The sequence below is a fragment of the Apostichopus japonicus genome, chromosome 17, assembly GCF_037975245.1.
Source record: "Apostichopus japonicus isolate 1M-3 chromosome 17, ASM3797524v1, whole genome shotgun sequence".
Taxonomy (NCBI): domain Eukaryota; kingdom Metazoa; phylum Echinodermata; class Holothuroidea; order Aspidochirotida; family Stichopodidae; genus Apostichopus; species Apostichopus japonicus.
Window position 1 is genome coordinate 25,208,052 of NC_092577.1, and position 72,089 is coordinate 25,280,140.

Genomic DNA, 72,089 nt, shown 5'->3' on the forward strand with positions numbered 1-72,089 from the left:
GTCATTTGCAATGCTCATGGTGTGAGTGGCCCATATTTTTGCAGCCACATAAAGGAGGATATACTCTCCTTGAGAAAAGATAAGAGAACCATCTAGGCAGCTGACCCCTGTCCATGAGCAGCCTACTGTATGTGTGTGGTATAATAAGCGTTTATTCTAATTTTCAGTGAATGTAACACATGTAGAAGTCCAGTGTTCACTGGTCCCCCTACCACCATTGAAGTTGCTGACTGGACCAACACAGACAAGAACACCATCAATGCAACCAGGGCCATCTCACAGTGGCGATCATGGTCCGTCTGCTGCCGTGGCATCCTCATCGGGATACACCGAAAAACCGCCAGGTAGTCTGAACTACACTCCATCAGTTCATCTGATGAATCTGAACATGACAAAGGTGACGCTTCAAGGTAATTTTCAAGATTGGTGCTATCACTTTCTGGAAAGAGGATTGTAAGTGTGCCTCATGAATATTCAGTATGTGAGGTCATGCCCTCTGTTTGGATATTCCTGCATGTGCAATTGAGAGTTCCAGGGACCTCACTTGCATTCCAGAGCTGAGTAGAGTCAGTTGTGACCAGATAGCTTATACCTTATACCTGTACATACACCTACTGTAATACTATACCTGTAACTTGTGCCAGGGTGTGGCAGCCTGTGCAATATATCCATACTGTGTGACTTTGTCACTGATTTGCGTTTGAATAAGAGTAGAGGATACCAAAGAGGTACGTTTTAATTATTGCGGTTTATAGAGAATTTATATATATTTTGTAGAATCTGTTTGAGTTGCGTCTTTGAGGTTTGCGTTGTATTTTCTCGTATTTATGTGTTACTTGTATGTTTGTGACGATTGCGATTTACTGATTACTTTGTGATATATTTGTACGTTTATAGACAATTTATATATATATTTTTTGTAGTTTTCACGGATTAAAATAGACGAGTGCGTAATCCAGTAGAAGCCTCAGTGTCCTCCTTACTCTATACATCTACCTCTACACCACCACGGCTACAAGGATCATTATTCATTTTGACACCAACACTGTGGGGCAGTCTGGAATGTGTGGTGAGGCCATCAGTCTTTACTTCATTTAGCATATACATGCTGTATCTGGTAGAGTTGTCACAGCGGTATGTGAACACAAACAAGTAGTTGGAGTTTTCACCATTTGTATTCAGTAGCAGATATAATATACTCTGTTATCTGCTACTGAATACAAATGGTGAAAGTTGCATCCTATACACTCTTTTACCATGGATTACAAGGGGATGGGACAGGATGTTACTCTGTCCACATGTTTACTTTACTACATAAACAGTGGTTAAGCTACTGAGAAAATGACCACACATCCTGCTGAAGATTACATAATCCATAATAATTAGGTGCACAAACAGGTGTAGGATTTTTGTTGTAATCAGTAAAGATATATTGGAATTGTTCAGGCACAAGTTGTCAGGTAAAACCTGACCCATGTATCCACACCAATCGAGGTGTATCAGCTGTCGCCTTAGTTGGGCATCCAAAGACTTGACTGACAACTGTGCATTGTGCCATGACTATTGACCGAAATGGAGTGATTGGAATGCCTCTATCTAAATGGTATGTTTTATGAAGTATTATTATATTATTCTTCATATCTTTACTATTCTACAGATTACGTATGGGAAATTTTTGACTGCTTGCACAACTTCTGCAGAAGTGGAACTCTGGGAGAGGAGTGTCCTGTTCCTGTCAGAAAAGAGCAACCACCACTTGCAAGCTCCTATCTTCATCCAAACAAAGAGGATGCCATAAAACAAAAGCTTTGCTGAAGTGGTTGATGGCCTCCCAATGTCTAATTTTGTTTCATTGTAGTGGGGAGCAATCGACTCTGTGTATTGTCTGTTCAAATGATGTTTTCGCACAGCTGCAGAGCAGTGTTAATTAAAAGGTCGCTACCAGCCTTTAGGGAAGTTGCTAAAGTCTTACGTTAAAGTTTTACTTACATCTGCTTTCCATTGTAAGTAACACAATGATAACATTATATTTAAACAAAAGTTCCAATGACAAGTATTCCTCTCTAGAGAGCTTAGACTTCATAAATATCAATTTCATGCGGACTTAATATTTGGTGTTTGAAACATGTTGCAAATTTTTGCTTAAGAGCCAATTTCCAATGACTTCATAACGGCCTCAATTATTGGGGCATACTAACATGTCAAAATAGAAAGAAAAAAAAGGCCGATGTTGCCTCGTTTCCAACTCTTTTTCCCACTTCTGAATCCATTCCCTAGATTGATAAAATCTGGTTATGAAATTAGCTTAAGACGAAAAGCTGGTGTGAGGTGCCACCTTCTCCCTCCCCCAACTTGTAACAGACTGCTGAAGAAGGTAATACTTTCGAGTTTCAGATTTCTACATACCCAATGCACTGCGCAGAACACTGCGCAGAAGTCAAGTCTACGTGTCGCTTGACCTCTAACCAGTTCACAACCCGTCCCAAAATATCAACCGTGTCACACTTTCACACTGGGAGTTATTGCATTATATGTCTGAAAATTAATTTTCTTTGCCCATTTTCCCAACAAAATATTTTATTTTTTTAACATTAATTGACCTTTGGTGACCTTGGATCACATGACCATTAAGTTTCAAAATGTTCCCCTAACCAGTTCACAAGTTGTCCCAAAATATCAACCGTCTCACACTTTGGCACTGGAAGTTATTGCATTAAATGTCTGAAGATTAACTTTGACCTTGTATAACTTAACACACAAAGGTCACCTTGGGTCAACTTATTGACATTTTTCATCAGTGAGACGTAAATATAGCATCAAACTATAAAAATTAAAACAATTTTTTCTTTGCCCATTTTCTCCCCCGAAAATACTACTTTTTTAACATTGACCTTTGGTGACCTCGGATTACACATGACCGTTAAGTTTGAAAATAGTCTCCTTTTACCATTTGCAACTTGTCCAAAAATATCAACTGTGTCACAAACTGGCACTGGGGGTTATTGCATTAAATGTCTGAAAACTAACTTTGGCCTGGTATAACTTTGCACACGAAGGTCACACGGGTGTCAACCCATTGACATTTTTGATCGGAAGGTACCTTTCATATCCAAATCTAGCATCAAAACCATACATTTTCTTTTTTGTTCGTTTCCTCCCTAAATAAGCACATTTTTTTTGAATGTGATCTTTGACCTTGCTTTCAGATGTAGTTTTATCTCCTGATTACAAAAAAACAAAACGTAAAGTCTGTATACAGCCATCCTAACTCCGACCGAAAAACTTTGACCCCATATAACTTCGCACAAAAAGGTCACACGGGGTCAACCTGATGACATTTATGATCAGAAGGTACCTTTCACATCTGAAAATAACATCAAAACTGAAAAAATCCCCAAAACACGAAAAGGTCACCAGAGGTCAAATGGAGGGTGAAGGGTCACCCAGATGCGGGTCGACAATTGGATTACATTGAGGCAACTCCCAACCCTAACGGACATTACGTTCGCAAGTTATTGCAAAAATACTAGTTTTTATCATTAATTAACCTTTGGTGACCTCGGATCACATGACCGTGAAGAAGACATCACAACCGAGGACCTGAAATTTTTTTCTTCAAGTCCTCGGTCAGATAGCAAAACAAACGCACACATACATACATACATACATACATACACACATACATACATACATACACACACACGCCAACCTGACTGCATAGGTGTTTTTATTTGTAACGTCAGTCACACGGTTTTCGGCATCGATTAAAAGGCCATGCAAATCAACTGATAATCTCTAGTTGACATTCCACCCCTTATGCCAACATGTCTCAAGACTGACGTGACATGGTTACATGCTCAGTTTTATAGTTATGCCAAGATGTATTCTGGAAAACTGGCAAAAGCGTAACGTGAGTCGCGGTTGAATTGCCCTTCTATTCTTTATTGTATGTCCCGTCAGGGGGGTGACGTTTCAATTCTTGGTTAGTGCTAACATAGACATGTGTCCCGTCAGGCGGGTGAAGTTTTTATTCGTGGTTAGTGTAATTCAATTTCATTTTGTTTTTATTTCCAGTATAAATCATTACAAATTTAATTTATAAATAGGAAAATAAATAAAATTAGGATTAAGATATAAAATAGCAGATATAAAATAGCAAATACTAGACATAACACTGAAAAATCATTGCTGCATGAACATGGACGCCCTGTCATCAAAAGAATTCCTATAAAGTTATGTTTTTAACAAACACACATCAAAGGATGACTTGATATTAACGACCATTCTTTCTTATGCATACTTTGAGAAGAAATTTTCAATAAAGAAGTGGTTTTTTCGGTTCTTTTCATGTAACGTCAGTCACACGGTTTTCGGCATCGATTAAAATGCCATGCAATCAAATGGTAATATCTTGTTGACATTCCATCCCTTATGCCAACATGTCTCAACACTAACAACGTGACATGATTACATGCTCAGTTTTATAGTGATGCAATGATGTATTCCGGAAAACTGGCAAAAGCGTAAACATGAGTCGCGGTGGAATTGCCCTTCTATTCTTTATTGGGGATTGTATGTCCCGTCAGGCGGGTGACGTTTCAATGTGTTAGTGTTAACATAGACATGTGTCCCGTCAGGCGGGTGAAGTCTCAATTCGCGGTTATTGTAATTCAATTCTTTATTTCCAGTAGAAATCATTACAAATTTATAAATAGGAAAAGAAATAAAATTAAGATTAACATAACAAAATAGTAAATACTAGACACAACACTGAAAAATCACAACAAGGGTTCTAGAGCACCATGCTGTATGAACATGGACGCCCTATTATGAAAAGAATTCCTATAAAGTTGAATCCTGAATCTGGGAGTTATTGCAGCATTCCTCAAGTTGTACTTTGTCTTATTGCACAGAGAGTTTATTGCACAATGGGGTGGGTGTCCTTTATTTCTATGAATGTCATTTCTATGAAAGTGATACCAGACCGGGATAGCATATATGCTATTTGGCAAGATAGAGCTGAAACACCCTTTCCCGAATATGGACAGGAAAGTGAGGAGCAATATACATGAGTGTGGCGACAATATGATACACCCTTGGGGGTGACAGTCCTCCATCTCCCTCTGGACATGTCTGAACAGATTGTTGTGCGGACACTGGGGCGTTTTGGGAAAGTAACCGGCTACGAGGAGCCGGAATTCCTTGAATGTAAGGGTGTCAAGACCGGGACCAGACGATATCCCTCAAGTCCGATATCCCCTCTACCTTGTGGGCTAATGGGCACAGGGCCCACATTGCATACCCGGGCCAGCCTCGCACTTGTTGGAGGTGTTGGCTGGAAGGGCATGAGGCCAGGTTGTGCCCGAATAAGTGGTGTAACCGCTGTTTACAGGTTGGGCATACCCTGGTCGAGTGTAACGGGGATATCGTATGTAACTCGTGTGGGAAAACGGGCCATCTCGCTCGTTTATGCCCAGACCGCTCATACGCCGCGAGAGTGGCTACGGGCGTGGTTGGAACGGTCCCAGTCCCGGCCTTACACATCGTAACACCTGATGCTCCTCTCATCGCCCCAGTGTCCGACACTAGCGTCCCGGTGGAGGCTTCTTTGCCCCTTTCGTGTCCCACCTCGTCCTTCATCGAACTTGCCGAGACCGCCAGCCTGCCCACTGAGGCAGAGCAGGACAAAACGGCAGAGATGGTACTAGCGGAGTGGCATGCGGAGCAGGATGCCGGTAGCTACGCCCGCTATCGGTGATATTAGTCGGGCCCCGAGTCAACCGGCCCAAGAGACTTTAAGTGGCCCAGATTCCGACTCGCCAATGGAGGACTGCACTACAGCCTTAAAAGTTGTGGCTAAGGAGTCCTCAGATTTGTTTCACGAGACGAAACAGGCCACTGCCCGCCCTGCCCGCAGTCGCTTCCGCTATACCGGACACGGTGGTCGCTTGTGGACCTCCTGTTCCTGACAGGGGGGTCCACTCGACCATAGTTGACGAGGAGATAAGAACTCTGCTCGCTCGGAGGAAAAGGGGGAACACCGCAAAGGGCCTCAAAAGACCCGTATTATGAAAACCTCGCAATATTATGACACCAGACACCTTATCCCTCGTCACCCTTAATGTGAATGGGATGAGGGGTACCCCCAAAAGGCGGCGGATTTTACAGTTCTGCAAGTTGCTCCAAGTGGATGTCGTCTTTTTGCAGGAGACCCACATATCTTGTGATAGTGATGTTCATCTTTGGTCCTTGGAGTGGGGAGGAGGTCTTTACGCCTCCTTTGGATCAGGGGCATCTTGCGGGACTAATTTTGGTGTCCCCAAAACTTTGTCATTGTGTGAGAAAAGCGGAGAAAGACCATGATGTGGTGTGCATACACTTAAGGCTCACGCGGGGTGAGTTGGTGGTGTGTAATGTGTATGCCCCCAACCGGCCAGCATGTAGGAAAGATTTTTTCACGGTCTTGCCATCCTTTGTACCGGGTAGGGCAAATTGTATCCTTGGGGGGGGGGGGCTTCAACTGCGTCCCTTACTCTGCTTTAGATAGACGTTCGAGGAAAGAGTCCCCCACTTGTACCACCGGCATGATTGAGCTAGGCTTGTTTGTCAAGCACCGAGATCTTGTGGATGTTTGGAGGTCCCAAAATCCCCAGGTGGTTGCTTGTACGTTGCAGAAACCAGATGGATCAGTTTCATCCAGAGACAGGTTTTACGCCCCGCGCAAGTTTCCTCGATCTCGGTGCTCGGTTATTTTAGACCATGGGATGATGTGGATTATCTTCTTGTTTTGTGAATATTTCAGGGCAGGACGACAACAATACATTAAAATATATTGTTTTAAAAATGTTACAAGAAACTGAATGTTGTTTTGATTAAAATCTGCTCAAACGGTTTAAATATGATAAAATGTATGATTATTAGCAACATTCTATTGTCCAATCACATGCCATGTAAGAATACGACAATCCAATCACAGCGAAGCTCTCATGTAGTAACATTTTATTTACAACCTAGCATATAGCATAGCACAGTAGGTCTATATGTGTTAGTCACCATGGCAGCTACGCCACACGCGGAGAACGAATTGTCTCCTAAATTTTGCTGTATGCACGTCGTAACTAATACTAAACAGAGTTTGACACCTTTCAAAATTAAGAGCTGGTCGAAATTCATAGAATGCCAAAGTCGGTGGCAAAACTTAGACTGTTTCGTGGGTGAAATTGCCAGGCGAACTACACAACAGTTTGGCCTGAGCCTAACACAAACGGAGCCTAATGTTATACCCGGGTCTGGTTATCACCGTGAGTGTTACCAGAAATTTTGTAACGTACGAAGGTTACAGACAGCAGAAAGCAAGAGAAGAAAATTGCAGACAGATGAAGGTATGTAGGCCCATGTATAAAATTAGGGATTTTGTACGATCACTATGCTAGCCTGGAGCATAGGGTCGACCTATGCTATGGTACTCAAAACTTGAAGCTAGGCCTAACTAGTCTGCAGTGGTTAAGTGAGAGTAACTCCATGTTGACTGCATATTTTCAGTGGAGGACTGAGTCACAGCTAGTGAAGCAGTGCCCTTTTATCTTGCTGGGAAACAATGGGGGTGGGTAATACTCAGCCGATCATTGGTCATGAATGGAAAAAAGCTGAATTTTTCATTGTATTTTTAGTGGAGGACAGAGTGACAGCACTTGATGTTTTGTGATGTCTGACTAAATTAATAATAAAGTTTTTCAAATCGAATGCAGGGCTGCGTTTTCCACGGTTGAGATCATATGGTTTTAGGATACCGTAACATTTATATAGTTTCTCACCCAGGGGGAAAAATGATCAAAACTAGCCCACACGTAGCAAATTACTTCAAACTGCTGACTTCAATACATCACAAAGATCTTAAAACCAAGGAGCTACCATGAGTGGGGGTGGGGAGGGGGCTTGCATCACAGCCCCAACCTTTTGCCTTGTTGAACATTTGTTTGATTTCACAGTTTCTGAAAGTGGTTGTTGGCCCATTTGGGTACATATGGTCCATAGTGGGATAGTTTACTCTTAGGTTTTAATCATCATGTAGCTTAGGCTGGTAGTTAATCCTCGGCTAAAGATACTCAGATGCTAGGAAAGTTAAACATAGGCCAAGAGGTAAAGTCCTGTCAACACAATCATTTATTAAGTCCCATAGTGTCTTAAGAGGAGTGGAAGTTGGGAGAGTTTGTTGTTCCAGTCATTTCTGGTTGGAAGTGGTGAGCTATATGGTATCTGGTTCTAATAGACACCTTACTTAATTTTTCACACAGATGCTGATATTGAGTCTGATTGCGGTAATGAAGGGGACTCCTCAGTACTTTTACAGGCATCAAGCAGTGGTTCAAAGGTCTTGCGGTCCAGTTTCAAAACTCCACAGCATGATAAACAACGAAAAGATGTGCTCTCGAATGTGTGTCTGATTTGTCAGAAAGATGCATATCTCAAGACTATAACTGGAGCTAGAAGTAAAGTAAAGTTAACGACCTGTGAAAGGAAAGAGGCACACATTTTGCTGGAAGCTGCACGACTCCATGGTGATCACAGGATCCTACTGCAGATCGAACACAAAGATTTAGTTGCAATCGGAGTCCGTTACCATAACAAATGTTATCGTAACTTTACACGTGGTGTCATTGAAATGAAGTCAACAGCTGAGAAGGAAAGCAAATTTGAACCATCATTCAAAGTTTTTGCAGAGTCAATTGTAACAGCCCGCCTTATTAAAGGCCAGGAAATCCTCCGTCTCAAGACTCTTAATGTGTTGTTTCGTCAAATAGTCAAGAACACACAGGCTCTTGATGCTTCACATTTCACAACACAACGACTGAAGGTTCAGTTGAGGACACGGTTTCATAATCTGGTGTTTGTGAAACCATCGAAAAGGTTTGAAAGTGAAATTGTCTATGCCAAAGATATTAATGTAGATAACATTGTTGAGAGAGTAGCAGAACAATTCCAAACTCCCATTTCAGAATGCAGCACTACTACTTCTGATGAGTCGGATGCACGTACCATAGATGCCACAGCAGATGACTACACTAGACTGAGAACATTGTATCATGCATCACAGGTATAGTGATCGTCTTCTGTATTCCCTCTATCAATTTTATTCTGTCTTTCCATTTGTCTGCAAAATCTTCTTCAAATTGATGCTACTGTATAAATAAGGGCATTTATGAATTATGAAAAATCTATGATTACTGTATGATGGACTATCAGGGGTGTACCATCATTGATCTTTTCACTATCATGTAAACCCAAGAATTTTGAACTATTAACAAATTTGGCATTTCAAGTTTCTCAATTGGGATTCGTTCAAATTGCAGTCATTGGTTTCACAAATGAGCACGTAAACGTGAGGAGAAAATAAAGTGCAATTTCAATAGTATGATTGTGGAGTAGGATGATCACTTAAAAAAGTATCCTCGATAATTATCTACCCTGCTCTTCTCGACAATATGAACTGTAAAATAATACACACCATCCCAATTATCTGATACTGATTATAGTCAATGTCGTTGAAGCCCATGATCTCCCTATGTTTTACCACCGAACTGTTCAAATCTGACTACTTTCTAAACATTTGATCCTAAAACCACCCCCATCTCCTACGCATTTGATTAGAGCATAACATCATTATAAGTGTTTGCATCGGGTACCCTGGTACCGGACCATCACGTCACTGCCCCGATCCTTTTTTGTTACTGTAAATTTTGAAATTTTTCACATCCGGGTGGTGCCGGGCACTGTATCGGGGTGTGCTGGGCCATACTGGGCATGGAAGAAAAAACTAATCATTATATAACAGACATATCTGGCATTACTATTTACTTATTATATTTGTATTACTTTATATTTCATAGATCATTAAAAGTATACTACAAAATACAACTAGTGCTCCTCGATGGCCTCCAACTGCAGATGACCTGACCATAGATGCAGCAAGAAACATAGTGCCAGTACCACTTTTCAATTTCTTGACTTGGTGTGTAGGCTTTTCCGATGAAGCAGAGTTGACTGACCAGGTTTGCATTTCTGAAGATAATAACCAGCGTATACTTTCCCTTGCACAGGATTTATTGTATACAAGTAAGAAAGGGTGCATTCTTCTGCCAAAGCATTCATCATTAGCTATGACTATTCGTCATATGACAGGTTCAGCTCGACTAATTGGAATGCTTAACAGATTCGGTCACTGTGTTAGCCATTCAATGGTGCTGGAACATGACACAGCTCTAGCTGAAAGCCAACTGAAGAGGGGAGACGATGCTTTGCCTGATGGTGTACAAGACTGTTTCACTACCTTAGTGTGGGATAATAACGACTTTGGTGAGGAAACCATATCCGGTAAAGGAACTACTCACAATACTAACGGTATCCTAATACAGAGAAACCAACCCATGATTCAGGAACATGAGGCTCCAGATAGTATTCCCAAATCAAGGAGAAGGTCTATTAATCCACCAGATTCAGATATTACTCCTTACTTTGGTGCAACGAAGAAAGGTCCCACCCCTGGAGGCATTGACGTTGACATCAAGGATGAGACCTATCATCCAGCCCAAGATGAAGCATACAACCTGGATGTTACATTTAACCTATCACGGTTACCACATCACAATGGATCACTACTACCTAGCTGGACAGGTTACAACACACTACTACGATCTAACAATGTTCCTGTTAAGTCTAACATATTCTACCTACCTGTGATAGATGCAAGTCCTACAGAAAACAGTACTATCTACACCATTCTGTTGAAGAGTGTAAGAATCGCAGATATACTACAACAGGAATCACTTGTTGTTGTAGTGGATCAGGCTGTATACTGCAAACTACAACAGATCAGATGGCAGAATCCACATTTCATGAAACGAATTGTAGTTCGACTGGGAGAGTTCCATACTTGCATGGCATTTCTTTGCTGTATAGGGAAACGATTTTCTGATGCTGGTCTTCGTGACATCCTTATCGAAGCGGAAGTAGTGGCTCAGGGGTCGATGAATGGTGTACTCTCTGGACATCATTATAATAGAAGTCTCAGAGCTCATAAAATTGTCAGTGAAGCATTGGAGCACATGAGGTGGAATGCATTCTTGAACACACTAAATGATGACGAGCAGGCAAGTGCAACAGATGTGTTACTTCAACTGCAGGTGTCTTTTCCTGGTTCTGGTCATGCAGAGTTCCGGCAAAATAATGCCTATAAAGCTTTATTGGAGAAGTATGCCTTATTCATAGAATGTCAGTCCACTAAGCCAACGTTTAACTTCTGGTCTTCATACATAGACATGGTGCAATTGCTTCTTAGATTCATCCGTGGTACAAGGGAAGGAAATTGGTCTCTTCATCTGTCAACTGTTCGTTCTATGCTTCCATGGTTCTTTGCATATGATCATATCAACTATTCCCGTTACTTACCTATATATTGGCTGGAGATGCAACAACTCTCTTCAACTCATCCTGGAGTCTATGATGCTTTCATGGCCGGTGAATTTGTAGTGCAGCGGCAAGAGTATCACGGTTTTGCAGGAATCGCTGCAGACCAGACGATAGAGCAGACAGTCAACAGGGAGTCGAAGATGAAAGGAGGCGTAGTCGGCCATACTACTAGTCAATCCTATTTCCACAGATGGGTTCTTTCTCAGCATTTGAGAGCGGCAATTCAGGTCCAGTGTGAGTCCATGGTAGGGAAAGGTAATCAAAACAGAAATGCAAAAGAGTTAGATGCTACACGAATTGTCAGGGACAATGAATGTGTCCAGGCAGTGTGTGACACTTTGCACTGTATGCTTAATCCATTTGAAGAATCAGGACAACAACTGCTACATATTACTTCCGGTGCTGTCGCACCCACAACTGTTGAGGAGCATTTATTAGGGGCAAGGTTAATCGGTGAAAAATCAGCATCAAATTTTTTCAAGGAGAGACTGCAAGAACTTCCACAAACCTTTGAAACGGTATAAACTTCAGTCTTTCTCCAGCATGGCCAAGACTACCAAGACAAAAATCAAGGGAGGGAAGGAAGTAGTTTTGAAGCAAGACAGAAATTTGTTTGCAAGATTGCTTATCATCTCACGACATAGAGAATTTAACTTACAAGATATTCTCAAGCACAGCATCAATTCAGTCCCACTTCCACTCGCCAATGACAAGGGGGGTATCAACAAAACCAACAAGGCCAGCCTGATGAAATATATTGAATCAATTACTGAACCTCCCCCCGTTGTAACACAAATTCCACGACAGAGCATTTGGGTATTGGATGCTATGGCTCTCATTCAGGAGACAAATGTGAAAATGTTGTCTGGTATGACATTTGGAGAATTTGCTAAATATTTATTCAAGAAGGTGGTTACCATGGCTACAAGTGTGTTCTCAACAGCTGTTCATGTTGTCACTGACCGATACCCCGCCATAAGTATCAAGAATGCAGAAAGAGGTCGACGTTCAACTGGTGGTGTCGAACAGGTGAAGATATTTGGACCAAGACAAACAATTCCAAGCCAGTGGAAGAAATATTTAGCAAGTGGCGACAACAAGGAGGCCTTAGTTGAATTCATATACCAAATGTGGACAACATATGATGCCGAATTGTTTGGAGAGGTGACAGTGTTCTTTGCGCATGGTGACTTGTGTCATTCCTTTCAAAACAAATCAGGAGAGCTCCAGGTACAGGCTGTACACCAGCTTAACTGCAGCCATGAAGAAGCCGACACGCGACTTCTACTGCATTGTATGTATATAGCCGAGCACCCACCAACATCAACAGGAACCACCAATATAATCATCCGGAGCCCAGATACAGATGTCTTTGTGATAGCGACTGGTGTCTGCAGTGAGATGGATGCTAACATCATGTTTCATACTGGAAGAGGAGAAAAGATGCGCACAATAGACATTAAAGCTGTAGCAAGCAACCTAGGTTCTCAAATGACTGGGGCTTTAATTGGACTTCATTGCTTCACTGGGTGTGACTCGGTTAGTGCTTTTTTTGGGAAAGGCAAGTCGAAAGCTTTAAAACTAGTTATGGCAGACACATCATACCAAGCTGGTTTCCAGAAATTGGGCCAAAGCTTCTGTGTCACAACTGAATTATGTCACCAATTGGAGGAATTTACATGTAAGCTGTATGGTCAAGAGTGTGAAGAGGTCAATCTGGCAAGATATAACATGTTTCGGATGGACTGTAAGTTTGAAACATCTATGCCCCCAAACAAAGACTCACTACATCAACACATTCTCAGAGCCAATTATCAATCAGCCATTCATCGACGTGCATTGCAACAAGTCCCTGATGTTCCAAGTCCTGTTAACCATGGTTGGAAACTAGAAAATGGCGAGCTGGCGATTCACTGGGGAGACCTATAACCTGCACCAGATGATCTGTTGGCTGCTACACAGTGTAGCTGCAAAAAAAGCAAATGCACGACAAGGCAGTGTGATTGTGTTAAAAGTTCTATTTCGTGCACAGACTTGTGCAAATGCTATAACTGCAACAACAAGGCGGATACTGATGAGGAGTTTGCTGATGATGTAAGCCCACAGGTGGAAGATTCAGATACAGAATAGATAAAGGTTGATGGGTGACAAATAGCAGGAACTTTTTGGAGTTAATTTGCACGATGTGTATGTAAGCAAATGATTTTTAATCAAACCAATATAGGCTATACAAATTCATTTTTTATGTGGGGTGCCCCTTTAATTATTTAAGAAGCTAATTAACCTTCCATCGAGCAAGTTCAGAGAAAAACAACTTCTTCCAAAATCAGCACCTTCAAAAAAAATCAGTTGCCAAATTTTAGCTCCTGTCTACAAATTTAATTTTTCATGTGGGGTTCCTCTTTAATTTATTGGGGAGCTAATTAACCTTTGATTGAGCAAGTTTGGAGGTGAGTAACACTCTTTTTCAAAATCTGCCCCTTAAAAAGTACTTACCTGACAATGTTCAGCTCCTGCCTATAAATTCAATTTTTAATAGGGAGTACTCCTTTAATTAACCAATTAGAGAGCTCATTAACTTTGATTGTGCAAGTTCAGAGAAAAAAAAATCACTTATTCAAAATGAGCCACTTCAAAAGTACTCTATTGCCCAATTTCAGCTCCTGCCTATAAATTCAACTATTCATGTGGGGTTCTCCTTTAAATAATCAATTAACTTGTGATTGAGCAAGTTTAGAGAAAAACAACACATTTTTTCGAATTCAGCACCTTCGAAAGTACTTGCTTGCCAAAATTCAGCTCCTGCGCAAAAAATATTCACAGAATTCAAAATCTAAGCATAATTTTGCCTATCATCCCATGGTCTATTTCATGTCCTTTATCTGATCATGACGCACTTGTTTTGCGCTTGCAGCTGCCGGAGTCCTTTCATGTGGAGAAGGGACTTTGGCGGCTGAACACGGAAATTGTTAAAGAGCAAAATTTCAAGGAGCAATTTGTCGAGACCACACAACCCTCACACCTCCCAACTAACTCACTCCAAATTTCATCCGGGGAACGCCGTCCCGATAGTCTACGAAAGGCAGTGTCGGGAAGCCGTGCATGGTCGGCCTCCATGCGCAACCTAATGTCACTTTGCACGAGGGGGACAACATCCTCTGCCCTCCAGACGTCCCCATCGAAAACTAGGCGGCATGTGCTGATGACAAGCGGCAAACAACAACAGCAGATCTCTAACCCAGGTTGGGCACACAGGGGGCAACAAACCATACAAAACTAAATCACTACTAATGGCCCACTGTGTGCAACCAACAACACCAATAACGAAGGCGTCAAACCATTCCCACACCAAAGGGACACTCCAGCAAAAGGTGTTGCATAGTCTCGATGGCTTTACAGATGGCTTGACAAATCCCATCACCTAATCGCTTGTTTCTTCTGTTGGCCTTTGGGTCCGTGTCCTTTTCGCGTCACGTCTAACGCTGCGTTAGTGAGAGATTGATGGGATTCACTTGTTGTTTTACAGACTGGGATTGGTTTTGTTTCTGTTGACCTTTGGTCCGTGTCCGTTTTCTTAGCACGTAAAAAGCACAAACCCATCACCTATGTGATGAGGACCCCATGTGCAATCCTCAACGCCAAGTCCCGGAGACGGCTATCTAGTGACTTACAACACACAGACCGCCACACATCTGGAGAGATGGCGGTTTGGCAAGCCGACGGGCACACAGGCGCGAGCATTGAACGAAACAATGGTGGGTAATAACACAGAGGGGGCCACGTTTAGCAGCCCTTTGGTCTTGGACTTGTTAAGTCTGGCACCAGTAGCCTCTTGGAAGGTGGCCAAAACGTTCGATATAGGCTTGAAGGAGGCGAGGTCCGACACAATACAAGTGACGTCATCGGCATACAACGAATACACACTGAGTTCACTGAGTTTTTGTTCTGCTAGCAGTTCTGCAGTCAGTCACTAAGATAGGAACTCCTCGTCCACGCTTTCCCCTCACCAATAGCATTGTGAGTTTCAGGTTTATCTTCCCAGACATCACGGCCGAGAATGTTAAGAATTGTTGAATTTCATCATGAATGCGCATGGTGCTGGAGATTTGATTGGTGTAGTCCTTAACAGTGAGCTGTTCCACTCCTCGGGACGTAAGCGCTTATAGAAGATGACCAACACCAAAGTAACAGAGGCAAACTGTTTTTATGCTTCTGGAGATGTAAAACATTCATAAGAAGCCTTCAGCTTTGCTTCCTCACGCTGTAAGGAATGTGTTGAAAGCCATACAGTATTCTGTCAACGGCAGCAATTTGGGGCGTTCCGTTTGTGTTCTTGACTTTGTCTGTGTGCTGAAGCGGTTACTCGCCCTTTTCACTCCGTTGCTCTTAAGTGGATAAAGTCGTCAACTGCTGTTTTACTTTTACTCATCTGCAGCTTCATATGGTCATTCTTTACTACCGAAGCCAAGTCTGTTCGTCGTATCCGGACACCTTTTTGGTGCACTTGACGACCACATCAAACTTCAATGGATGGACAAGGTAAGGTCTCTTGCTGTTTGATTTTTTTCTGTCCAGATCACGGGCATGTTGAAAAACTTTGGCAATACTCCGCATTTTTTCTGTTGCCTTTCTTGTGGATTTACTGACATGAAGAATATTCTGCCCGACTTGCGATATATAATTGTCATTCCTGACGATCAGTGAGAGGTGGTCCATTGCCATGCTATGGAAGCACTCAGACAGATCTCCAGAAATGTCCTTAAAAGCAATCATCTTCTGCCTTTTCTAACATGTTTGCTATTAGCAGAACTACAACTGAGATCCCGTACTTAGCAAGTTTTGCTATGTATCCACGGGGAATCTGCGTGGGGCTTATCATGATTATCTGTGGGTCTCTTTTGGACAACTTGGTAATTGGTAACCAAGTGTGTTATGTTTATGGTTCCCCCAATACTACGAATTTTCCGACATTCCTATCTAATGTCCTGCACATGATCTTTGGAAATACTGCTGAACGGACAGTAGCAGAATTTACCACCAGTGACACTAGTATCTATAAAAGGTACTGACACAGCCCCCTCTCTGTCAGGATTTGTCCCTCCCTGCAGCCTGAGCAGTAAAATGTTCTTGTTTTTCTGAAATATAACAAATATTACAATGCACTCCATGTTGTTGACTTAAGGCTAAAAATATGAAGTTTCCCCCCCCCCCAAAAAAAAATCTCTGCTGGTATGATTTTTGTATGGATAAATTTTACGCATTAACAGTCACCAATGTAATTGAGATTTGAAACATTAATTCCAAGCGAGCCAAACAAAGTACATACGCCCACCGACCTGCAGAGACGGCCAATCACCCACTGAAAATAACTACAAAAGGACGACCAGCACGCAGAGAAACAAAACACCCTTCCCCAGCACACCACCGTCCAAAAAAGGCAGCCCCAGATAAACGGGGAAAATCGCCTTCAACATGAAGGCGAATGTCAGACTTCACCGCCTCCACGACTGCCTGCCAACTGGCAACCTTCCCCCTAAAAACCACATCACATCTATTCCGCCAAACATGTTTTTTTTTTCACAATAAAGCAAACAAAAATATTGCGATGCATACAGCAACCGAACAAACTGGAGGGTCTACCCCATATAATATAAAGCCCTGTCCTACCGACCATGAACGGTCTCCCGTTACACGGTCGGTCCAGGTCTGGAACCACTCCCCATAAGTTTAAAACAAAGCAACAATGCCAAAAAACATGAGCGGTACTCTCTAAGCTGTCACAGCCGGTCCTTGGGCACAGTCCATCACCCAATCGCCAATGATACCTTTTAAGGTTGGTCACGAAGGCACCGTGTGCAATTCTCCATGCAAGATCACGGAGCCTGCAACCATTCAGCCTTGAATGCACCGATCGCAATACTTCGGCAGAATGACGTCCCTGGACAAAAATTGCATTCAAGGCCCTATCCCGCAAGGAACTGTCAACGAGGGCCGGCTGTGACAGGTCAACAGGGGGCAACTCAATCAGAGCGGAGCAAATGACACGCACCACCCTGTTTGGAGTACTACTATGCGGTTCTCTGTTGCTAAACAGCGCCGGGACGCGTAATTTTTTTTCCCAGGACGAACGTGGGTTTCAGGTTTTTCTGGAATTTACAAATTCGTTTGAAATCAGGGGTAGGGTTTAGAAAGTGGGTTAGGGATCCAGTTTCTATGAAAATGAAGGATTGTCGTTCATAATCTGGGGTCAAAACTAGGAAAAAAGATTCACAACATGTTTTTTGAAAAAGCGTCACATGTTTGGAATCCAGGGATTTGATTGGCCGATGCCCACTTTCGTCCTGGAAAAAAAAAATACGCCGCCGGGACCCATCGACGCAGGTGCAAACCGCCCCAAAAACGTACACAATGTGAAAAAGGCAACTTTGGGTCAGTTACCGCTACAAACAACTGCTTAAATAGCAAAAGGTGAAATTCCCAGATGAAGCACCCCCAGTCCCCCCTTCTCCAGTTTTTGGTACAATACTGCCCACTTGACCACCTCTGTACCACCAGACCATATGAATGAAAAAATCGCCCTCTCCAACCGCACCAGGACGCGACGCGACGCGCCCGGGTACCACAAGATGGGCGAAACGAAACGATTAATATCGGTGACTTTCCCCAAGATCGAAAGCCAGCCAAAGGTTTCGAGTCTGCTCTCAAATACCTCAGCCCTCTCGTTCCAGGTGACAACACAAGGTGCATCGTAGCCGAACCATATACCATTAATTTGGATATTCTGATCCGACCACGACGCACCGAATGGTAAGTCTCTGTATCTCCAGCTACCAAGACGAAGGCCCTTTGTCTTTTCAGGATTCAACTTCGCCCCGGTAGCTCTCTCAAAGATAGATAAATCCTGCGAGAGGGCACGAAAGGAGCCCAAACTCGCAACAACACATGTGACGTCATCTGCATATTAAACGCATTTCACTTTGGCACCCCCCTGGCACAACGAATGGAACAAGTCTACAGTCCCTTTCCAAAGACGAGAGAGGGACTCGCTAAAGACAAAGCAATGGGGACAGAGGGCACCCCTCCCTCTCTACGTTAAAATCCTCCGAAGAAAACCCATTTACGATAACAGAAGCGAAACTTTCCTGATACAACACAAATCCATTTACGAAAATTTGGGTGCAACTGAAACGTCTCCAATACATTAAAAAACCGCGATCCACCATGTCAAAGGCATTCTGCTGATCAAGAGAGACCAATGCACATGGCAGATCACGCTCAATAACAAAGTCGCTGAAGTCGCGCATCAACCACAAGTTCTGCTGGATGCAATGACCCTTCACTGCAGAAGTCTGGAGATCACCCACAAGATGCGGCATAGCAAGTGCAAGGCGGTTGCACAAAGCCTTAGCCAGCAACTTGTAGTACAAATTTAACAAGGTGATCGGACGCTTGTTATGAGGATCCAAGGGGTCCCCAGACTTGGGCAGCAAAGTAATCAACCCGGGGACTTGCCATTCTTCATCTTCGAAAGCGCTTTCCAAAGCTCAACGGTGGTTATTCCGCGCCCCCCCCCCAAAAAAAATATCATTGACATCGTGGGGAACAGTTTTTGAGATTCCCCTCAATAAATCGGCCTGTGCCGACAAGTCGACATTGCCACGCGTAAACAAACTCGAATAATATTCTTTATATACGCGGACAATGCCGTGAGGCTCGCTAACCACGGTCCCATCAATAGCGCGCACAGATGGGACGCGTCTGTCACCCGCCGATGAGTTAACGAACTGGTAAAACTTCAGTGAAGGGCGCTCCTCAGCTTCCACCGCTTCGACACGGGCCCTGACGCGGGCACCGTGGTACTTTTCATCGAAATAAGTCTGCAAAGCAATGACAGCCGAAGGGTCGCCAATCTTCACCTCCGCGCACAGCTTCGAGAATTTGTCTCTTCGACGCCGTGCGCAATACTGAATTGCGTAGCGTTTGATGCGCAACTTTGCATCATCCCACCATTGGGGAATGTAGAGGCAAAGGCCGGTTTCAAAGGTTTGCCATCATTTGTACCTGGTTTCGAAACCTTGGCGGAACTCATCCTCGCCAAGTATCTGACAGTTAGCTTCCATAGGCCCCGCCCGATCGGGAAAATGGAAGGCAAAACAAACCGTGCTACAACGGTGTCATGGTCAGAGAGCGGACAGTTCAGTGTCACGCAACCCGAAAATTTCAAACTAGCGGGCGCATACACTCGATCAATCCTGGAGGCATCTTCCCTGCTAGGCCTCACCCACGTGTACCCCGTACTACACGGGTGCATATGCCGCCAGACATCGGCTTAAGTAAACCTGTCCAGTTCTGTAATCCCAGCGTCAGGACTAGCAGACACGGAAGCCCCGAGTCTGGGACACAGTTAAAGTTTCCGACCATGACACAATGGTGCACTACCAGGAACAAAGGAAGGCTGATGCGTCCTGGATTCCTGCGCATAAAGCTTACACACTCATCATCATATGCACTCTTGATCGGCACAAACAGCACGGTCCAAGGGTTGCAACCAGTTGGTGGGGTTGGCAGACACAGCAAGTAAATTCGCTCTGCTTTGGCCACAACGCCGAGGGTGATGTGGGAGTCATGGCCATCCAGCAGCAACAGCAATGGTCTGGCTGGTGGGACCTGCTTCACGAAGAACCGGAACCACTGTTCAAATAGTTCACTGTTCATTTAACGATGTCTTGAAGCAGGCAAAGGCTGTACCAGGGGAAGCATTCCCCATCTGGGACAAATTCTTCCACTTGAATACAACAAAGGGCGGAATGAAATGTCCCGATGCACTGGCTGCCGCACAAACAGTGGTGTGTACCCCTCTCGTAACTCGTTTTTGCATGCAGCTGTCGTTTTTTCCCTTGAGGCCCACAATCTTAATGGGCTTATGCACCAACGAAAATCCAGTCTCGTCTACATTGTATATCTGTGACGGTTTGGCATGAATAGCCATCTTGGTGATGGTTTCATCCATCAAGTTGAAGAAACCATCACAGAGCTCTGTTCATGTGGGTTGACCTTGCATTGCAGCTGATAAGGCCTCTGGTTTACGAACTGAAAGTTGAGGATGGCGCATGAGGAATTGCCCAAACCAGCCAAATCCTGCATTTTCCTTTTCAGTATTGAAGGTATGCTTCCTCCCACTGATATCGACGATATGATAGGCCAGCCGGCAAATACTAGCTATGGTGAGGCTAAATCCTCTCGATTACATGTTCAGAATATGACCAACCAATAGATTCTCTTCAGTGGTTGTAAGCACTAACTTCCGATTGACTGGATTATTGTGCTTTTTACGTGCAAAGAAACGGACACGGACCAAAGGTCAACGAAACCAACTGGATTACTTATACTTCTCCTTTTCAAGTGTCTTACTAGACTGAGTCGTTCGTGGCACACTAAACTGGGCAGCTGCTTTTCTATGAGTTACCTTCCCGAACGAATAGCCTGTAATGACTCCTCTAGAGATACCCGTGACCGTTTCATCTGCGGACCCCGTTTTGTGGCATTAAAGTGGCGGACCATCCTGAAAGACGAACAACACGTGCAGTTAGATACTGTTTATTGCCTCAATTTTTCACCTATTAGCTTTCTTTAGCAGCACCCACGACTCTTTTTCCAGTTGTCGGGCACTGGATTGTTTCCCTACTCCGATGCTTAAGCGGAACCTAACGTAGATCAAGTACCAGGTGGCATTGGCAGTCCGAGCGGGGAATGGTCAAAATTGGCAGATCCATTACACATCATGTTGAAAAATCGAACACAGCACTCTAAATGTTACAGAAGAAGCAACACACACCCATCTGCTTTTTACGTCACCCGCCGTGCGGGATACAAAACGTCACGGCCAAACGGCACTAACGAACCATCCCATTCTGACAAACGAAACTCAGGTCAAGCGAGCCCACACCATGTGCATCAAGAAATATTCTATACTAAATGTTCATTACAACGGATTTGTTAAAAAAATACACTGCGAATGACTGGTCCACTTGCCCCAAGCTGTTGGTGCAACTGGATCACCTAATTTGCATATATGTTAATTAGTCCCTATTTCAGTGGTACGTTCAACTGGTTTATTTCCAGTTTCTAGAAGGCCTCCCCCTATTGCAGTGTGCACGCATTGTAAACAGTACCCCCAATATACACCGAAGGGCAGGCGTACACATGCGTTGAAAAACACCCACATTCTGAAGTTTAGAGAGACCCCTACCTAAAACAATTGTGTTCATGAATTCCTAAATGTATTATTCAAGGCATAGATTCATGAAAAATGTGATTATTCTGAGCACCGTGCATATAAAGGATGATATCACGAACCCCCATGGTGCAGGTCGACCAGTTTTACATGCCCCTCAACAACAATGACAGACTACAGCACACACATTCCATTGCCGACACAGTGTACACACCTGTTACACATACGCCGCAACGCTAACCAGTACTGTCATTTGGTTAATCCTAATCATACTACTAGTACCAAATGTGCGAAAACGACGACAGAAAATTAAAAACAACTTCTTCTACCTTCCAGAGTGCACAAACGTTTGTTTGTCCTGAACACTTCCTGGTATCAAACAACTTCTAAAATAGTGAGAATGTAGAATATTTGGCATACTTTAAGCTGACACGAAACGAATTACCATACTATAATATGATGTGCTGCATGCCGAAAACTACGGTAGCCTGCAGTGACCACCTGATATTTGATGACTGGTCCAATTGCCCCAGTGGTCCAGTTGCCCCAATCTCCCCTATATTTTCCACAATCATTTCATTTCAACATCTTTCTGCACATGATATCACGTGAAAGTTTATTTGTGCTTTCCTTTCTTTTGAACGTCTCAAAATAAGGTTGAAATCTCTTGAAGCATGCATAGAAAGTAGGTGCAAAACTAATATTATTACCATAAATAAGGTATAAAGTTAAACGCAGGATGAAAGTTCCACTTTCTTTTTATATACAGTACATATATATGAATATATATTTGTATATGAATATAAATTTGTAAAGTTCCGGTCCGGGCCAGAATCAAGCACAGTTCCAGCTGTAACGCCAACATTGTAAAGTGAAGGGTTCCGATCTGAACCGAGTTCCAGTGCACCCCTAAAAAAGGGGATGTAAGGGCCTCTGTTTGAATATCTCAAGACATATGATTGCTTGCAAACTTAACTTCAGCAATGTTAACTTCAGCAATGTTCATCTAAACGGCAGCATACGCTAAAGCAACCAACTCTTCTTTCCGGCCACCCATCTTAGACTATCGTTTCATTGAAAATTCCTTCAGTCTGTGAACTTTCCAAAGTTTAAACTCTTTCAAACTTGTAGGAATATCCATCCCGAAGCGAAAAAACACAGTAAGTTTAGTACTGTAAGTACTCATTAAGTTAGCGTGGGTACGCGAACAGACAACTCTCTTCTCAACGCGAGTATTCTTATTTCACCTCTTCACCTCCATTGCGCAATGCGAATAAACTATTCCCTCAACTCGCTTATTGACCAAGAAGCACAACAAGCAACTGAAAGTGCTAATTCGGTGGCGAGGAACTAACGTGCTACGAAGTCAGAAGTTCCCTAACCTCTAACCCTAATCCCTAACCTTGTTTTTAAGTAAACCCAACGGGCTACGAAGTCACAAGTGGTGGAATGGAGGTTGAATTATTTATTGGCGACGAACCAACGGGCTACGAATTCAGAAGTTCCCCAACCCCCTAACCCTATTTAGGACCAATGCCCACTTGGGACGTGATGGTCTCTAACCCAATTTTTTGTCGTCATTCTCAAAAATTGTTGGGGGGTGCCAATTTTTTTTTTTACAATTTAGAACATGCGTCTGCACGAGTAGAGTGACCCAAAGTGACAATTTTTTTTAAAAAGTTGACCGGAAGTGACCAAAAAATTATACTATGTAATAGGTGCCTACGTCCCAGGTTAAGGCACTTTCACGTCCCTGGTGTCCATTTTTTGGGTTCGATCTCGGAAAGTTGGGGATCGGGATGTCCAATATTTGGTCAAAGGGTGGAACTTGTCACTGTACACCCACCCACACTTCCGGTCAGTTTGGGTGACATGACTGTTTATTACAGCCAAAAAATGCAAGTGATTTGCTATATTACCTTACTGTTTCATTTTTTAAAATTACTACCCCTAGGGTTAAGGTCGAAAATCGTAAACTTTGTCCTCCAAATTTCTTGTGGATATTAAGGGTCAATAGGGCACTGACATATGCAAAGGGCAAGTATATGTCACTTCCGGTTCATGTGTTATAGGGGGTCAAAGGGTCAAAACTGTCGTTCCTTCCAAAAAAAAAAAGGGTCAAAGATCATGAGAGTGACCGATTTCCACGAAACTTGCAACGATGACGTGTGAGGTCATAAGGAATGGTCTGAAAAATTTCGCCCATGATGTCATCGGGTCAAAGGTCAATCAGAGGTCAAAAATTTAATTCATCAATTTTTTTTTTATCTCAATACATTACATGTATAGAGATATTGTAACAGTAAGTGGGACTCTCTCTTCTCTTAAAAAATTTTCAGCGTCTTCTTACAAAGCTCTTTTTCTGTGGAATTTCCAGAGCAAGAATATATCATATAGACCAACAAAAGTTACTATTTATGTCGAAATCGGGCCACGAAATCGGGGAACTTTTCCCCACGTTTTCCTGCTCATTTCTTAATTATTATTCGATGTCTATGGTTTATTATGGGCACGTGACATATTACTTTCTGCAGTCTAATGTTTTATGAAAGAGAATAGAATAAAATTGTTTTTTAACAGTGGTATCGTCTAAGATAGGGTCCTATTTATTATATTTTTTATTAACATTTTAAACTTCCATTTCTTTTTACAGGTAGGTATGAATAAAACTTCGGACATGCCGAATCCATTGGTGCTATTTTGGAAACGATCGAATGTTCCGTTGTTGAGATATGGGTACAGATGAGTCGAAAAGTGGGTCGATGTGACGTCACGCTACATCAAAACCGGGCATCCGGTGGGAACGGGACATCCGGTGATAAAAGGTCACAGATAGGGCTATCCATCGATTATAACTTTGCCTGATTTCCATTTGACCTTACGTGGTAAAAAAGCTACTCAAATGTTGACGTCGGCGCTGGCATCCCTGTTTACAAACACCTATTTGTTGGGGGACCTGAAAGACATAGACTATACCCCCTTCCCGAAGATTAATGCTACCGTATGAGTTGTCTACACATAGCTAGGAATCTCCTCTCCCATATAAGAACAATTTATTCCAGTCAGATAATTACACGAAATTGGTATATGACAAAGACTTCTACTCCGCGTCTAATTTAAATGTCGATGGGTGTTTAAGAAAGGACGAGAGAGGGGGCTGAAAAGATGGGGTTTTCCAACTTTTGCACTTATGAAGAACACGTATTTCCATCGGGTCCTCTGGGACCACATATCTCCCGAACGGAAGCAGGACCTATGAGTTGCAGATTTGGGCTCCTGGGCATCGATTACCCCCTGTGACGTCATTTTGACGAATTCCATTTTTCGGGCAATTTCGGCAAAAACCGTACCCCTTATGTTTTTTTTTTTTGGGTGCAAATAATTTTTGTTGCAATGAGGGGAATGTGTATCTTATCTAGTAGTTCTTGACACGCTGATCACGAATCTGAAGTTTAATTTTGCATAGCAGGTTTCTACTGGGTATGTGGAGCCGATAACCCCCGTGGGGGTGGGGATGGGGACGGGACTGTTACCAAAAAACTCGAACCATACCTAGTCTGGTACTTCTTGAGGTATGATTCAGAATCTGAGGTCTATTTTGGCATATCAGGTGTGGTCCACCGATAACAAATGACACTTTTGACACTTGACAATTTGTTGTGCTTTAAATTATGTCCATGCTAGGCTACCGTGCACGCCACCAAGTCTGGTTCATACAGACAAAAACACTTGCAGTAAAAAAACATGACAGTTTCCTCAATCAGACAAGATATCCAGAAATTAGGTATGTACTAGTAGATTTCAGAATATAGATCCTTTATGAACTATTTTAATGCAGGTTTATCGTTACGTTCAGTTTCAGTTAAGAAAGAAGTGTTAGGTTTAGAGCCTAGTCGTCTCCTAACACGCGAGGTCATTAACCAGTAACGTGGTAAAATAAGAACGCTAACACGCGGCGCTGTTCATGAAATCTACGGAGCAGTTTAAGAACCATTTGGATCACCGTTTCTTACATATAAGGGAAAAGTTACAGATTTGAATCGTTCCATTTTTTTTCTTTCTACACAGCATGTCAGATTCATCAGAGGAGGAGAATGGGGCTAGGGCAAAGCTAGAAAAATGTAGACCCGCCCGAAAAGAATGCCATTTGTGTCATTCAATGTATGTAAAATTGCCTCGACATTTGAGGGAAAAGCACAAAATTAAGGACCCTCGCAGAGAGATGGCTGACTTCTAAAAGAAGGGAGAAAGCGGGGCGAGCTTTTCTGAAGCAGACAAGCCCCCTCGAATGCCCGATATATTTAGAGCATCTCGGTGTTCTGCGGAAGCACCTCTACAGGGTGCATGGCGAGAAAACCAAGAGGGAGAGGGCAAGGATGTGGAAGAAATGTAACGATCTTCCAATGACATCCTCATCTTCATCAGATGAAGAAGAACCGGCCCCCCAAAAAAAAGGAAGCGAGAGAGACGCCCGCAGTAATTGATGAATCCTCGTCATCATCAGCCCCCGAACACGACATCGAGGGGGAGAGAAGCAATGAGAAAAAAAGCTCCAACCCCTAAAACGGAAAAGAATAAGGGAAAGGTGCAGGAGGAGGAGGAAGAGGAAGAGTTTGGGGAAGAGGAAGAGACAGGGCAGGAACAGGAGGAGGAAAGTGATGAAGTGGTGGAGATGGAACAGGAGGAGGAACGTCAGGAAGAGGTTAAGGAGGAGGAGCATGAGGAGGAGGACGAGTACGAGACGGACAGGGTGATGAAGGACCCAACCTTCATCAACAACCAATGGTAAAGCGTACAGGAAATGGCTCCAGAGCCGTCAAGGAGGGTCACTCGATCTGAAAACTCCGCCGAACTGCTTCGTAAGATAACACGTATGGACCAGTAGGTGACGGCACCATCGAACAGTTCATTACAAGAGGTCACATTAACCGCCTGTTCGCTGAAATGCCAAGCGATCGGGGGGCAACAACCCGGGACCGTCGCCGCCTACATCTCGGCATACTTGAAATTTCTCAAGTGGCTGTTACTTGAGACGACTACGCCTTGATTACGCCTGCACATTTCCAAGAGGCAAGTAATTACCAAAAAACAGCGTAAGCAGAGAGAGGGGAGATTAGAGGCCGAGGCAGACGAGCTGCTCATAGACAGCCAAGATATCGACGTAAGTAATATAAGAAGGGAAAATATTAATGCGAGTTTTGGGTCTCTCGAGGTGGACAACTGAGTTCCTAAAAATTCATTGTTCGTTATGTCATTTACTTCGATGTACTCGATCTCTAACAATCGACTGCAAATTAATTTTAGACATATTTCACCGTATCTATATTATTTCACAGACATTCAATCGTTCACAATACCCAAAAAATCTGAGGCAACAAATGAGAAGGACCGACAGACAGGGCAAAATAGATCAGCAGACACACGATGACATAAGAAACTACCTGATGCTTGAGGTGGTACTAGCAAACAGGCAGAGGGCATCGGCAGTAGCAAACATGACGGTGGAGAATGAGATCAGGGCTAGGAAGCAAAGAAACTCAGAAGGAGAGGATATGTGGACAATGCTGGTCTCCGACCACAAGACGGTCACTACATACGGGGCCGAAACCCTAGCATTTAACACAGAGCTGTTCACCGACCTCAGCTTTTACACCGAAGAGATCAGGTAAACTTCTCTCCTATTGTAACGTGTCATCGGCACCCCATTAGCTAGCTTCGTAACAAAGTGATAACCCTGACTTTTTCTCACTTTACCAACAGAGGAAGAATCCCCCCCCCCCCCCAATCAGTGGGAGACGGTCTTCGGGCCAATGTGGCTGGTCTACTGGACAGGAGAACCGATACAGTCCAAGAGAGTTACTCGTCTCATCAGCTCATCCTGGCTTAACGCCGGACTGAAGAGTCAAATTTCCTCTACATTATTGCGAAAAACAATAGTGTCTGAGGTAAGAAAATACTTGTGCTTTTTACGTGACCCGTCATACGGGATACAAAACGTCACGGCCAAACGGCACTACCAAACCATCCCATTCTTACAAACGAACCTCAGGTCAAGCGAGCCCAAAAAAGTACATACGCTCACCGACCTGCAGAGACAAAACGCCCAACCCCCCACTGAAATATTAAAAAACTACAAAAGGACGACCAGCACGCAGCGAAACAAAACACCCTTCCCCAGCACACCACCGTCCAAAAAATACTTGTAAATTAAGGCAGTGAACGTCTGAACGATATATTGAGAGGAAGCGTGTTTGTCGTTTCTCTCTTAGCGTTAACATTCTAAACCCGGTGTAAATTACTTCATATGTTTTTAATTTTTTTCAGTGCTTCGAAGAGCAACCATCAGCACTGAAAACTCTGGCCAGCCACATGACACATACTGAAAATGTACAGCAAAAATATTACCTGGTCAGTCAGAAGAGACAAAATGCTGTACAGACTGCTGGGGTGATCAGGAGCGGCACTGAGATGGTAAGAGTTGTAAATTAAGATTGGGTCTTGAATCATACAGGAAGTAATCAAATGTATTAACGGTTTCTTTCTTTGTTATCATACAGAGCAAGACCCCTACAGTTGGACTTAAGCAACCAGAAAAAGGTATCTGAAGGGAGCAACTCTGGCAAAAACTGTCAAGGTAAATAACCATTCATCAGAAACTGCAATAAGGAAGAGGGATCGGATGTCTTATGATCTTCTGTTTTATGAGTATCTGTTTTTCTGTTCTTTGTCTTGCAGAACGAGGACAAAGAATCAACGACAAGCGACGGCACTGCGATTACTTCGAGCCAAATGTGGTCGGGGATCAGACAGCGAAAACGACAGAACCCGACAGAATGGACCGACACAACGACTTTCTTCTTCGACTGACTTGACGACTTTCTTTCCAACAAAACCACACCGACGACCGACCAAGTGCAACAGAAATTGGATCAACACCACACGACAAAGGCTGCTTTTCTAAAAAAATTAACCCTCGAACAAATAAGGCACAAATTAAGTTACAGAATTAACAAGTTAATTAAACGTACATGATTTATTATGAAAAAGCATGGGAAGGGGAGGGGGTGAGGGAGTTACAGTTTGTAATGTTTTTCAAGCTTTTGCATGGGGGAGGGTGGGGAGGGGGAGTTAAAGGTTGACAGGTTTTAAAGTTTATCGTATTATAATAAAGTAAGCAACCACAACATTTCTGTCTCTGTCTTCTTTCCCATTCTGTACAAGTGGACACTCGGGACCTCGGCATGTTCTCTTAAAAATCCAAAACCATCTGCCCAGGGATGTTTCAAACATACTCATTTAAAATGATAGTTATGGAAAGAGGATACCCAACAGGCGATGCCCTGAAAAGATTAGCCTGATCTGACAACCGCAGTTGCAATAGTAACGCTCCTAGGTTGAAAAGTCGGCTGTTAACCATATGATAACACTATTACGGCTGAAAAACACATATTTTTTAGGGGGCCTCCGAAACATATAGACTATACCCCCTTCCCTAGTATTAATGCTACCGTGTGAGTTGTCTGCAAGTAGCTATGACTATTTTCTCCCACATATCAAAAATTCAGCCCTGTCAAACACCCTCAGTGGAAAGGAAGGGGTACCCAAAAGAGTAAACTTTTTTAAACTTTAAGACAAAAATACCTATTTTGGAGCAAAGAAAAATCATAAAGACCAAAAACTTTTTCCGACTAGATAATTACACGAAATTCGTGTAGGAGAAAGACAAGGGTTTCATATACTCCAAGTCAAACTGTAATGTCGATGGGTACTTCAGAGAAGACAGGAGGTGGGGGGGGGGGGTCAAAAACAGCGGGAATTCCCGATTTTGCACGTATGGAGAACAGGTACTTCTATCGGGTACTTTGGGACCAAGTATCTCCCGAACGGAAGCAGATATGGACCTGGGAGTTGCGTTCCATGGCGCACGCTACGGAGTGTTTTTTGCTGTTTGTACTTTTTCTCAAAATGACCCCCCTACCACCCCGGAGAAGTGACACACCTTGGAGTTTCATTCTATTTTGGAAAGGGGACACCCAAGCGGTGGTACCCTCAAAAGATGGCCATAATCGGACCCCAGTAACCATGGTAACGCTCCAGACTAGAAGGGTCGGGATTTTCCCGTACATGTTAACACTAATTATTATCACCTCTTCTGATTTTGTTCCAAAATGACCCACCACCACCCCGGAGAAGAAACGCACCTACAAGTTTCATCCTATTTTGGAAAGGGGACACCCTAGCGGTGGTACCCCGAAAAGATGGCTGTAGTCGGACCAGCCCAGTAACCACGGTAACGCTCCAAAGTAAAAGGGTCGGGATTTTCAAAAACGTATATAACAAATTATTATACATTTTCAGATTTTGTTTCAAAATGACCCCCTATGACCCTACAATGAGAAGCACACTCAAGTTTTATCCTATTTTGGAAAGGGGACACCCTAGCGGTGGTACCATGAAAGGATGGCCGTAATCGGACCACCCAAGTTACCACGGTAACGCTCCAGAGTAGAAGGGTCGGGATTTTCCCGTACGTAGTAACACTAATTATTATGACCGTTTTAGATTTTTTTCAAAATGACCCCCCTACCACCCCCGGGAAGTAACGCACCTACAAGTTTTTTCCTTTTTCGGACAGGTGACACCCTAGCGGTGGTACCCTGAAAAGATTGGGGAAATCGGACTGACCCAGTAACCATGGTAACGCTCCAAAGTATAAAAGTCGGTATTTCCCCGTATATAGAGTAATTTTAGTGTTAGCTAGATAGGTTAATGAATTTCAATTAATTAACCGAATATGCAAATGAGGTGAAATTTTTATGACGTCGTCAATAGGATGTAACGGAAGGGTAAAAAAGTTTGAAGATGCCCCCAAGTTTTGCACTGGGGGTGGGGATCCCCCACCCCCAAAATTCATCCCCTCCAATTTTTACCAAAATGGCGGCAATTTCTCGAGGGGGATGCAGGGGTATCTAAAAATATTAATTACGAAACCCCCACCCCGGGGAAGTATTTTTTCTAATATTTTGTCACGTCCCGACTGTCCATTTTCTTCACGTCCCGATTGGGCACTTTCACGTCCCGATAGGGCATTCTGTAGTTAACAAAATTTTGACGTCCCGACTGGGCTCTCGTCTTAACCCTATCCCTAACCTTGTTTTTACATAAACCCAACGGGCTACGAAGTTACAGGTTGTGGAATGGGGGTTGAAAAATTTAGTGGCTACGAGCCAACGGGCTACAAAGCCATTCTTTCATCCACTTTAACCTCGTAGCCCCTACCACCTATTTTGGTCAAGTTTCAATAACGCGGGCTATTCGACAGCTATGCCCCGTAACATCCACAGTCCAGTTCAAAGACTAAGTTAGGCCTCGCCTAGCCTAGGATTTCTGCGCAAAGGGCAGTAAGCCTAGTCTAGGCCGAAGTGAGGACCATTTATGCTCCTCGGGGCTAGTGGTATGTATAACACACGTGACTTTTCCTGGGCTGTCTGTAGCAGCTTCTGGTTCTACCTTATGATTCAGTGGTTCTGCCATTTTTGTTTTTTTCACTGCAGGCCCGGATGTTCCAGCTCCGAAATGCGACATGGTTATAGCCTACTAGACAAAGGTCGCGCAGTAGTGTAATATTGTGACGAGCCCGGCTTCTCCGATAGTGATACTATATCGGGACTCGCGATAGAAAGGTACTGGGGTTATCTTCATGCCGTATTTATGCTTCTTCAGGAGATGTCTCGAACGGGAGAAAACAATGAGTTCACAGAAAAACAATTTGACAAGATCGGATTTGATTAGTGATTCGGTATAATTTCTTCTCTGTCGATTCTCTTTACAAATAAAACTAAATTACAATGATTTGACTTGACTTGACTTGACTCCGTCAATTAAGCAATTAAAAGGAGTGATGAAATGGTAACGAAGCAATGACGAAACGACGAACTGGTGACGGAGTGATAAACCTAAGGCCCCATGTTCTTTTATACCTTACTTCTATAAAATCCCTCTGCGCATAATCAGAAGGCAGCCAATAACCTGACCATCCTGTATTAACTTAACGATATAAAAATAAGTGCACTGGCACTGATCTGCCCTGATTGGTTGGGAGTTTGGAAGTCCATCCCCTTTCTATGGAAACTTCCATACCACGTGAGAGAACCTTCTCGAATGTTCCACAGACATAATGGAATCTATTTTGGGAAAAGGCCCTGTACCAAGATTCAATAAGATAGTTAAAAACTTCTCGTGGGAAAACTGAATCCATGACCTAGATAAATACATAAGAGGCCTGTAAGGTGTCTCGATGGAGCTTCTCGGTAACATGAAAGAGATGGTATCACTATTTCATAACAGTAGCTTGGCCATAGCTGAACTTTGATAAGCCGAACATTTTTCCTTTGGGCCCTCTTGTTGGACGCAAGCCCTATTTTATGGATATTCATCTTACTATAGTGGAGTTACCCTAATAGCTTGAGTACTACAGGGGGACGGCGGTGTTTCCCCACATGTTTACGTCGTAAATGGGACCTGAACGATAGTGGAAGAGTGTACGTTATGGAACAACGTTGGACACCCCGTCTCGTCCAGTTCGCTTCCGGAAACTGCATGAAAGTCTTGAACCCACGGTACTTCCCAGACTGATCCCTCTTCTTCTTTGCCTTGAAAAATCTTTCAACCACCTCTGGCCTCTGCACTCTGTCCGTCCGTTTCGCCACCGTCCGCTCCAGCATCCCTCTCGCCATCGTTCGTCTGCCAGCCCACAGTCCACAGTCTGCCAGCCCACAGTCTGCCAGCCCCCAAACCGTTGGACCTTGTCGTAGTTGTGGACTTCCCATAAACGGCAATGCGGAATTGGCCCTTCCTGCGATGAAAATAGAACAGAAACAGAAATGTTAGCCGAAATTATTGTTTAGGGGGCGGGTCATACAATTGACGAGTGCATTACATCAACCATTCATTCTTGTATGCTTGTACAGTTCAGAATGAAAGTGCATAGATCAGGGGGTGGGAAAGGGGATGGAGCCCAGGGGTGGACAGTATCAGTACATTGGAGTATCATAACTTGAGGAGGGTGAAATCATGGGAGAACAAGCAGGAAAAATTGTGAAGGAGGATGGGATTAGCATATGATGAGGAGGCATTATGAGTGGGAAGGGGGCAATAATTAGGGATAGACTGGATGTGGGTCTGCAGGACACTGCAGCGGGGCACATACACAAGGGATGGACAGGGAGAAATATATGTGGGAAGTAGGGATGACATGTCAATTAACATCATTTATGAGGACCTGGGGATCATTCAGGAAGTGATGTTCATGGATGAACACAGTGAAAGACATATGAAAGAGATGGAGGAATAATTTGGGGGAGATATATATATATGCAGAGTCTCCATACATTAAACAGTTTGCAACTTCGTATGACTGAAACTGAGAGAATATTTCCCAAGGAACAGATTGCATAAAATGTAAATCAATTCGGAAAATGGTCAGCTATTGGTTTCCACCAAAATGTATCAAATATGGCCCATATGTTTGTAGTATAGTTTGTTTAGTGTAGTTTTGGCTTTGTTTCGTGGTTTGTGATTTTCTTAGGTGCGTGGCTTGCCACACCCCTAGCTGTCATGGCGGTTCGCCGTGACAGCTAGGGGTGTGGCAAGCTGATTGTTGAGTTTTTCGGGGGAGGCTAAAGTCGTCCCCGGACAATTTTTTTTCAGTTTTGCGTTCTGTTGGCTTAAAGGTACCTGGAGAGGTTGACGCGCTTCAGCGTAAACCTATCCGGGGTATGAATTGTTTTGATGTTAGACTCACCTCGGAGGCTGCCCGCGTCCGAGGCGTCCATGTGTTGGATGGAGTTGAGGGACTGAAAGTCACACCGTATGACAGTTCAGTGTGGGTGACAGTCCTCCATCTCCCTCTGGACATGTCTGAACAGATTGTTGTGCAGACACTGGGACGTTTTGGGAAAGCGACCGGCTACGAGGAGGCGGAACTCCTTGAATGTAAAGGTGTCAAGACCGGGACTAGACGAGTTACAATGGAACTCAAGTCCGATATCTCCTCTACCTTGTTGGCTAATGGGCACAGGGCCCACATTGCATATACGGGCCAGCCTCGCACTTGTTGGAGGTGTCGGCTGGAAGGGCATGAGGTCAGGTTGTGCCCGAACAAGCGGTGTAGCCGTTGTTTACAGGTTGGGCATACCCTGGCCGAGTGTAAAGGGGATATCGTATGTAACTCGTGTGGGAAAACGGGCCATCTCGGTCGTTTATGCCCAGACCGCTCAAACGCCGCGAGAGTGGCTACGGGCGTGGTTGAAGCGGTCCCCGTCCCGGCCTCTGACACCGTACCACCTGATGCTCCTGTCATCGCCCCAGTGTCCGACACTAGCGCCCCGGTGGAGGCTTTGTTGCCCCTTTCGTGTCCCACCTCGTCTTTGATCGAACTTGCCGAGACCGCCAGACTGCCCACTGAGGCAGAGCAGGACAAAACGGCGGAGATGGTACTAGCGGAGTGGCATGCGGAGCAGGATGCCGCTTGTACTGATTCACCGGTAGCTAGGCCCGCTATCGGTGATACTAGTCGGGCCCCGAGTCAACTGGCCCAAGAGACATTAAGTGGCCCAGATTCTGACTCGCCAATGGATGACTGCACTACAGCCTTAGTAGTTGTGGCTAAGGAGTCCTCCGATTGGTTTGATGAGAAGAAACAGGTCACTGATCTCATTGACTCGAGTGGCCCTTCCACCCTGCCCACAGTCGCTTCCGCTATACCGGACACGATGGTCGCTAGTGGACCTCCTGTTCCTGACAGGGAGGTCCACTCGATCAAGGTTGACGAGGAGCTAAGAACTCTGCTCGCTCGTAAGAAAAGGGGGAACACTGCTAGGGGCCTGAAAAGACCCATATTGGGAAAACTTCTGAGGTAATGCGCAGGCCTGTTTTGTCTACTATCGGGACGGCGTACCCCGGATGAAGTTGAGGGGGGGGGGGGTTGTATAGGCGTTACATAATATGGGTTGGGGGTTCTGTTTGTGGTTTGGAGTTGGCTTTTTGGGGCTGGTTTGTAGAGCTTTATTGTTTTTGGTTCTGTTGGCCTTTGGGTCCGTGTCCTTTTCACGTCACGTTAAACGCTACATTTATATACATTTGTGGGTTAGTTAAAGATTTCTGTTTTGGGGTTTTTGGTGGTTGTTAAACAGACGGATTGTTTTGGGTTTTGTTGACCTTTGGTCCGTGTCCGTTTTCTTTGCACGTAAAAAGTACACAAAACGTAAGGGTATGGGCCGACATCCAACTTTGTCTTTGTCTGTCTTTGTTAGTATTTTGTGAAGTATTTAGTGGCGACGAACTAACGGGTTACGAAGTCATAAGTTCCCGAACCCTAATCCCTAACCTTGTTTTTAAGTAAACCCAACGGGCTACGAAGTCAGAAGTGGTGGAATGGAGGTTGAATTATTTATTGGCGACGAACCAACGGGCTACGAATTCGGAAGTTCCCTAACCCTATCCCTAACCAACGGGCCAACGGGCTACGAAGACATTCTTTCATCCACTTTAACCTCGTAGCCCGTAGCACCTATTTTGGTTTCAATAACGCGGGTATTCGACAGCTATGCCGTCAGTACATACATCTGCACTCAATACCCACAGCACAGTATACAAATGATACAGCGATGGACATCTCAGGTACAGTTAAAGATAACAATTATCACGTTTCATTACTGTCTGCATTTTGTAGCGACACGAACAAAACGTCACTTGCAAGCAACAGAAACTTTTTCAGACGGCCGCACGCGGTTTGGGCGAGTCTTCAATGCCTTTAACCGGCCTGTCCTTATAATTTTTTTTTGTGGGGGGGGGGGCTCCTCTGGGGCGTCGGGAATTGTTAAGTTGTCCTTCACCAGTGAAACCGGTTCAAGTTTTTAGTATTTTGAAAAGCAAGGGTGTTTTTGTGCCTGTAGAGGTTCATCTTTGCAAGCTCTCCATGGTCGGTAATACGTACGATTTACGTTTTACCGGTCACGTGGGCGTCGCGTTGCTGAGTAACGTCGAGGGGATGGCGGTTACCCATACGGATCGCCGTATGGGTAACTCTCATCCACGTAGGACTGTCAAGGCTGCCAAAATGTGCTCCTATGCCCTGAGGTATTGAATGGGCACCGACAACAAACAGGACATTCCCTCCTTCCTGTATACTGCAGGGCATAAAGCCTACGTGCGGTATCCCGGTCAGCCCCGTACCGGCTTCAAGTGGAGACCGGGCACGAGGCCAAAGGTTGCCCGAACAAGAAATATGGGCGCTGCCTTCGTCTTGGGCATGCTAGCACCGCTTACCTAAACGAGGTTGTGTGCTCACTCTGTGGGAAGGAAGGACATGTCTTTCGCGCTTGTCTCTCCTCGTGTCTCTATGACTAAGAGTGGGGGTAAGCCTAAGGCGTAAAGTTCCGACGCACCTATACTGCCTCGGAGGGAGCTTCACGAGAGGAGGGGGAATCTGGTGGGATTTTACCCTCCCCTGCACCTTCTTCACCACACCGCGAAGCCGGCTTCCCCCATCAACTCGTCCAGTTCCGGAGGCTCAGTGATCATCGAGTCTCAGGAGGCTCTGTCTGACAGCGACTCCGGAGACTCGCTGATCATCAAGCCGAAACGTGCCAATGGGACGAGCTGGTACGACGAGATGGGGGAGCCCTATCTAAAAAGGTCGGCTTCAAGTGACGACTCGGACGATGATATGTCGTCTAGTCGGAGTAGGTTTGCCTCATTGTCCTCTCATGGCTCATACACTTTCAGTTGCCACTTTGAACGTGAATGGCATGCGGGATCATCGAAGCGCAGTCGCATTTTCTAGTATTGTAAGTCCATGGAGGTCGACTGCGTTTGCCTACAAAAAAGATGGAAGAAGGTGTCCCTCTATGGGCTTTATGAGTGGGTGGTGGGCTGCATGCTTCGTCTTCATCCTGTGGCACTGCCATCCTTCTGTCACCTCGTCGGGCGGGTTGTGCCACTAGGGTGGAGACGGACGACGAGGGCCGATTGGTTTGCATTCTATTCCACAGGGTAATATCTCCCTTTGTACTGTGTGTATGCTCCCATATTTTTTTGGACACGCTGCCTTCCTTTGTTCTTGGTAGTGCACCATGTGTCATGGTCGGAGACTAACTGTGTCCCAGACTCGGGTCTTGACAGACTCTGGTCTTCTGTGTCTGCTAGTCCTGACGCCGGGATCACAGAACTGGACGGATTCACTTTGGCACACCCTTTAGCCCATGTCTGGATGCATATGCACCCGTGTAGTAAGTGGGGTGTATACGTGGGTGAGGGCCAACGGAGAATATGCCTCAGGATAGATCGAGTGTATGCGCCCGTAAGTTTTAAATTTTCGGGTTGCGAGACGCTGAGCTGTCCGCTCTCTGACCATGGAATCTCTCTGACCCTATGGGAGCTGAACTGTCAGATTCTTGGCGACGCAGAGTTCCGCCAAGGTTTCGAGAGCAGGTACAAAGGATGGCAAACATTGAAGCCGGCCTTTGCCTGTACATCCCAAATGGTGGGATGATGTCAAGTTGCGCATCAAACGCTACGCAATTTAGTATTGCGTGACCCTCGCACGGCGGCGGAGAGAAAACTTCTCGAAGCTGTGCGCGGAGGTGAATTTTGGCCACCCCTCGGCTGTCATCGCTTTGCAGACTTATCTAGATGAAAAGTACCACGGTGCCCGCGTCAGGGCCTGTGTCGAAGCGGTGAAGGCTGAGGAGCGCCCTTCACTGAGGTTTTACCATTTCGTTAGCTCATCGGCGGGTGAGAGACGAGTCCCATCAGTGCGCGCTACTGATGGGACCGTGGATAGCGACCCTCACGGCATCGTCCGCGTGTACAAAGATTATTTTTCAAGTTTGTTTACGCGTGGCAACGTCGACTCGTCGGCGCAGGCCGAAATGCTGAGGGGAATCTCAAAAACTGTTCACCACGAGGTCAATGATATTGGGGGGGGGGAGGGATAACCACTGTTGAGCTTTGAAAGGCGCTTTCGAAGATGAAGAATGGCAAGTCCCCGGGTTCAGACGGGCTTCCGAGGGAGTTCTACCGAACCTTCTGGGCTTTAATCGGACCCGACATCAGAGCCGTCTTCGAAGACGCCTTCCAACTGCTAGATGTTAAACCAAAGTCAACGTCTGGGCATGATTACTTTGCTGCCAAAGTCTGGGGACCCATTGGATCCTCATAAGAAGCGCCCGGTCACCTTCTTAAATGTGGACTGCAAGTTGCTGGCTAAGGTTTTCTTTTTCATCACGGTTAAGCATGTTTTTCAATAGTGGCAGAAAAGTGTCATGTGTTCCAAGATGTTTAAGGCTATATTGACACTTTTTCATGTTTTTCGCCACACCTTCTGGATGATCAGCATAAGGCACTGTAGTTTCGAATGGGACATGTCCGTCGCTCAAAATGTAATACATGAGGCATGCCAACATCTCAAAGAATGAAAAATACTTACAATATATTGGAATGTATTGTATTAATTGTATGTCAATTGTATGTCAAGTTCCAAAAGTGAGATTGAAGATCTTCCTCTTTTACCAGACATTGTCCTTAGTATTGGATCCATAACTACCCGTACCGCTGAAATCATTTGAAAATTTATTGTTCATGCCATTAAAAAGTAAGAACTAATCCAGTCAGATTTCTGCCAGTGTTCTGTACAGCAGAGATGTTTGTGTCATTTTTCTTAACAGAAATAAGTAGATAAATAGAGGTGAAGTAGTTGTGTGGAGACCGGTAAGTGACAAGTGAAGTCAATTTTAAAGATTTCCAGCATCCAGTGAATAACGAATGTTGCATTGCTTATCGGGAAAAAAATCACTGCAAACCAATTCTTTAGGTATCATGCGCTCAACATTTACAAAACTGTTGTGGTTATGATTGCATGGATAGTTAGACAATTGGTCTTCGAAGAGAGAAACGTGTTGAAGTTTTAAGTGCACATTATGTAGTCTGTGCAATAACGATATTTTGGGATGCTCGGCCAAATTTACTGTGTATGAGATAGTAAGTGGAACGCAAGGCAAGAACATGTGGAGGTAATGCGATGCAACACAATTACATTTTCAAGCGAAAAATGTTTTGGGAAGTGTTTTATTATACTATAAAAGTCTAAAAGAGTAATTTCATAACAAAAGTGTCTGATAATCTAAGGAGGGAAAAAGGTTGATGCATCGAGGAGTAGTTAGATCTATGTAGATTGGACATGGTGTTTTCATAACAGGACTTTATAAACATGATTATCTGTAATCTCTTTAACACTTAGTAGGCGTAAAGTGGAGTAGCGTTATAAACTCTTTACCCAATTCCATGCTTTACCACTAATCACAAGTAGTCTTGAAATAACATTGACTTTGCAATAATCAAGAAGGAGGCATATTGACAATAGATTCCACAATCACATTACCAGAGGTGACCGTCCACCGAACAGTGACCCATCTTAATTGGCAAGTAAGCACAGGGCTAAATAAGCCTTTCATGGCAAATTGAGTTTATCCCATGACTGATGGAGTGCATGGCAAAAGAATGTGAAACCGGTCACAGTTGTCTCATTTCCAACGAGCGAGAAAATTAAGGCTTATAATCATTGGACAAATGTACTGTAAATCCTTTAATGTAAACAAGGACTTGTCTTGTTTTCTTTTGCCATCTTTCTTTACCAGGAAAACTCTGTCTCTACGGGAAAATCCTACTCCCAAATTCAACATCCTTGTCCATCTTATTGATATATTTATGCATGGAGAGAAGTGAACAAATATATAATTGTCTAATCTTGAAACAGGGCTTCACTGTTCATATATTATTGACCTACCAGTAATTTCTATGAAAGCAATAGCAGGATCATTGCAAAAGCTATCAGATTTGATTTTCATATCTTGAAAATTCAATATATATACTTATAATGAACAGACTGGATAAAACCAAGTGGTATATAATTCACTATTCTCTCGTTAAAATCAAGGCTGGCTGAAACAGACAGTTTAGATCAATTTGTGATAAAATTGATGCTGCCAGGATATATTTAGTAGCTTGACAGTGGTTGAAATACAGCAGCAATCCTGTTAATTCAAAGCAAATACTTGTTATATCTCACCTGGATGTCTGATGACTTCTTGTGTCGGCAACGACACAAGAAGTCATCAGCAACGCTGGTATATATACAACGCTGGTATTTTCCAGCGGAGAGTTCCCATTGTTTGTAAAAAGGGTAGTGGTATTTGTAATTGGTCTACAAATACCAAAATCTTCCAAAAGTATCTTTCCATTGTGATCTACGAACAATGTGCAATTAGTTTAGGCAATAAATCAATAAAAGACAATACGACTTATGCACACAAAAGTGAACTATTGTTTCTTTTACATCACTAGCAAACTTGAATTATACATTCATATGTGATTTTCTGCTTTATTTCAAGCTGTAAACTTATTAAATTTAAAGTGTCTTGTACATGATATTAACACCACTACAATGTTTCTGGTTATAACTTCGTAAAATGATATACTAAAAGGGACATTTACAAGTTCAATGGTACCTCATTTTTCGCGGTGGTACTTTTCCTCACTGGGACTTGAAATTATATATTTTGTTACTTTGGCGGAAGGAAGAACCACTGGTAGGCATTCCCTTATGTACTTCCCATGATGCAGTGAAAAGTACGACTTTTAAATTGTGCCAATAAAAATCGTTATGACTGCATTAGCTTTAACTAGTCTCTCTTAGTATTGTCGGCTACCGTGTCGGAACCATGTAGAGGACTGGTTGTAACTGACGTTGCCCTGTGTTGATCTCCGGGTGAGCCACTGATGGTAATCGCCATGGTTCGTTACCCATGACTGGATGGTACAACGGTGGTTGTAGCTGGTGCTGGGTGTCAGTGGTTGAACGTTACTCCGTAACTTTTGGTGACAGGTAATACCGAGGAATACCCATGTAGTTGGTAGGCCACAATTCTCCACCCTGCTTCTCTGTTCTCGTAAGCTAATCTCATCATACTTGTACAGAGGGGAATGTGATGCCCCTACCTGGATTACCTCCTGCACTGGAGTGGCACCGTCTCGAATATATGTTGTATTGACATGTTGTTCTGAAGTACATATTGGTAATCAGGTTGCATTTGGTTTGCTTGGATATTGATAACCAAATCGGACAGGTTTGCTTCGTTCACGACCAGAACGGGTGTAGGGGTACTCTTCTGCCACTAGATCAGCTGAGACTGAATTTCATTTCCCGGGTTAGGCAATCGAATCCCAGCCAGCAATCATAATTGGGCCCCAAACGGGCTGCCAAATGGCCCCAATTGGGCTTCCCGATAGGGGCCCATTCAGATTTGTCATTCCGTTCCACACAGGGCCCAATTGGGCCAAACAGATTGGGGCCCAAGAGTGGCCCAAACTGGTCCCAGTTGGGCCAGACTGATTGGGGCCCATACCAATCCCATACGGGGACTAACCGGGCTAGCTGTCTGGGGCCCATTCTGGGCCCAATCGTTTTGGCCCACACAGAACCCATACTGTGCCCAATCAGGTAACCCACATTGGGCCTAACTGGGCCAACTGTGTGGTCCAAATTTTAAGCCCAGCTGGTTCACTGTGTCCCTTAAAATAGTTCAGTTATGTGCAGGTTCACCACCTCTCAGCATTCAGGAAAGTGGCTGAAAGTCAAGTTTCAATCACGACCATGGGATGGGGACGTAAATTTAGTCCTGGGAGCATGCAGGAAGTGTTCGTAAAAGTTTTACGTTTGTCTCAGCGTGAAAGTGTAGTCGACCCTATCATCCAAAGGACGAGAGATGAGCTTGGTTGCACTTGTGTCCCACATATTATAGTAGGTTGTTGAATGGTGGTCAATAACACTTGAACCGTTCATGTACTGTCGTGGTACAGCAGAGATTAATTGCCTCAGAAACATATCTAAATAAAAACAAATGTATTCATGTCTACATTCATTAAAATATATTTTTCAAGAAGACAACGATGAAAACTAAACAATAATTCATAAATTCCATAATTACATTTATTTGAAAGAAAAATATGAAACTCTCAAAACTGAAACTATACAGTATGCATCCTAATTGGTGGGAACATTTTGGCATTTGGAGAAAGAATAAAATGTCCAGGCAAACCCTGCAAATGTTAACGATGAGGGCAACATGCTATATATTGCACATACTTTTGCATTGCAATACAATGCGAATGTTGCTTAGGGCCAACAGTATGTATGATAGATCATCCTCTGGATCAAATGGAATCATAAAAACATGAAGTCATTTAAAATCGTGACAGAAAGCTGAACTTTTACTTTTTCTGGCAAGGTGAGAATAAACATCTTCAATGTTTTATGACAAGATGATGGCATAGGTAATAACAAATAGTACTAAAGTAAATGTGGAAAACACAAAAATAGAAATGGATGGATGTACTCTAGTGTGATGAGCAAGAATGAAGGTGTATAATCATTTAATGTATATACGACACAATGAAAAAAAATGGAATGGTTTAGAACTAAGCATAAAAATTCACATCAAAGGGCAAGTGTACTCAAAATGTGATTTATGTATGTTATAGAGCTCTAAACATCATGCCAGTAGCTATTTATCCCATCTCTATACAGGGACGTAGCTAAGGCCTGATGATTGGAGGGGGGGGGGGGTGTAGTGGCTGAAATTCCAACTGGATGGGTTTTGGAGCCAGAAAATTGTGACTGCTGCCTTGTACCCCCTCCCCCTACTACTCATCAAAATTACCATGTTCAACGTGCGCGTAGTGCGCTGAATCAATTTTCAATACATCTGTACCACTGGCCCTCACTTCACAGTAAGCAACTGAGTGTAGTTATCTGCTTGAAGGCTACATAGACTACTGACTACAAAAGCTACGTTAATGTAACAAAGGGAATTTGTTTTTTTCAACAAATTATATTCGAAGACATAGTGAATTACCAAAAATTACAGTGCTTTTTACTAGCACGCTTAATATTCTTTTACTTAGGGGGGGGGGGGGGTTGAGGCTATTTATCACTCACATGAAACAATTTCAATAGTTCACTTCATTCCAACTGAGAATTTGGAATGAAGTGAAGAATTAAACATTTTGCAGAAAATGTTTCAATTGGTCAGATGGAATGAAGTGAACAATTGAACATTTTGAAGCAAAATTTCCAATTGACGAGATATGATAAGTTGTCCATTAAACATTTTGGAGAAAAATGTCCAATTGACGAGATATGATTAGTTGTCAATTAAAGATTTTTCAGAAAATTTTTCAATTGCTCAGTTAAACGAACTGAGCAATCCAACATTTTTTTGATATTTGATAGATTTTATCTTGTTATCTAAACAATTTACTGAAAAATGTCAACTTATCGGGCAAAGTTTTTCTTATGTTGATGGCACTTTTAAGCTTCCATAAATTAGCATTGAGTGTCTCAATTGTATATACCATAGAGCCAATGTATATCCTCAACTTACTTGAAGCTAGCGAACAGGGTCAACCTACCCAATAGCAAAATTAATACATAAATTAACCGAATTCAAGCTGAACTTTGTACAGTAGTTCTAGGCATATTTTTTAGAGTATTAAAAATCATACAAAGTTTGTATAGTGCAGTGTAAGGATCTTCAGATACAATTTCTCAATAAGGAAAACGTCGTAAATATGACTGATTAAAGGTAAATTTTGACCGAAAATTTTACGTCACTCAGAAATTACAAGAATGTGAAAATTAGACTGCGACAGTCGGAAAAATTAGAGTGCAACAGTCTGAAATTCATGGAAGTTTTAACCCTATCTGTTCTTAAATGTTAACATGTCAGCACTTGGGATTTAGTAAACATCATTTATTTGACATGTAAGGATCGTGTGGAAACATGTGTATATATTTCAAAGGGAAATATGACACTTTTAGTAATAGCCAGGTATTGACATGAAAAATATGGTGTGGCCATCCTCCTTTACATAACAAACTGCAAACAGTCATACCTTGGTAACTGAACATGCTATGAAGATGGAAATAGTGCTACCGATATGATTTTCAATGCTCTATCAGATAGGTGAACTACAGTTTCAATAAATGGCCCATTTAATCTAAGAAAAATCGGTTTGAACATGAAAAATACATATTTACAAATGAAATTGTCTTGCGGTTGATTATTGAAAAAAGCAATGGATAGGTTGACTGCGTCCAATTGATTGTCAAGATCGTGTTGACAGGCCTTGAGTTGTTCAGTAGTGAGTATTGGCAAAAACAGCTCCCTACTTTCCTGGAACTTAACAAAGGAGGCTGTAGGAATAGTAATAAAGGCAACAAAAATGCGTGGGTTCTCTCGTTAAATAGCGTCCTTAAAATGTTGAAGACGTGAGATTAGCCGAGGAGTACTGGAGATCGAAGGAGAACTCTGTGACCTGAAGAATTGCTGGCGAATTCCGTAAGCTTGTTAAATGCCTGCTAGCACAGCAAAGAATGACCCAGTCGTTGGTAGGATAGCGACGTAGCTTATCTATGGTATACGGAAGTCTACAACAGTGGCTCCTTCAGGCCTACAATAGCGATCGAAAGAATATGCCGTTGAATCAGTTACAAACAGAAATTAATGCGTGGTGATCCACTACGAGACATGTGTATTGGAAAACGAACAAGGAGACTAATCTTTGAAAAGTTTATAATGAAGACAAATAATACACCAACCGCGATTGCTCTGCAACTGTAAAAGGCTAAGTCAATGTAGACCGTAAGGATATGCTGTCGCGAGTAATACACGAAATGACAGGTGTAGGCTAGTTGCCTGATAATGCATATAACTTAGGCCGATAGGGTGTTGTCAAACTCAAACCTCTCATCTAATAATTCGGATCTATCCGTCTAGTCAAATTAAATGAAAAGTGGTCGGTCCTCCGGTACACGAAAATACACACAGTACACCGTCGCTCAGTCCAAGCTTAGATCGGTGGCGTGAGAATCTTTACGCCAAGCCGTGCTTGGAACTTCCAGAAGGTGGCGCGAAGTAGTAGTAGTAGACTATAGGGCGCCTAGACTTACTATCCTATGAACAGCAACCGTGCTAGGCTACGCTGATAAACACTTATCACCTGCGACGCGGACAGGAGGTGATCGTTAGGCCTAGAGCTCGCGGAGCAGTATTTAACACGAGCGAGCAATGTCCGAACAAATATAGATAATAAAGGTTGAAGTTTCCGAGGTAAAGATATGCGTGTAGAGCTGTTATTAAGTATATTTATATAGGTCAGCTGGTACTCGTAATAGTAATAATCCACAAGTCGCGGAGGTCCTAAGCTAAGATGACGCATGTATTCCTCTGGTGAGTCCCTTAAAGTATTTTCCAAACGAGGCAACCCGTCACAGAAAGTTTACACTTCCGGAGATGAGGGTGCAAGGAAATAAAACTTCCTACAAATTCACCCAAATGAGTCACACACTCACAGAAAAAAATTGTTCCAAAATACTCACCGAGTACCAACTCCTTTCGAGTGAGTGATTGAATGATGAATTATGAATTGAAATTTTTCGATGGATTTCGTTGAATCATATCGGATTTCGGAAAGCGTTCTCTGTCATTTCTTTAGCTTTATCGCCGTAGAATGATCATGTGAGGACATGAGCGCACGAGCGATACGTATTGGCGGCAAAGAAGCGCCTAATTCTGGAATCAGTGTTGCCAGTTGGCATTATCATAACGATAGTGCAGAGATATATACATTAAAGTAGGTCAACCGAAAGAGTGAAACCCAGGGGCGTACCGTACGGGGGGTGGGGGTGTTTGTGAGTTTCGCAATGTTACCGATTTAACATATTTCTTGTACACCGGCAAGTTAAAATGTGGTTGTGCTGTGATAATATATACTTTGTCTTCAAAGTAGGACTGCAATTTGCCTGAGCCAGGTTGCCGGACACAATTTTTCACCAACACTCTTGTCTCCCGGCTGAATAGAGTGGTAATGCACTTTCCTATTATAAGTCTCTTGGCTCTTAGTCACTACTTTTTGAATGTTCTTGCTGACTAAAGTATAGGACTCCTCCATTCTAGCTTTCCACTTAGAGGAGTACTCTGTTGGGTCTTTAGTGTAATGATTACAACTGATGTGAAGGATTGATTTATTATCTTTAGTTTATTCGGTTTCTACTTTAAGATGGCATGTATGGACAGAGAGCGCTGGTGAGGGCGCTAATACAAAAGAACATAAGACATACTCATTACATCTCCCTTTCTTCAGATATGAAATCATAGTATGGGGATTATATAAAGTGATAAAATACAAAGTTTAATAATATGAAGAGTTGACATCTCTGTTTGGTTTAATTATTCTGTCCCTTTTAGATGTAATAATAGGAGACTCTCTATGAGTTGGGGTGTCACTTTCTTCTTCATCATCTACATCATAACCAAACTGCGGTACATCCAAATATGGTAATATTCTCAAATCTCTGCGGTTCCGTCTATACTGTTCTACGCCTATTTGTACCACAAAAGATCTGGGGTATTGAGACTTTGCCACCACCATTCTTGGCTTCCATTCTTTACCAAATCGTACACCGACAGCATCACCAACTTTAACAAATGGTAGTAACTTGAGTTGAGTTGGCTTTCGTGGAGTGCAGACGTGTTTTTCGCTCTCGCTCTACATCTGATAACTGTTTTTTCACTGTACTGTGCTATACTTCCCGCCAGGCGGGTGTGCGCCAGTTCGTATATCGTATATCGTTATCGTTTATAGTCATCGTATATTGTATTTTATCCAGCCTATCTTTAGTTTTGTTACTCCTCTGTGGCCCAGCCACCTTCGGTATCATGGCATCGCGCCGTGATTCCAAAATTGTTAAGTTAACCTTCACCGGTGAACAAGCGGTTCCACCGGTGCAAGTTTTTAGTATTTTAAAGAGTAAGGGTGTTGTTGTGCCTGGAGAGGTTGATGCGTTGCAAGCTCTCCAGGGTCGTAATACTTATGATGTACGTTTTACAAGTGACGTGACCCGGCAGAAGGGTGTCGCGTTGCTGAGTGGGGTTGAAGGTTTGACAGTTACTCCGTACGAGCGTTCCGTATGGGTAACTGTCATCCACGTAGGACTAGAGGTGCGTCAGGAACTTGTCGCAACTGTTTTAGGTCGGTTTGGGGCTGTCAAGGGCATCAAAATGTGCTCGTACGCACAGGCCCCTGGGGTGTTGAACGGGCACCGACAGGTTCGGATCGACCTCAAGCAGGACATTCCCTCCTTCCTTTTTATTGCCGGACATAAAGCTCACGTGCGATACCCCGGTCAGCCCCGTACCTGCTTCAGGTGTGGGGAGACCGGGCACGAAGCCAAGGGCTGCCCAAACAAAAAGTGTGGGCGCTGCCTTCGTCTTGGGCATGATACCTCTGCTTGCCCAAGCGAAGTTGTGTGCTCACTCTGTGGGAAGGAGGGGCATGTTTTTCGCGCTTGTCCCTCTTCTTATGTCTTTATGACAAAGAGTGGGGGTCAATCAAAGGCGCCAAGTTCTGGCGCACCTACTGCCTCGGAGGAAGCTCCACGCAAAGAGGGGGGGCCGGATGCACCTAGTTCACCCTCCCTTGAAGTTGCAGACCCCAACCCCGTGCCCGCACCGAGAAAGTCTCCACCAGCTTCCCCTATCAACTCGTCCAGTTCCGTCCCCAGCCCGCCGCCGGTGTCGCCAAATCTGGAGACTCTGTCCGACGGCGACTCCGGGGACTCTGTGGTCATCGGGTCTCCGGAGGCTCTGTCTGACAGCGACTCCGGGGGCTCGGTGATCGTCGAGCCAAAACGTGCCACTGGGACGAGCTGGTACGACGAGATGGGGGAACCCTCTCTAAAAAGGTCGGCCTCAAGTGACGACTCGGACGACGATATGTCGTCTAGAGCGCGCTTGAAGCTTACAGAATCGTCGTCGGCGTAGTTTTGCCCCATTGCCCTCTCATGGCCCATACATTCTCAGTTGCCACTTTGAACGTGAATGGCATGAGGGATCATCGCAAGCGCAGTCGCATTTTCCAATATTGTAAATCAATGGAGGTCGACTGCGTTTGCCTGCAAGAAACACATATTTTGGAAGAAGATGTCCCTCTATGGGCTTATGAGTGGGGTGGTGAGCTGCATGCTTCGTTTGGTTCGTCTTCATCCTGTGGCACTGTCATCCTCCTGTCAGCTCGTCAGGCGGGTTGTGCCACTAGGGTGGAGACGGATCACGAGGGCCGATTGGTTTGCATTCTATTCAAGTATCCACAGGGTAACATCGCCATTTGCAATGTGTATGCTCCCAATCGGCCTTCTGCTAGACGAGATTTTTTTAACACGCTGCCTTCCTTTGTTCCTGGTAGTGCGCCGTGTGTCATGGTCGGAGACTTTAACTGTGTCCCAGACTCGGGTCTTGACAGACTCGGAACTTCTGTGTCTGCAAGTCCCGACGCTGGGATCACAGAATTGGACAGATTCACTTCGGCACACCTTTTAGCCGATGTCTGGAGGCATATGCACCCGTGTAGTACGGTGTATACGTAGGTGAGGCCTAACGGAGAAGATGCCTCCAGGATAGATCGAGTGTATGCGCCCGTAAGTTTTACATTTTCGGGTTGCGAGACGCTCAGCTGTCCGCTCTCTGACCATGACACTGTAGTAGCACGTTTTGTTTTGCCTTCCATTTTCCCCATCGGGCGGGGCCTATGGAAGCTTAACTGTCGGATTCTTGGCGAGGCAGAGTTCCGCCAGGGTTTCGAGACCAGGTACAAAGGATGGCAAACATTGAAGCCGGCCTTTGCTTCTACATCCCAATGGTGGGATGAGGTCAAGTTGCGCATCAAACGCTACGCAATTCAGTATTGCGTGACCCGCGCACGGCGTCGAAGAGAAAAATTCTCGAAGCTGTGCGCGGAGGTGAAGTTTGGCGACCCTTTGGCTGTCATCGCTTTGCAGACTTATCTCGATGAAAAGTACCACGGTGCCCGCGTCAGGGCCCGTGTCGAAGCGGTGGAAGCCGAGGAGCGCCCTTCACTGAGGTTTTACCAGTCCGTTAGCTCATCGGCAGGTGACAGACGCGTCCCGTCTGTACGCGCTACTGATGGGACCGTGGTTAGTGACCCTCACGGCATTGTCCGCGTATATAAAGAGTACTATTCGAGTTTGTTTACGCGTTGCAATGTCGACTTGTCGGCACAGGCCGATTTATTGAGGGGAATCTCAAAAACCGTTCCCCACGATGTCAATGATATTTTGGGGGGCGAAATAACCACTGTTGAGCTTTGGAAGGCGCTTTCGAAGATGAAGAATGGCAAGTCCCCGGGTTCGGACGGGCTTCCGAGGGAGTTCTACCGAACCTTCTGGGCAATAATAGGACCCGACATCAGAGCCGTCTTCGAAGACGCCTTCCAAAACGGACTGTTAAACGAAAGTCAACGTCTGGGCATGATTACTTTGCTGCCAAAGTCTGGGGACCCCTTGGATCCCCATACCAAGCGTCCGATCACCTTGTTAAATGTGGACTACAAGTTGCTGGCTAAGACCTTGTGCAACCGCCTTGCACTGGCTATGCCGCATCTTGTTGGTGATCTCCAGGCTTGTGCAGTGAAGGGTCATTGCATCCAGCAGAACTTGTGGTTGATGCGCGACTTGACCGACTTTGTTATTGAGCGTGATCTGCCATGTGCATTGGTGTCTCTGGACCAGCAGAAGGCCTTTGACATGGTGGATCGCGGTTTTTTAATGAATGTATTGGAGACGTTTCAGTTGCACCCAAATTTTCGTAAATGGATTTCTGTTTTGTATGAACAAAGTTTCAGTTCTGTTATCGTAAATGGGTTTTGTTCGGAGGTTTTTAACGTAGAGAGGGGGGTGCGCCAGGGGTGCCCTCTGTCTCCATTACTTTATGTTTTGTTTAGCGAGTCCCTCTCTCGTCTTTTGGAAAGGGACTCCAAACTTGTTCCATTCGTTGTGCCAGGGGGTGCCAAAGTGAAATGCGCTCAATATGCAGATGACGTGACATGTATTGTTTCGAGTCTCGGCTCCTTTCGCGCACTCTCGCAGGATCTATCTATTTTTGAGAGAGCTACCGGGGCGAAGTTGAATCCAGAAAAGACAAAGGGCCTTCGTCTTGGTAGCTGGAGATACAGAAACTTACCATTCGGTGCGTCGTGGTCGGATCAGAATATCAAAATTAATGGTATATGGTTCGGCTACGATGCACCTTGTGATGTCACCTGGAACGAGAGGGCTGAGGTATTTCAGAGCAGACTCGAAACCTTTGGCACCCGCTGGCTTTCGATCTTGGGGAAAGTCACTGTTATTAATCGTTTCGTTTCGCCCATCTTGTGGTACCCTGGCGCGGTGTATCCTATTCCGCGTCGCGTCCTGGTACGGTTGGAGAGGGCGATTTTTTCATTCATATGGTCCGGTGGTACAGAGCTTGTCAAGAGGGCGGTATTGTACCAAAAACTGGAGAAGGGGGGACTAGGGGTGGTTCATCTGGGAAGTAAATTGACCTTTTTGTTATTTAAGCAGTTGTTTGTAGCGGTAACTGACCCAGGGTTGCCTTGTTCATATTTTGTACGTTTTTGGGGCGGTTTGCACCTGCGTCGATGGGTCCCGGCGCTGTTTAGCAACAGGGAACCGCATAGTAGTACTCCAAACAGGGCGGTGCGTGTCATCTGCTCCGCGCTGATTGAGTTGCCCCCTGTTGACATGTCACAGCCGGCCCTCGTTCACAGTTCGTTGAGGGATAAGGCCTTGAATGCAACTTTTGTCCAGGGACGTCATTCTGCAGAAGTATGGCGTTCGGTGCATTCAAGGCTGAATGGTTGCAGGCTCCGTGATCTTGCATGGAGAGTTGCACACGGTGCCTTGGTGACCAACCTAAAAAGATATCATTGGCGATTGGGTGATGGACTGTGCCCTAGGACCGGCTGTGACAGCTTAGAGAGTACTGCTCATGTTTTTTGGCATTGTTACTTTGTAGTCAACTTATGGGAGTGGTTCCAGACCTGGACCGACCGTGTTACGGGAGACCGTTCATGGTCGGTAGGGCAGGGCTTTATTTTATATGGGGTAGACCCTCCAGTTTGTTCGGTAGCTGTGTTGCACCGCATCATTTTTGTTTGCTCTGTTGTAAAAAAACATGTTTGGCGGAATAGATGTAATTTGGTTTTTAGGGGCAAATTTGCCAGTTGGCAGGCAGTCCTGGAGGCGGTGAAGTCTGACATTCGCCTTCAGATTGAAGGCGATTTTCGCCGTTTATCTGGGGCTGCCTTTTTTGGACGCTGGTGTGCTGGGGAGGGGTTTTTCGTTTCGCTGCGTGCGGGTCGTCCTTCTGTACGTTTTTGAATGTTTGAGTGGGGAGGGGGTTGGGCGTTTTGTCTCTGCAGGTCGGCGGGCGTATGTTTTTTTGGCTCGCTAGACCTTAGTTTCGTTTGTCAGAATGGGATGGTTCGGTAGTGCCGTTTGGCCGTGACGTTTTGTATCCCGCATGGCGGGTCACGTAAAAAGCACAACTGGTAGTAACTTAGCACCACGGTTAAAATACTTTGTCTGTTTCTTTGCACGTCTCTTAAATTTCTCCTGAACATTTTTTGGCATTTCTGGTTTCATTCACTTTTGATATGTCGGTAGCAACGTTTGCGTTCTTCTACCCATCTTCTTGTGGGGTGTTTCTAAAATTAAGCAAGGCAATGTAAGGGTCTTGCCCTGACAAGTTACTCATATGCTTCGCTAAATTTCTTGAACTCTGCAGATACATACTGTGGTCCATTATCAGACATTAGTATGTTGGGAATACCAAACCTTGCAAATTGCTGCTTACAGAAATGGATAATATTAGTTGACCTTGTCTCTTGTAGTTTCTTAATTTCAAAATAATTAGAGTAATAATCAAGCATGATAACATATGTATCACCATCATATACAAATAGGTCTGATCCAACTTTCTGCCATGGCACAGCAGGGATTTCATGCTTCATAAGCGGTTCCTTCCTATTTTTGTGTTTAAATCGATTGCACACACTACAGTGTTGTACAGTTTCAGTGATTTGCACAGACATTCCTGGCGAATACATGATGTCTCTTGCTAATCTCTTTGTCTTTTCGACTCCTTGGTGTCCTTGATGTACTTTTTCTAGCATCAATTTTCGCATCTTACGATGAATTACTACTCTCTCGTGTTTCAATATTAGCCCATTTTCTACTGTCAGTTCACTCTGACATGACCAATACGGGGTCAAATCTTTGTCTAACTTTTGCTTACTTGATGGCCATCCCTTAACAATCTGGGAATGCAATTTGCTTAGAATTGTATCTTCCTGTGTTTCTTTCTCAATTTGTCTCAATTTTTCTCGTGAAATTGGCAGGGGAGAAACTACACACTCCATAATGTGTAAACCATCATTCACTTCCTCTGATGTGTCAGGTAGGTAGTTTCGACTCAGTGCATCTGCTACATCTTGTATGATACAGACAGTACATATTTTTGTAACTTTAGCAACATCCTTTGCAGTCGTGGAGGTGCTCGACTTAGCGGTTTCTTAAAAATAGATTCCAGGGGCTTATGATCCGTTTCAACTGTTACCATTCTACCAAAAATATATTCATGAAACTTCTCACACCCAAACACAATCGCAGCAAGTTCCTTTTCTATCTGTGCATACCTAGTTTGTGCTTCTGTAAAAGTCTTTGATGCATAGGCTACAGGTTTGTTATCTTGCAGTAATACTGCTCCTACACCACTTTTCGAGGCATCTACACTCAGTGTAACTGGTTTGTTTGTGTCAAAATACTTAAGTATTGGGGCATTCGTTATCATTCATTTTAATGCATCAAAACTCTTTTGTTGTTCTTCGTTCCACTGCCAAACAGTATCCTTACGAAGAAGTACTCTCAAAGGCTCTGATATGGCTGATAGATTATCCACAAATTTTGCAACATAATTGACCATACCCACAAATCTTTTGAGCTCTGTGATATTTGTTGGTGGGTGCATTCCTCGAATTGCATTTACCTTCTTAAAATCAGCTTTTACACCATCCGATGTCAGAATATGCCCAATGTATGGCACTTCATCTACCTTGAATTTGCATTTATCCAAATTCAGCTTCAATTTCTTGTCTCGACATCTTTGTAATACTTGCTCTAGCCTCATGTCATGTTCTTGCTCATTGGAACCCCACACCAATATGTCATCCATGATCACTTCTACACCTGTGAGATCATCAAATAACTCAGTCATACACCTCTGACATATTTCGGCTGCAGCATTTACGCCAAATGGTAGCCTTTTTGTACCTGTATCGACCCATGGGTGTATTAAATGTGCACAATTTTGAGCTATCTGTATCAAGCTGTAACTGTAGGGTGGAAAACACTTTTGCTTGTGGGAGCATTGTAACTATTTCCTCGATAGTTTTCATGGGGTAATGAGCCCTGTCTAAAGCTTCATTTAAATCTTTTGGATCGAGGCATATACATACCCTTTTTGTCTGGCTTAATAACAGTAACCATACTACTAACCCATTCTGTAGGTTCTGTAACCCTTTCTATGACACCTATTTCTTCCATATGTTTCAGCTGATCCTTCACAACCTTTTGCAAGGCAATAGGTACTTTACGAGGTGGGTGTACTACTGGCGTACTACCAGGCTTTACTTTGAGATATACCTTACCATGCAAACAACCAAGTCCAGTAAACACATCTTTGTATTTCTCTTGTACTTTTGCTTGTAGTTCTGAATCAACAACATCAACACGTTGCTTTTTACGTGACCCGTCATACGGGATACAAAACGTCACGGCCAAACGGCACTACCAAACCATCCCATTCTTACAAACGAACCTCAGGTCAAGCGAGCCAAAAAAAGTACATACGCTCACCGACCTGCAGAGACAAAACGCCCAACCCCCCACTGAAATATTAAAAAACTACAAAAGGACGACCAGCACGCAGCGAAACAAAACACCCTTCCCCAGCACACCACCGTCCAAAAAAGGCAGCCCTAGATAAACGGCGAAAATCGCCTTCAACCTCAAGGCGAATGTCAGACTTCACCGCCTCCAGGACTGCCTGCCAACTGGCAAATTTCCCCCTAAAAACAACATCACATCTATTCCTCCAAATAAGTTTTTTTACAACAGAACAAACATAAATAATACGCTGCAACACAGCACCGGAACAAACTGGAGGATCTAATCCATACAAGACAAAACCCTGTCCTACCGACCAGGAACGGTCTCCCGTTAAACGGTCGGTCCAGGACTGAAACCACTCCCACAAGTTCAAAACAAAGTTCAACACGTTTGATCAGTCCAAGAGCAGTGCAAGCTGTCAGCCCTAATAGTGGTTTGCTTGTTCCTTGAATGACTTGGAATGTCAACGTGTAGTAGCGGCTCTGGTATTCACACAAGAGGAGGCACTGTCCTACTGGTTGTATCTTGTGTCCGGAATAGGTAATCAAATGCATCCTTGACCGTTTCATCCTCACATTCTTCAGGGACTTCAAAACAGAACTCGAAATCACATTACAGTATCTAGCTTGAAGTTAATAACCTTTTCTTCTTGAATTGTTAAGTCAACTAGCCACTCTTTTTGATCTCGGTCTTCACTGGTGCTGCTCTGAAGTGTGTCTATGAAAACTGACTCTTCTGAACTACTTTCATGTTCAACAGTATCGACCTTTTGGCGTCTCTGCTTTGATGTAGCAATCCTGTTATTAGTAGAATTGGGCATAGGCTTATGCCTGACTGCATCTGTGAGTGTCACTCTTGATGTACACATTTTGGCAAAATGATTACGACGGCCCCACTTATTACATGTTTTGCCTTCTGCTGGGCACATTGCTGTCCTTTGATGATTATATCCACATTTGCCACATTGGTGTCGGTTACTATTAACGTTAGGACTAGGGTTATTTCGAAACTTTGTAGGCCTATGGCTATAGTTACCTTTCTTGACCACCGTTGCATTGATTTCACCTTCGGATGTCTCTCGTGCCGCACTGTTATTCAATTAAGTCGCTTGAGTTTTGCTTTTCTCCGCAGCTTTACAGATTTCAACTGCTTTCCCCAGGTCTAAGTCTTTCTTTGACAACAACGCTGCTCGAACCGAGTCTTGTCGAATTCCGACGACTATTCTATCTTTGATGAGTTCGTTTGTCAGTGTTCCGAATTCACACGGCTTCGCTTTTGTTTTCAATTGCGTTAGGAATTGTTCAAAGGTTTCCTCTTCTCGTTGGTATGTGGTGTTAAACACATGTCTTTCAAACGTTATGTTCTTCTTTGGTGAGAAATGTTCTTCAAACTTTGTAACCAGGACGTTCAGGTCCTTCTTTCGTTTTCCGTTAATGTAAACGTATTGTAGACTTCTAAGGCTGCATCGCCTATCACGTGTAACAGGCCCGACGCAATACTGTTCAAACTTTTCAGAATTTCCATTGTTCTGCGACATTTCCACTGAAAATGAAATTTTCAGGTCCGCGAAGACTTTCCATTTTGGGTGAAGTCGTCCACTTCTGACACCACGTAATGATTACAACTGATGCGAAGGATTGATTTATTATCTTTAGTTTATTCGGTTTCTATTTTTAGATGGCATGTATGGAGAGATAGCGCTGGTGAGGGCGCAAATACAAAACAACATAAGACATACTCATTACATTTAGCACCTTCGTTCGTCTTTGACTGTAACTTGAAAGCGAGATCGATTGGTAGACGTGGCGATCGACCGAAAGAAAATGGTAAGTACCCAGTGGTTTCATACTGGGAGCAGTTGTATACATGAATGACTTTGTTTAGGTGCTTCTTCCAGTCGCCTGTCTGGTCTTGTGGGAGTGTACGCAACATGGAAAGAGGTGTTCTATTAAACCTTTCCACACCTGTCCATTGCATTGGGGGTTGTACGGTGTTGTGTGGGACTTCTGGATTCCATAGTACGTTTGTATCTCTTTCAGTAATCTGTTTTCAAATTCCCGGCCTTGGTCATGAAGTATTCTTTGAGGGAACCGAACTTGAGGGCATAGTTTCCGAACAGCTTTTCTGCAACCGTTGTTGATTTCTTCCTGGTGTGATATGCCTGCACAAATCGAGTGAAGTGGTCTGATATGACCAATATATATTGAAACCCACCCTTGCTCCTCTCCAGGTGTAGAAAGTCGACACTGACTAATTCAACAGATGTAGTGATGACTATTGGTACAAGTGGGGCTTTGGTGTTCCGGTTTGGTTGTCTTTGTTTCAAACAGCGGCAGACCTTGGTCACATAGTGTTCAATGTCTGCCTCCATGTGTGACCAATAAAATCAATAAAAGGTAGCCCATGTTGTCACGAAGAAACGATGTAGACAGCATTTCAACTATCGCTGACCTAGCCTCAGGAGATATTCCCCCTGAAAATGTTTTTTTACATCATGGTTTCCACCTGCAGGGGTAGACGAGACAAAGCATCGCCATCAGTGTTGTTGTAACCGGGTCTGTATAATACTGAAATGCTAGTCCGCCAGTTCAGATACCCATCGGTTTCCGGTTGCATTCAGTTTGGCCGATGCCAGGATGCATGTCATCGGCTTGTTTTCCGTGTAAACTGTAAAGGGGGGCATAGTATAAATAATCCCTGAACTGTTCCGTTATGGCCCATTTCAGCGCCAGAAGTTTACCACTATGAAGGCCGGATTTTATAAGCCGGAGCCATACCCAATAACTCTTAATCACGCCTCCTGTCGCTGGTATAGGATTTTATGAAGGCCGGATTTTATAAGCTGGAGCCATACCCAATACCTCTTCATCACGCCTCCTGTCGCTGGTATAGGACTGCACCAAGGCCATCCTGTGAAGCGTCTGTATGTAGCACAAATGGTTGTCAGAAATCTGGGTACGCCATAACTGGTGTTTGCTGGTCCACTCAATCGGTGTTTTCGATGGTACTTGGTTAGAATTCTTAGGTCGGCCTCTTCCGGTCCTGGGCGCGACAACCTAGCTTTTTACGTGCAAAGAAAACGGACACGGACCAAATGTCAACAGAACCAAAAACAATCTGTCCGTAAAACAAGCACGACAAAGAACCACCTGTAAAACAACCACCAAAAACCCAACAAACCCACAAACGGACCCAAAGGCCAACAGAAGCAACCAAGAAAAAACTACGAACCGGCCCCAAAAAGCCAACTCCAAACCACAAACAGAAAAAAAAAACAAACCCATATTATGTAACGACCACACAACCCCCACACCCAACAACCAACTTACTCCAAACCCCACCCGGGGAACGCCGTCCCGACAGCAGACGACAGGCCTTTTGGGGATACCCCTCAACCCATTGACATTAAGGGTGACGAGGGATAAGGTGTCTATCTACGATGTTTTGTTCCCAATACGGGTCTTTTCAGGCACCTAGCCGTGTTCCCCCTTTTCCTGCAAGCGAGCAGAGTTCTTAGCTCCTAGTCAACTTTGATCGAGTGGACCTCCCTGTCAGGAACAGCGGAAGCGACTGCGGGCAGAATGGAAGTGCCGCTCGAGTCAATGAGATGAGTGGCCTGTTTTGTCTCGTCAAACCAATCGGAAGACTCCTTAGCCACAACTACTAAGGCTGTAGTACAGTCCTCCATTGGCGAGTCAGAATCTGGGCCACTTAATGTCTCTTGGGCCGGTTGACTCGGGGCCAAACTAGTATCACCGATAGCGGGCGTAGCTACCGGTGAACCAGTACAAGCGGAATCCTGTTCCGAATGCCACTCCGCTAGTACCATCTCCGCCGTTTTGTCCTGCTCTGCCTCAGTGGGCAGGCTGGCAGTCTCGGCAAGTTCGATAAGGGAAGAGGTCGGACACGAAAGGGGAACAAAGCCTCCACCAGGGCGCTAGTGTCGGACACTGGGGCGATGACAGGAGCATCAGGTGGTAAAGTGTCAGAGGCCGGGACGGGGACCGCTTCAACCACGCCCGTAGCCACTATCGCGGCGTATGAGCGGTCTGGGCATAAACGGGCCAGATGGCCTGTTTTCCCACACGAGTTACACACGATATCCCCTTTTCACTCGACCAGGGTATGCCCAACCTGTAAACAGCGGCTACACCGCTTGTTCGGGCACAACCTGGCCTCATGCCCTTTCAGCCCACACCTCCAACAAGTGCGAGGCTGGCCCGGATATGCAATGTGGGCCCTGTGCCCATTAGCCAACAAGGAAGAGGGGATATCGGACTTGAGTTCGATTCTAACTCGTCTAGTCCCGGTCTTGACACCTTTACATTCAAGGAATTCCGCCTCCTCGTAGCCGGTCGCTTTCCCAAAACGCCCCAGTGTCCGCACAACAACCTGTTCAGACATGTCCAGAGGGAGATGGAGGACTGTCACCCACACCGAACTGTCATACGGGGTGAACTTCAGTCCCTCAACTCCCTCCAACACACGGACGCCTCGGACGCGGGCAGCCTCCGAGGTGAACCGAACATCAAAAACATTCATACCCCGGAGAGGTTTACGCTGAAGCGCGTCAACCTCTCCAGGGACCTTTGAACCAACAGAACGCAAAACTGAAAAAAAAAATTGTCCGGGGACGACCTTAGCCTCCCCCGAAAAAAACTCAACAATACGATTTTGCTGTCACGGCGAGCCGCCATGACAGCTAGGGGTGTGGAAAGCCGCGCACCTACCAAAAACAAAAACCACGCAACAAAGCCAAAACTACACTTAACAAACTACAAAGTGCGTGGTCAACGAAAAGTGGAGAGCAGCCGAAAACACGTCCGCACTCCACGATAAGCAAGCAAGCAAGCAACCAACCTTCTTTGAATCGTTTGGTCCAGACAACAAGTCAAATAATGGCTTGGCTCGTTTGGAAGTCTCTCAAGTATCTACGGTGGTACCCGTTATACCAAGCATCTTTCTGAGGTCACCAACTGTGTGAGGGATCTTGGTCTTTAGGACCTGGAGAGTATCTGTATCTTTTGGATTTGCTTTGTAACCTCACTCCGACACCAACTTTCCCAAGAAACGCACCTCTCTCTGGGACAACTCACACTTGGATGACTTCAACTTGATTATATGCTGTTGGACCCGTTGTGAAATTTTACGAATGTGGTCTACGTGAGGGACGAGAGGGCTGAGGTATATAAGAGCAGGCTGAAATCTTTTGCAACCGCTGGCTTTCGATCTTGGGGAAAGTCATCGTCATTAATCGTTTAATCGTTATTTTCGCCCGTCTTGTGGTACCCGGGCGCGGTGTACCCAATTCCGCGTCGCGTCCTGGGTGCGGTCGGAGAGAGGCATATTTTCATTCATTTGGTCAGGTGGTACAGAGCTTGGCAAGAGGGCGGTAATGTACGAAAAACCGGAGATGGGAGGGGGGGGGGTCAGGGATGGTTTATCTTGGAAGTAAACTGACCTTTCTGTTATTTAAGCAATTGTTTGTAGCGGGAACTCACCCAGGGTTGCCTTGTTCATATTTGGTACGTTTTGGGGGCGGGTTGCACTTGCGTCGAAGGTTCTCAGCGCTGTTTAGCAACACTGAACCGCATAGTAGTACTCCAAGCAGGGTGGTGCGTGTCATTTGCTCATTGGCGATTGGGCAATGGACTGTCCCCAAGGACCGGCTGTGACAGCTTAGAGAGTACTGCTCATTTGTTTTGGCATTGTTTCTTTGTTTTAAGCTTGTGGGAGTGGTTTCAGACTTGGACCGCCCGTTCATGGTCGGTAGGACAGGGCTTTCTTTAATATGGGGTAGATCCTCCAGTTTGTTCTGTTGCTGTGTTGCATCGTATTATGTGTTTATGCTAGTTTGGAGGAATAGATCTGATATAGATTTTAGGGGGAAATTTGCCAGTTGGCAGGCAGTCCTGGAGGCGGTGAAGTGTGACATTCGCCCTCAGGTTGAAGGTGATTTTAGCCGTTTATCTGGGGCTGTCTTTTTTGGACGCTGGTGTGCTGGGTAGGGGTGTTTTGTTTCGCTGCGTGCTGGTCGCCCTTTTTTGGTTAGTTGAATGTTCCAGTGGATAGTTGGGGGTTTGTCTCAGCTGGTCGGTAGACGGACTTTTTTTGGGCTCGCTTCACTTGGTTTGGTAGATTCCCGCAGGGCGGATCACGTAAAGAGTACGCCGTGGAAAGAAAAGACGGAGTTCGTCGTGTGATCACAGGTGGTTGCTGCATTCATGTTTGAATTATACTATTACCATAAGAAAAAAAAACGCAGTGCAAATAGTACACAAATAAGTAGCCATTGAGAAGCCGGAGGAAGAATTACCCGAAACTAACACTTAAAAGACAAATTCGAACAAGCTGATGGATTCGATAATGATGGTCGGAGAGAATGACTAGGATAACGGCGAGATTGTAAATAGGTTGGTATGTGTTGTCCTCGGTAGATTTGGGGAGTTTGCAGTACTTTCAGGCCCTCTACACTCGATATTTTCTTGACGGTTCCACGCCCATCTTTCATTATTAGTGCATAACTGTTACCGTCTTTGGTCCAGGCGTTACTGCCACTGGGGAGATCTGCAGTTGCCCGAAGTAATTATTGATTTTACCTACTGAGGTCGTCTTTGATGACTATGCCAGTGTGTACGATTTGGAATGATCTGGTCCCTTGTACGGTATGCCATGTGTTGTACCGTCCTTCGAAGTTTTTCTTTGGCAAGTGCGCAAACAAGTGTCTTCATTAGTCCTTTTTTTAAATCCCAAAACCCGCAAACAGTTTCTCCTTCAATACTATTCCAATGAGTTTAATTTGTTCCTTAGAGTTCTTGTAGCTGACCTGATATATTAGAGGGAACATTTGCTGTCACTGATTTGGTTTTTCAAGGGCTAGCTCCAAGTCATAAAATTTGCTGTTCTGGGAATATTATTTTCTTCTTCATTGCTTTTTCTACACATTCTGCCAGCACTTACTGGAAGTTTTGGTTACCAAATATTTCAGTCACAATTTCTTTTATGAGTACGGTGGCTTAATAGGGACATAAGAGAGAAAAAAGGGCTTCCCAAATCTCTAAATTTAGGCCTTTTTTTAGTGGTTTCATTTACTTAAGAATGAGCACTGTACCAATACAGCATGGACTGGAAACGTCCTATCCGAAGTTATTTCCATCTCGGACTTTGATACCCTGACATGCATGGCATTGTGTTGGTTGAAAGGCATTTAAAGCGATTTTGTAAGACAAGTAGGACTTTTCCGAAGAATTAGGTTTCTCAACACTACAGATGTTTTGTTATTCTTATATAATGAAATGGAAGTTAGTGGCCAGCTTCATGTGTACAGGTGGATGCATATAAGGTGTTCGAAGGAGTCTGAAGGAAAATTCTGAAGGAAAATTGTGTGAAAATTGTATACCTCGCGTAGACGTATACTCTACGTTTATGTATTAAATTGTACGCGATAATACAGTACGCAACTTTCTACGAGGTGTGTACGCCGTGTCTACGCGGCTTAGGTCTACGTTTCAGTGCCCCTTGTATCAAGATGACTCGAAGATCCGGTATTATATTAACGTGATGGTTAATGATTTATTTACCGTCGGTTTAACAATAACGTAACGTTTTGGCTGTAGTTACATTAAAGTTGTATATCTCTAAACATTCTACAAGCTCTTGCTACATCCTTTCTCTTTGAAATAAACTGTTTAAATTTGTAACCGTCACTGAAGAAATGGAAAAAAAAAACTGTCTGTCTTATTTTCTGAAAAGTCTCAGAACTAATGAGCTAAGCGCTAAATGTCCACAAAACTAGTCTTTTCAACTTACTGTACAACAAACTCTTAGTTAATGTAAAATAAAACGAACAGAAATACATGCTAAACAGTAAAGGTATCAGTCAAGTAGCGGTTTGCCTTTACAAATCTACCAGTTGGAATGGTAGTCTGTCTGGCAACGGGTTGGTCGACCGTGCTTTGTCGTACTTCGTCATTGTAACTGTCAGTTGGTCCATCAGTTAGTAAGTCAGTAGGAGAGACTGTCTGTCGAGAGTCAGTCTGTCGTGTCCTACTGTTGTCCGGACTCGACTGCTGAAATCTGGGGTGTTCCACAACATCGTCGCCAACTTGTTGAGTATGATTGGTTGGACCTTGTGAGTCTGCAATGGGCACCTTCACCCTCCGGAGGTGTCTCCTGTTGCACCTTATCTGTGTCCCATCATCCCTTTCGACCAGGTATGATCGAACTCCTAACTGCTTGGTGACAGTCCCTCTTTTCCAGTCTTTCTCGTAACCAAGTTGTGTTATCCTGACGGTGTCGCCTTTTTGCAGGGGTGTTAGTGGTTTGGCAGATTTTTCATAGTATTCTTTCTGCCGACTGTCATTATATTGTGGCTCCAGGAGTTGATGACTGGTTGGCAGTAGGGTTTTGGTGCGCCTACTGAAGAGTCTCTGGGCAGGGCTTGTGTTCATTCCCTGGGTTGGTGTATTTCGTAAATCCAGCATGGCTAAATATGGATCAGTCCCAGCTGCCTTAGCTTTTTTGACCGCATTCTCCGATTGACCGTTACTTTGGGGGTAACCCGGAGACGGTTTTTTGTCATCAAACTCACATTGTTTCGCAAATCCATGAAACTCATCAGAACTGTACTGTGGTCCGTTGTCAGTGATCAGAATGTCTGGAATTTCGTGTCTGGAAAAAGGAGATTTCAACTTATGGATCACTGATCTGGATGTGGTGTTTTCCAGGTAGTCAAGTTCAGAAAATTTTGATGCATAGTCCACAGGGATTAGATAGTTATTTTCTTTGACCTGGAACAAGTCTGAAACTACCTTTCACCAGGTCGGTCTGGGAATTCGTGTTGAATCAGTGGCTCCTTTTGCTGTTTGTATACAAATGTCTGGCACGCTTCACATGTGCTGACATAGTCTTTGATAGCAGCAGTCATCCCTGCCCAAAACAAGCACTCTCTGGCTCTCCTTAAACATCCTTGTACTCCAATGTGAGACGAGTGAATGCACTTAATCATCTGCCTACTGAGCGATGTAGGGATAACAGCTCGTTGCCCTCGAAAGATGATTCCATCCTGTAGTGACATTTGAGCACGGAAATTGTAATAGCATGCTGCTTGGCCATGAAGAATTTATCGCTAGATGATCGCTGTATGATATCTTTCAAGCTTTGCAGGGTCTCGTCTGAACTCGTGTGTTGCTTTATTTCATCCAATCTCTCTCTTTGGATATCGGTAAGAATGATACCATATCAATGGTCTCGATGTCATTCTGGGCTGTCTCGGGCAGGTAGGCGCGACTTAGGGTTTCAGACAGGAACATTTCTGTGCCTGGCGCATTCTTTGCAGACCGAAAATCACTGCAAGTAACTTCTTCTCTATCTGAGCATATCTGGTCTCTGTGTCAGTCAAGGCTCTGCTTGCATAAGCAACTGGCCTGCCTTCTTGTGTGATCTTTGCCCCCAATCAAGTTTGTGATGCATCTGATTGGAGGGTTAACTCTTTTGTCTGGTTGCTAGTACTGGAGAACTGGCTTCGCAGTGATAAGACTCTTGACCTTCTCTATGGCATTGTCATGTGTATCTAACCAGCACCATGGTTTTTTTTTTTCAACGTGAGTTTCCTCAACGGTTCGCAGAGGTTACTCAACTTAGGTAAAACTTGCTCAGGTAGTTTATAAATCCCAAAAATCTTTCGACACCCTTAATATCTGTCGGTTTTGGCATGTGAACCACAGCTCTCACCTTCTCTGGATGTGGCTTTAGACCTTCATTGGTAAGGAGATGACCAATGAATGGTACTTGATGGAGTTTAAGTTGCACCTTCTTTGGGTTTAATTTCAAGTTTCTTTCTCTGCATCGGTCCATCAACTGGTTCAGTATGACGTTGTGATCCTTGGTGGCTTCCTCCAGGTTTTCACCTTCACCATAGACAAGTATGTCATCGACTATTGATTTCACACCCGGCAATCCCTCAATTACCTGATCCTGCCTCCGTTGGTACTCCTCTGGTGCCGTGGAAATACCAAAAGGCATCCTCAGCCTTCTGTATCTGCCGAAAGGAGTGTTGAAAGTCGTAAGGTGGGAACTTTCTTCATAAGGTTCCACCTGCCAGGACCCATTTTTTGCATCGATTACACTGAAAATCTTTGCTCGTCCTAAATCTGGCAGAATTTCGTTCATGGTAAGGATTGGATAATTACTTCGGTGCAGGTTGTCATTAACATCTTTCGGATCAATGCATATTCGGATCTTGCCGGGCGACAGTAACCAGGCTTGACACCCATGGTGTTGGTGTCGGAGAGCCGAATTTCCGCCGAGGCTATGAATATTCGGAATGACATCAGTAGGCTTTGACCGAAAAGTCCGAAGATTAATTAGCAGTCAGCAGACAGAGCTTTGTCCGCGGGCACAATGTACAGCCTGCACTGAATAGAACGGCTTATCGTGGAGTGAATGAGTAGGCCTAGCTTATGCCTATTGTTTTCAGCAGAGTGAAACCCGGTCCTGCAATGCTAGTTTATTTTGTTCGGAGAGAGAAATAAACACAACCTGGCTTGCTTGTTTTTGGCTTGCATCTTTTTTATGTTATTTCACAAGCCATTTCATATTTTATACCCCGAGAAACAAACCGAAATCCTAAATGAATGCTTTAATCGATTCGCCAACGAACAGGGTAGCTGAAGGACTACGACAACGTTGCTAACAGTACATACACCCATATATACTGTTAACACTCGTACCGCGCGTGTGTGGTGTTGACGACGAAACTGTACCTACTTCGTGTACTAATTAATGATTATTTAATCATATTTAGCAGGAGACCTAAGTACATGTGGCCCAGTACACGTGAATAATAATGGAAACGGTGTTTATGACGAAAAGAAATTTGGCAAACTGCGGTGTTAGCTTTGAATGCTCTTACTATACTTGCTTCTTAGTAGCGATATCATGACACGTGAATCGTTCATTATGTAAATGTCTACGATACCGCGCACTCATTTTCTTCACAGTAAACTCTTTCAACTCGGGGCCCCTCAACTGAATACCCTGTATATAGGCCCCAAATTATAGCAGGCTAGAATTGCTACAAGTTTTCAAAGGTATTTCCCGCAATGTCTTTACTCTCCAAATTGTTCTCAGACATTCTAAATGAACACACAAGATGACTGAATGTCCCAGTGAGGTAAATTTCATCCGAGGTGATAATAAAAACAGTTTAAGAATTTTGACCAAAGGTGACCATATTTGAATTTATGGCATATTTGAGGCCAATACAGCATACCTTTAAAAACTATACATTCCAAGCGGCCAACTAACTGATGCAGCGTGTGTTGTTTCAATTAAAATATTACTTGTCACTTTTCTGAAGAGCATTGCAACGCAGACTGTGACAAACTTGGCAGATGATATATTACATCGAACACGAATTCTTTGATTGTTTCGTTTCGTTTATTTGGTTCATCACTTCACATGTAAACACATAAGGAGAAAGGTTATTGTTAAAATCATGGACATTTAGTTATGCTTCCACAGTAATAATTAATTACGCTATTAAATATGTTGAGTTATGATGGGGTGGAATTGTGAAAAAAATTATCAGGTGTGATATAAATTGAGGATACATTACATACATCACAAATATTCACCTGTGGAGAATGGAGACATGCTGATTCCTATTCTTCGAAATAAAGACGTATTTACATTCGGAGCACCGGCCCAGTTTGAGAGACTTGTACAGTTTCATCTCCTCGTCTGCTGTCTGCCATGGTCTTTGCAGCGCCTCCAGATATGTAAAAAAAAATGTCGTGATGGTGTTTCAAGGGATTCGCCCATGGTTGGTGTAGGCATTCCCTGCCCCAAGATCTTCTTCATCGCATGTGCGTTCCTTACAGGATGCTGGCTGCAGTGAGAACATGACCTTTCCATGCATTCCATGCATTCAGCGTAAGTTCACCCAACCGACGATCACAATGGGCTGCAATGAATTTTAGGTCACTTAGGATGTCAGGATAGTTCTTCATACTTTTCGTAGTTGGGTTCTGAAATGCAGCATGTACTCTGTCGTAATCCGCCCAAGGAAAATCCTGACCTTTACAGTACTCCTGCATGACGTCAATTTTTTACTCGTCATATGCCGTGCCTTTTCCAGTACTCTCCGCATCGATCCATTGCCGTATCAATGACGATGACCTCTTTCTCCTCCTTCTGCTCTACGGTCTGTCCTTCTTCGACCTGCAAGACAGCTGGAAGAAATACTGCCGAGAGTTTGTCCGACAATAGGGACCAAAGATTCTCTATCATGTTTAGAGCTGAAAGTCCAGGGCCGTACGTCGACACCAAGCAAATAGAGGTCTTCGCTTAAAAAGTCTCTGCAAATACAGCTGCACGGTCCACGACTTTGGGTTCCAGTCTGGCCCTCAATCTACCGACAAGATCACCGTAGTCTTCCCTTCACCTTCACTACTCAAAATGTTGTCCATGTCATTCACGTGACTTTAAATGTTTACTTTCCGGAACTTGGCGACACGGTTGAAAACAAAAGCAGGTCCAGTCCTGGGAAACTGATAAACCTCACGGCCCAGTTTGTCTTGTGTGGTCTTCTTGAAACTCGGCTTGCTTTTCAGGACCATGTAACCAGATGGCGTGATTTTGTAGCCTTTGCTGATCGGGAAATCATGGTCAGGCACGTTTGGTCGGTCATCGTTAGGGAATATCCGTCGAATCTGACGGTATCTGCTGACTGCTAACTTGTTGATGCAATCGGCAGACATAACGATGGTGCTGTCCGCGAATTCCCTTCCAAACTCCAATCGGTAGCGGATCCTAGCAGCATAGTAGTGCTCGTCTGCATTCTTTTTCCGTACATCATTCCTCTTCGCCGCAACTTTTGCCTTCACCTGCCCTTTGTACTGCTTGCGAGAGTGGCTCCATCAATCGTCGTTAGGGCACTTTCATAACAACTCCCTGCTTTGAGGTACACACAACGCGTCGTCGAAGTTGTTCGAGAGACGTTCCTCAACTTCTGCTAGTCGTTCATTGTCGTCTTTCGTGTGCAGTCAATCCGTTGTCTCCGGTAAATACATTCACGGTAGGAATGAGGTGGGGAAACGTTAGCCTGAACGATTTCCTCCCGCAGTTATGTCTAAGGTCCTGTCGGCGTTGTATTTTTACTTTTGCTGGTGTTTTCACCTCAGGCAGCGGTATCTGAAAACGGAAAACGAAAGAAATATATCAATTTGAGAATAAGATATTTAAAAAGAACAAAATTTTCCCCAAAAAAAAGGTTAATACTGAAAGGAAATGTATCGACCATTGAAATTGGTATCACTGAAATTCTAATGTTGGGAATCTATAAATATAGGTTTTCTATATTAAGAAAGACTGCGCAGTATGTGTACTACTTCTGCGACTTAAAAAAAGTCGGGATTTCGGCGGACTTTGCATATGTTGTTCCACTTAGTTAACATTCTCAAAATGTATTCTGAACTTACAACTTATTCTGCTCTCTTGTGTCCATATCGAGGTCTACGTCGGAAATTCTTCTGGACAGCATTTCTTGTCTTCGTAATGTTACGAAGTCCAGATATCATGGTTTGGGAAACGAACACAATAAAGTAGGTTAGAGAGGTTTTCTTTTCAAATGAATCTAATACGTGTCTCTTGGTAACCAAAAATATATAACTTAGCATAAATACATTACATACCTTAATACTTAACATTAACTTAGCGCGCACGCAAGGTACCTCGGCTACCGCTGGGCTCTCCGTCGGGGTGTCAAATCCCAGGGTAGTCGGTGTTGATTAAGTAACCGTAGTGCGGGTGTGTCTGGAAGCTTCCGGAAGGCGCTTTACGTAAATAACAGCTCCGGTATAGATAACAAGACCAGGTAAGGTAAATCATATGTTCAGAAGAATGGTATCCAAGAGTAAGTCACACACAGCGTGGTTGGCATGGTGAAGAAAGGCCGGAACGGAGAAGGTAGGTTTGTAAGTGCTAGGCAGACAGTTGTTTTACGTGGCGTGACGTACAGGTTGGTGCCACTGGGAGAAGAGACCGAGCCACTCCTTGAAAACAAATTTATATGACATTCGGTGAGATTACTCGACCGTAGCTTTTAACTGCACTGATTGTGCTCTTACGTTTACAAATTAGCATAATAATAATACACCATTTAAGCTTTGCATAACAGCAATTAGCGTATTAAACCTTTAAAGAATCAAATCCAACACTTTCTGCGTCCATTTTTATTAGAAGTTTATTCAGAAGTTTGGTACCTGCATAAATCGCTGAACTTTCATTAAACTATCGGAAATAAAGTTTGGTCTTGACCAGCGCAGCTATTGGACCATGTTTGCGCTTTGATGTCCACCGGTTTAAAATAGCCCCAAGTATTCGCAACCATAGTGTACCTATATTGCACCTATCACTCGGCGAACACGACTCGTTGCCCTTTTCGTTTGGATCTACTCTATGGGTTTTTGCTACTATGACATTATGGCTCCCAAAATCTCAGCCAACACCTCCGTTGTAGTTTGCTAGATGGAACCCGCAAGGGATCGTGGTCGAGAATCGTCTGTCCGGGCAAAATGTGTGTTAAAACCCCACCGAAGTAAGCTAAGGATTGATGTGACAGCCCTGGTGACGCGGCGATCATCAGGACGAGTTTATAAGGCAGTGATCAAAGCCATAGATGGTAGGTCCATACTTTTCATGTACCTTTCGGTATACGTTATTTTCTAACTGTTCAGCAGTAATGAAAACGGTAAAGAAATTCCTCCCTTGTACCCATTTCGTAGTCGGACGTTACCCCCGATTCACTTTACGCATTATCCGAATTTAGGCCTACTTGCTACGTTTCGGTCCAAAATAAACGGATCTGCGTAATAATAACCACCCAAAAGAAAAAGCGCACGATTATATCGCAGTATTTATCGAACGTTCTTTCCATGATAAGTCATGCTCATGTTGAAATTGTTTAATGACATTGGCTTTAGCATTGAGCAGATACTCTTAGAATATCCTTTCAGAACGGCTGATCCTCGATATAATATATAGCAAACTTTATTATGTGATAGCTTCATTCCTTTCTACATATTCCCAGACCGTTCGTTATTTTTGGCTCATACCAGCATGCTGGTGTGAGCTATTGTTACAGTGCAGCGTCTATGACTCCGTGAACAATTGGTAAAACTGCTCCCACTCGTACAGTATTTGATGGAATTTCATGAAACTTGGACACAAGGACCATTGGGTATAGGGCGATCAGAGATGGTCCAAAATTTGGGGTCAAAGGTCACCTGTGGGCCGTAATGGGCCATTTTGTGGAAATACGCAAAATGCTTCTTCTCCTACAGATTCCATGGTACAATATTGAGGGTTTGTCACGATAGTACTATGGTAGTTTTACCTTCAGGGTGTTCATGAATTTGAGATCAAAGATCAACTAGGGGTCTTTTGTGGCCCGGGCCGCGGCCCTATATTTTCAAATTGCTCCTGTTCGTACAGTGTATGGCCAAATATAATGAAACTTGGTCACAATGTTCCTCGGGATGAGAGTTACGAGGGGTGTTCGGAAAATTGAGGTCAAAGGTCATTTAGGGGGTCATTCTTTGTAATATTTTCAAATATCTCAAGATTTTGATGGATCATATTCAATGTTGAACTGATGATTGTTGGATTGTGTATGAATAAGGTGATGCCTAGAAAACTTTGGTCAAAAGTTAATTAATTTCAATTAATCCCCATTGTTTAAAAAAATCTGGGCGTTCACTTTTTGCCAAAGCTCCTTTAATTTGTCTCCCAGTCTCTGCAGTGTTTGTTTACATTTGTGGTTAAGCTCTGCAGAGGCTGTTAGTGGAATTAAAGCAGGACTGGGAGTTGAACTGTTGAACTGTAAGCATGAGAGCTCTATAGCCAATCAGCACTTGCCGATTCTTATAAGTCTTTCAGCCTGAGGTATGTAGGCAGCTTGTGATGTCTTGTAGGGAGTGCTTGTTATGTCTGCTAAGGTAGAGGGGAGAAAGTTTAATAGGGTAGGTCAGTGGTATTGTTTGAGAGAGTGGGTAAAATAGGATTTAAAGGGGAAAATAGGAATTATAGCCAGTGGTGTGGCCAGGATTCTGCTAACGGAGGGGGGGGGGTATCCCTCACGGGCCCAAAATTGGTTTTGTGGGCCCTACATTTTTCAGCTCGAAAAGGTATGAGCTTCTGCACCATTGGTGCTGTAGTTATCTGATGACGTATTAGTCAAAGAGATTAATGTATAGTCCTCTGTCGTGGATCACTTCCATGTACACACAACTAGTAACTTCCAAAATAAACATCGCTTTGCATATTAATAATACGATTGCCACTGAAATAAAAAAAAATGAAAAGAGGTAACATGTCTTGTTAGCCCCTCCTAAAGTCAAATGAACACCAAGTCAATAAATGTTTATTTTTATACATTGTTCGTAAGATAGACCATTGATCAAGGACATATATGTTTTTCCTGAGCCTCTCAATCCTGTTTATTGAAAGGTGAGCACGAGGTACAACAAGAACCGATGTCGGATGCTGACGACGATGCCCCGATATCAACATTGTTAAATTCTCGTGGTGGCGAAGAGGTAGTCCATCCACCTCACGTACATGAGTCGGAAGCTAGAAGCTCCGTTTCACCGACGGCAGACACCCAGCCACCTTGTCTCCGCATTGACGAGGAAACGGACATTGTAGATGAACGCCTTGGCGACGTCAATCGAAAGAGTTCAAGGAAAGAAGTACAGGAGTTGAAATCGGACTTTCAACTTTTTGCAAAGTAGCATAACTGAAACATTTCAGGAAGAGCTTAACGCGATGCTTCAAGCAATATCTAAGGTCAAGCACCAACATTTGACAACTCCAAAGAGTGAACCGCAACAATGGATCGGAGAACGGTACACTTCACAGACGTAACCGTGGGGATTGCAACTCCCCTGAGACGCCAGCTGGAAGATCGTCTATGAGGATTTCTCCTTTTTACGGAACACTCCTTGGCAAACTGGTGAAAATACCGGTGGATAGTCAGAACGGTATATTTTCAGACAAGCACGAACAATACTTTTTGGGATCATTCACTGCAACGTCTTTTGTTGGCAGGCTGATGCCTCATTTCTTTAGCTCGGATGACTTGTTGTAACGGGTGTGGGAAAAGTAACCAAAGTCCAGTTGGACTGTTCAAAGATCAAAGCCATTCTAAGGCAGGCAGAGCTACAGTTGAAAGGTTGCACACAAACAACCGAAGCTTTCGGTTAACTCCGTGTTGCAATCAATGACAGATGTAGGTCACAAGGACGAAGACTAGCTAGCTCTAGTAGTCTAGGGACAAATAGCTGCTGTGTCGTACGGCTATGCCAACTAATGTTACATACATATTTTTTCTTTTACCTATTGTATGTTTAGTATTTACTTATTTCTGTGCAGAATATTATAAGGCATATATATTGTTCGCTGGTCTGTGTCTTCGATATCCTATTAGTCCATTTCAAAAGTAAACAATAGCAGCTCCTTAATTTATCTCACCGCAATTGAGCTTAAAGGGTTACCATTTTACTCGTTTCAGGTTTTCAACAATTTACCCTGACATTTTTTCAGGTTTGCCAGTAAAAGTTTCACCAGAGGTTACTGTCTTAAACTCCTCAAGTTACAAAGTAGTGTAATAACATATCAACTTAATTGTTTTTGAAAGTCGTATCGATGTCATAAAAGCATAAGGGGGAGGGGTCATTGCACCAGAAATCCCGCCCGTGGCGTCGGGTCCCCCTGGCCTGTGCATAAAACCACTCTCTTCTTTATAGAAATTCGACATACTGACAATCAACGACAGCACGATGAAGACTTGCTCTTTTGTAGTTGTTTAAAAGGATACAGAATGTTGTACATAAACACAATTCTCTGGCGAAAACTTTTGTGCTAGTCAATTCGGACGCTATAAATGGCTTTCTAAAAGTTATCGCTATTAAACACCCAGACAAAATTGATGCCGACGATGCGAAGCACGCGTACAGTATTATCCATTTTTAACGAGGTTCGATCTGCTTGCCCTCTGTTTGATAAAATTACGTTCAGTGCACATATACTAAGCAGCAAGCGCAGTACATACTGAGCGGCTAAATATAATTAAGGCCGAAGCCACGGACTCCTTTCTTGACGGAAACTAGCGCTAGGCGGAGAGAGATATGCTGGAATCACTTCCATATTCGAACGCGCTGCACATAACGCTACTTCACACATGCTAGGCTAGGCTTTTCATGTAACTGCGTGACTTCGTCGTAACTCAGTGCTCGATACGGGCGAATAAAGAGAATGTACAAACGGAAACAGTTTTTACCAAGAGGTTGCATTTAAGACCTTGTTTAATATACCATAAATTTATCAAATAATTAACATCGAATTTTGTTAGGAAGGGACAACTTCAACAAAAAGTCAAAAGTTTTTCTTTCTTCACAGTTTGTTTTG

At 43.9% G+C, this 72,089-nt stretch overlaps 2 protein-coding genes and 1 long non-coding RNA gene across 6 annotated transcripts; all 3 read left to right on the plus strand.

Moving 5' to 3' along the window:
• Positions 1-6,759: 6,759 nt before the first annotated feature.
• On the plus strand, positions 6,760-11,992 carry LOC139984225 (uncharacterized). Its single transcript, XM_071998042.1, has 3 exons — positions 6,760-7,382; positions 8,295-9,094; positions 9,888-11,992. The coding sequence occupies exons 1-3, from the start codon at positions 7,055-7,057 to the stop codon at positions 11,988-11,990; spliced, it is 3,231 nt and encodes a 1,076-aa protein (XP_071854143.1). The 5' UTR covers positions 6,760-7,054; the 3' UTR covers positions 11,991-11,992.
• Positions 11,993-25,192: 13,200 nt separating this feature from the next.
• LOC139984232 (uncharacterized) lies at positions 25,193-28,747 on the plus strand. 4 transcript variants are annotated; one of them, XR_011798978.1, is made up of 5 exons: positions 25,193-25,484; positions 25,769-27,645; positions 28,025-28,171; positions 28,258-28,334; positions 28,436-28,747. XR_011798978.1 is itself a non-coding variant. In XM_071998052.1 (4 exons), exons 1-3 carry the CDS (start codon positions 27,511-27,513, stop codon positions 28,303-28,305), a joined length of 330 nt encoding a protein of 109 aa, XP_071854153.1. In that variant the 5' UTR covers positions 26,487-27,510; the 3' UTR covers positions 28,306-28,334; positions 28,436-28,747. The 4 variants fall into 4 exon arrangements, 1 of the variants encoding a protein (XP_071854153.1); XR_011798980.1 differs by lacking the exon at positions 25,193-25,484 and having other exon boundaries at positions 26,487-27,365; positions 27,461-27,645; XR_011798979.1 differs by lacking the exon at positions 25,193-25,484 and having other exon boundaries at positions 26,487-26,861; positions 27,037-27,645.
• A 16,776-nt stretch (positions 28,748-45,523) lies between these two features.
• LOC139984235 (uncharacterized) lies at positions 45,524-51,796 on the plus strand. Its single transcript, XR_011798981.1, has 2 exons — positions 45,524-46,320; positions 51,236-51,796. It is a non-coding gene; the product is annotated as an uncharacterized lncRNA (long non-coding RNA).
• Positions 51,797-72,089: the final 20,293 nt, after the last annotated feature.

Coding starts and splice junctions, on each gene's coding strand:
- LOC139984225 (XM_071998042.1), top strand. CDS start 7,055: ATGGCAGCTACGCCACACGCGGAGAACGAATTGTCTCCTAAATTTTGC. Junction 7,383..8,294: donor AAAATTGCAGACAGATGAAG/GTATGTAGGCCC, acceptor TTTTTCACACAG/ATGCTGATATTGAGTCTGAT. Junction 9,095..9,887: donor CATTGTATCATGCATCACAG/GTATAGTGATCG, acceptor TATATTTCATAG/ATCATTAAAAGTATACTACA.
- LOC139984232 (XM_071998052.1), top strand. CDS start 27,511: ATGTGGCTGGTCTACTGGACAGGAGAACCGATACAGTCCAAGAGAGTT. Junction 27,646..28,024: donor GAAAAACAATAGTGTCTGAG/GTAAGAAAATAC, acceptor AATTTTTTTCAG/TGCTTCGAAGAGCAACCATC. Junction 28,172..28,257: donor TCAGGAGCGGCACTGAGATG/GTAAGAGTTGTA, acceptor GTTATCATACAG/AGCAAGACCCCTACAGTTGG.